General features: G+C 34.9%; 8 protein-coding genes and 1 long non-coding RNA gene across 25 annotated transcripts; 5 read left to right on the top strand and 4 right to left on the bottom strand.

Annotated features, from left to right (window-relative positions):
- The first annotated feature begins 4,055 nt into the window (after positions 1-4,055).
- LOC119067166 (trypsin-1-like) lies at positions 4,056-7,298 on the top strand. Of its 2 annotated transcripts, none has more exons than XM_037169969.1 (7): positions 4,056-4,620; positions 5,255-5,417; positions 5,485-5,690; positions 5,770-5,974; positions 6,879-6,941; positions 7,012-7,037; positions 7,112-7,298. In XM_037169969.1, the coding sequence occupies exons 1-7, from the start codon at positions 4,407-4,409 to the stop codon at positions 7,204-7,206; spliced, it is 972 nt and encodes a 323-aa protein (XP_037025864.1). In that variant the 5' UTR covers positions 4,056-4,406; the 3' UTR covers positions 7,207-7,298. The 2 variants fall into 2 exon arrangements, with proteins under 2 accessions (XP_037025864.1, XP_037025862.1); XM_037169967.1 differs by having other exon boundaries at positions 4,058-4,620; positions 5,770-5,978; positions 6,883-6,941.
- An 8,328-nt stretch (positions 7,299-15,626) lies between these two features.
- Positions 15,627-23,125, top strand: LOC119067227 (organic cation transporter protein-like). The gene is given in 11 exon segments (XM_037170079.1): positions 15,627-16,058; positions 20,721-20,879; positions 20,945-21,125; positions 21,206-21,250; positions 21,314-21,527; positions 21,593-21,761; positions 21,827-21,956; positions 22,023-22,164; positions 22,336-22,518; positions 22,585-22,769; positions 22,828-23,125. Coding segments are annotated over 11 exon segments (1,659 nt in total). The 5' UTR covers positions 15,627-15,924; the 3' UTR covers positions 22,945-23,125.
- Positions 23,126-23,520: 395 nt separating this feature from the next.
- Positions 23,521-26,705, bottom strand: LOC119067228 (retinol dehydrogenase 14). 2 transcript variants are annotated; one of them, XM_037170081.1, is made up of 3 exons: positions 26,530-26,705; positions 24,341-24,652; positions 23,521-24,279 (listed from the first exon to the last, which is right to left on the bottom strand). In XM_037170081.1, the coding sequence occupies exons 2-3, from the start codon at positions 24,600-24,602 to the stop codon at positions 23,549-23,551; spliced, it is 993 nt and encodes a 330-aa protein (XP_037025976.1). In that variant the 5' UTR covers positions 24,603-24,652; positions 26,530-26,705; the 3' UTR covers positions 23,521-23,548. The 2 variants fall into 2 exon arrangements, with proteins under 2 accessions (XP_037025976.1, XP_037025977.1); XM_037170082.1 differs by lacking the exon at positions 26,530-26,705 and adding an exon at positions 26,026-26,360.
- Positions 26,706-26,986: 281 nt separating this feature from the next.
- LOC119067271 (homeobox protein MSX-1-like) lies at positions 26,987-29,930 on the bottom strand. The gene is made up of 3 exons (XM_037170150.1): positions 29,647-29,930; positions 27,191-27,357; positions 26,987-27,127 (listed from the first exon to the last, which is right to left on the bottom strand). The coding sequence occupies exons 1-3, from the start codon at positions 29,894-29,896 to the stop codon at positions 26,987-26,989; spliced, it is 558 nt and encodes a 185-aa protein (XP_037026045.1). The 5' UTR covers positions 29,897-29,930.
- A 5,579-nt stretch (positions 29,931-35,509) lies between these two features.
- Positions 35,510-40,905, top strand: LOC119067229 (aldo-keto reductase family 1 member B1). Its single transcript, XM_037170083.1, has 6 exons — positions 35,510-35,809; positions 36,425-36,605; positions 36,767-36,951; positions 37,019-37,266; positions 38,024-38,275; positions 40,622-40,905. Exons 1-6 carry the CDS (start codon positions 35,738-35,740, stop codon positions 40,650-40,652), a joined length of 969 nt encoding a protein of 322 aa, XP_037025978.1. The 5' UTR covers positions 35,510-35,737; the 3' UTR covers positions 40,653-40,905.
- On the bottom strand, positions 37,806-48,079 carry LOC119067226 (transmembrane protein 245). Of its 9 annotated transcripts, XR_005085895.1 has the most exons (11): positions 46,620-48,079; positions 46,270-46,555; positions 45,957-46,211; positions 45,633-45,823; positions 45,410-45,572; positions 45,238-45,309; positions 44,997-45,174; positions 44,771-44,932; positions 44,102-44,128; positions 38,883-39,061; positions 38,197-38,536 (listed from the first exon to the last, which is right to left on the bottom strand). XR_005085895.1 is itself a non-coding variant. In XM_037170074.1 (10 exons), exons 1-10 carry the CDS (start codon positions 47,733-47,735, stop codon positions 38,106-38,108), a joined length of 2,487 nt encoding a protein of 828 aa, XP_037025969.1. In that variant the 5' UTR covers positions 47,736-48,079; the 3' UTR covers positions 37,806-38,105. The 9 variants fall into 9 exon arrangements, 7 of the variants coding, with proteins under 7 accessions (XP_037025969.1, XP_037025973.1, XP_037025967.1 ...); XM_037170074.1 differs by lacking the exons at positions 38,197-38,536; positions 38,883-39,061 and adding an exon at positions 37,806-38,142; XR_005085896.1 differs by lacking the exon at positions 44,102-44,128.
- A 1,710-nt stretch (positions 48,080-49,789) lies between these two features.
- On the top strand, positions 49,790-50,970 carry LOC119067231. The gene is made up of 2 exons (XR_005085897.1): positions 49,790-49,944; positions 50,310-50,970. It is a non-coding gene; the product is annotated as an uncharacterized LOC119067231 (long non-coding RNA).
- Positions 50,971-51,471: 501 nt separating this feature from the next.
- LOC119067230 lies at positions 51,472-52,664 on the bottom strand. Its single transcript, XM_037170084.1, has 4 exons — positions 52,289-52,664; positions 51,859-51,986; positions 51,642-51,719; positions 51,472-51,575 (listed from the first exon to the last, which is right to left on the bottom strand). Exons 1-4 carry the CDS (start codon positions 52,557-52,559, stop codon positions 51,504-51,506), a joined length of 549 nt encoding a protein of 182 aa, XP_037025979.1. The 5' UTR covers positions 52,560-52,664; the 3' UTR covers positions 51,472-51,503.
- A 3,648-nt stretch (positions 52,665-56,312) lies between these two features.
- LOC119067250 (serine/threonine-protein phosphatase 4 regulatory subunit 3) lies at positions 56,313-68,403 on the top strand. 7 transcript variants are annotated; one of them, XM_037170124.1, is made up of 10 exons: positions 56,313-56,656; positions 57,398-57,710; positions 57,759-57,964; positions 58,036-58,974; positions 59,091-59,268; positions 62,465-62,720; positions 63,064-63,327; positions 63,418-63,560; positions 63,630-63,928; positions 65,062-65,232. In XM_037170124.1, the coding sequence occupies exons 2-10, from the start codon at positions 57,599-57,601 to the stop codon at positions 65,149-65,151; spliced, it is 2,487 nt and encodes an 828-aa protein (XP_037026019.1). In that variant the 5' UTR covers positions 56,313-56,656; positions 57,398-57,598; the 3' UTR covers positions 65,152-65,232. The 7 variants fall into 7 exon arrangements, with proteins under 7 accessions (XP_037026019.1, XP_037026020.1, XP_037026016.1 ...); XM_037170125.1 differs by having other exon boundaries at positions 56,318-56,656; positions 57,777-57,964; positions 65,062-65,913; XM_037170121.1 differs by having other exon boundaries at positions 56,344-56,656; positions 57,777-57,964; positions 63,397-63,560; positions 65,062-68,403.
- The last annotated feature ends 1,603 nt before the right edge of the window (positions 68,404-70,006 follow it).

Here is a 70,006-nt window from a genome sequence, read left to right as displayed (position 1 = left end):
GGGGAAATGATTGTTTTTATGGTGTGTCGTTAAATAAAACGATATTTTTATCGGGTAACGAAAAATAATCCGGCGATGAAGGGTGTAGTAGGTGAGGTTGTCGTTGTTGATCGAATTAATAATTCAAATAGATTTTCGGAGAAAATTTTTATGACAAATTAAACGTTCAGCCACATACCCTAATACACTGTTGGAGTACCATCTCAGTACAATATTATTATAAATTATGACATGCTACCTGAAGGTGGTCAATTTCATACTTTCGTATTTTAATAATTTCTAGATGGGTGCTGTGAATCTAGACTTCCTTCAACTTAGAATTTATAATTGAAATGCGACCTTCTGTGAAGGACAATATGACTTACAACTACACCAATTTTTGACGATTCATTTAAAACCGCATTGTTGACAAAGCATTAGCAATATGCAGGTTGATTACAACTGCTGAATGATGACAATGTCATCTGTTTGACAGAAACGACATACATCTCAGACTTACAGACTCTGGGGCTGATAAGGTCAGATGAAAGTAGTTTACCTTTAAAGAAATTATGGGAGAGATCTATCAATATATGCTTCAAATCGAAATTGAAAAAAAATACTGATAGTGTGTACTAAGCACACTGTACTTGCTACTAGCGGTAGAAATAGTAGATGTCTAATTACACACAAGGTATGTATTGAAAGGTAATTTTAAAGATACTTTACTATAGAAGACCAGCTACCAGTTTTTTCATTTCCTTCAAAGCCGGCTTATATCTTAACACCAATACACAATCATCCATCGTATACACTACGGTGGAAGTTGTGTGAAAATAGTATTTGGTATGTTGCTTAAGATACCAGTTTGAGTCTGTGATACCATTTCCAACAATCACACATAATCTCCTACGGTAGCTCCATGAATCTTTGATTGACGAGAACAAATTTAAAAATACAAACGTTTCAGCTCTATAATCACGGCAGAGTAAAATAAACCTGCATATTGAATTTCAACGGCTGTGTGCGTGCATTGAAGACAACTGGTTGATCTTTGCAGATTGAGTGCTGGCGTGGCGAGTCATTCTCTGTAAATAGAGATTCGTCATCCGATATTTCGGGCCAATTAGTGTAGCTTGAGGCCCTACTCCACTCACTACGAGATTTTCTTCTACTGATTTTGTTCAGTATTGTTGCTACACAGAAGGCTAAAAAACATTTTCAGTTAAATTGACTTCAATCGAAGTTTTTTCGCGAGATTTTCGCATTGTTTTTCCGTTTCGTTGTTTCGTTGTTGTTGCTGTTTGCCGGTGATTGTGCATTTTTCGCTGGATGGATGAATCGTGAAAATGGGCGGATTAAACGGTTGGTGACGTAAGAATCGTGAGTACGGCGCATGATTTTTTTTAATTTTTTACTTTTACTTTTGCTCAGGCTCAATTCTTTTTATTGCTTTGCTGCATTTTTTGGTGATTTCTTAGCAGCTTTCCGCGATTTCCCCAAATTTTCCATCAGCAGATGGCAGTGTCTCCATGCAAACTATGCTACACTTGTTTATGGAAAGTTTTGCTGCTGTCTTGTGTAAGAGGCTAGCGGAAGCAACTGAAGATGGTCAGTCCACTCTGACCTGTGACCGCCGCTAGTTCTCGAGGTCGAAAAAGCTTTTCTTTTTCTTCCTTGCCACTTTACGTGATGTGCGGGAAAGGGAAGAGCTATAGCTTTGCTAGTAGTTCCAAGGGATGTTTCTCCGAAGGATGTTTCTTTGAAGTTCAATAAATGTGAAAAGGAGTCTTGTTTTGGTTTTCTGTGTACAGAAATTCGGTTCTTGCAATTTGCGCCCCTGAGCTTTTCGTCTCAGGTTAAGCAAAATTGGTATGTACGAGGTTAACTTTACTCTGTCGTGCTATAATGCACTTATTAATTCATCTACACACGGGTCCCCATGGTACTTTTTCATGCCACGGGACAAAGTTGCAGAGTTTTTCTCGTTGGTCCTTTTGCGTTAAAAATATTCGTAGATATTGTAGACGTATGACTTTAGGCACTCACTTCATTCGTGCTACAACTGAAATTTAATTGATGGAAATGATTTAGGATTTAGGAGTTACGCCTTTTCATTCTGAAACACATTAAAAGACTATTCCTGTAAGCGTGACATTTTGCCTATCCAGATAGTTTTTTGCTAAGGCTTTACAAACGAAGAATACATTTTCTAACCTCAAAATGTTTCCTGAACGGAAAGAATCTAGATTCACAATAAATCAAGTTTATAATGGAAAATTTTCCTGAAACGCCTCGGTGTATGATTTACTTCATAAAATTTATAAAAATTGACAACTAAGCTGTAATATAAAGTTATTGCATCTGAATGTAAAACAAGCAAATACCATCGATTCACACAAAGCGACCTTTAGAAACATTTTTTTTGCGATTTATTCTGTTCGACAGTTGAAATTATCGATATAGACTATAGACCTATAGCAATGTGAAAATGTCCCGCCTCAACGAAAATCGGGTAAAAAGATGATATTTTACGAAATTATTGAAACAACAATTTTTCAATAGTCATTTGTGTACCTGTTTTGGGCGATTGATTTTAGGCAATTTCGCGGACAAGCGAAAGTGCCTTAAATCAACCGTCCCAAACAGGTGCACATGTGAGTTTTCATGCAGAGGGCCGGAAACCCGAGAAAATTCGAAAAATTGCTTTCATTTTCGGCCCCGAAGCATTCCGCGAAATTGCCTAAAATCAATCGTCCAAAACAGGTACACAAATAACCATTCTATTCACTCAAAATGTTCTTCTCCTCTTCTCTTTTTTCTTTCATTTTCGTTTTCGTACCTGTAAATGCCTAGCAAAATGGAACATAGCTTAAAAGAACAATTTTTCAAATGATTTCACGAGAGACGCGATCAAATATAGTCTACAAAACCGCGCGGTCAAATAGTCTTCTCTGGATTGGCTATTCGCCCGCGCAGTCAAATAAGCACACCGTTAAAAGAAATGCAAAATTCGATGCTGAATTCTAACTATCTGAGGCAACATATCCCTATCCCATAAAAAATATTCAAATGCTACTGAAGCTCATCAGAAAAAACCAGTACTGTGTAGGCTTTCAATAGAAAATTCTTACAAATTTACCGGTTATTACTCACGATACATGGATTTGTCTCGCTATCTTCGCATACATTATATTTGCATTCTCTCTGGACCGTAGTAAATGCATAATAATTTGAAAATTTCTTTGAATCGATATGAATTATCTGTCATTTGAGGTGGATTATCGCCCCGGTTCTTTATACCTTTAGATTATACAGTTGGAAACGATTTTCTTCATCAAAAGTTATATGAATAATCAATTTTGTGTTAAAATCCGTTTGAAATATGTATAACGGCAAGTAAATTCTACTAGCGGTAGAAGTTTAGTTAGGACTTTGTCGTGCGATTGGGCCGAGAAACAACGGATTTTGCATTAATTGCGGTACTGGTTAAAAGTCTGTTCGAGCTACACAAAATGCAATCAATCATCAACAATATATTAATTGAAACAATGAATGGCACTTTTATTATAACAATTTGATCGAAATCAACAACATACCGGTACAAATGGTCAATTAGTTCTGTTCATTAACTGCATAGTATGGTCCCTTCAATTGCTCTCAGCACGATGTAAGTGCATCGAAGATATCAATATGTACTCGAGCTGTATTATACATTTAAAAACAATGTTCTAACATATTCAATGAGCATCACAACTCTAACGAGTAACGAATGATTTCAGTTATAATTAAAGTAAACGAAGAAGACTCTAATATAACAATTACATTTTATATTATCTTTTCCATATTGTTCTCCCTTACGTTCTTTATAAAAAAAGTAAATAAATTATTCTCCAGCATTTTTAATAGTAAGGTTCGGTTCGGGCTTTATGCATGTATGTAGTACATTTTCTGTATTTATATATAAATAAATATATGTGTACAACACACAGCAGACGAACCTTACTATTATGTATAAATATAATAAATATAAAAATCTTTACATACCTGAAGATTTAACTAGCGATCAGTGGCCTTTCAGACTGGTTAACGAGTTGTGCGTTTAAAATTGTTTGCTTCGCGAGTGTGTCTACATTAACATTTTTCATATGTTGGCAAAATAAATTCCAATAAATTTTTTTGAGCCAATCTTCTATCGTCTTAATTAGTTGGGATTCAGTGCTTCGTGAAAGTGCACCCAAATATTTATATAAATTTTGGGATTTTTGTTTTTTTTGTTTTGTTTTTGTTTTAAATATTGAATCGGAAAAAATAAATCTTTTCTCGGTTTACCATATATATGTTCTGTGTTCATATTTAAATATTAAGCCACTCGAGCTGCATTATACATTGTCAACTGTAAGTAGTTGATTCAAGCATCTGCAACGATGAACTACATCATTGCAGCGGTTCTTGCTATATTCTCGACGGTACTCATTGGTATATCCGGATATTCGGCTACAGCTGGAAAGTACGATGCGTATTTTGCGCAACCGAAAGAAGTGAACAATGACAGTGGCTACATGAAGAATTTTTTCGGCATTTTCGGGAACACTAATCGAGCTCCAGCACACGATACACCGCCAAGCCCGTGCAATTGCAGTAAGTCAAATTCGTGATGTTGTCCACACATTTGTCACAGAACACGGTCTAGATGATCTATCTGAAACATGCTAACGCATCTACCTTGTTCTGCCATAGTCTTGTCCATTAAAAATGTATATTAAAAGAAACGTGTTGATGGATTGAATCAGTAATACACCATGTGCACCATAAATCACTACACCTTATCTTAGAACTGCCTCTACCACCATGGGCACCTTGTAAAATAAATAAATTTTGGGCGCCAGTCTTCAGTCCTTTTTTCAGGCGCCAAATTTTTCTCACCCTATGGGCACCACTGGCATCAAGTGTCCATGTGGAGAACGCTGCACTGAATACCATTTATGATTCCCAAGTGAATATAGGTTTTTTCAATTTCTATGTTAACTGTCAGGGTAGCTTGGGTACGAAGACTATGTGTCCTCTTCGACTTTTCCAAGGTGTGAAAAGTTTTCGAGTTTTAACACTCTTTGCGACGTTCAGCATTAATATTTCAAAATGCTAACGTAAATCAAAGTGACAGAATTTCGAATAAAAACTGCTGAATGCACCACCCTGGGTGTAGATTTTCGAAATATTTTTTTTTCTAATCACGGAAAATTAAGTGGAATATTGTACCCGTTGTATTTCAAAGGTTGTGGTGAACGAAACGATGCAACTCGAATTGTTGGAGGTCAGGCAGCTGGTATCAATGAGTTTCCATGGATGGCCCGTTTAAGCTATTTCAATCGATTCTATTGTGGTGGTATGCTCATCAATGATCGATATGTCGTAACAGCTGCCCATTGCGTCAAAGGGTTAGTAAGTCAATTGTGACCGAATCAATTTCCAGAATCGGGTTGTTAATCCTATCAAATTTTGCAGCTTCATGTGGTTTATGATAAAAGTCACATTCGGCGAACATGACAGATGCAATGATTCATCTCGACCGGAAACGCGATTTGTCCTGCGAGCAATAGCTCAACAGTTTAGTTTCACTAACTTTGACAATGACATTGCGATGTTACGATTGAACGACAGAGTGCCCATTACGGATTTTATACGGCCAATTTGTTTACCTGAAAATTCAGGTACGCACTGTCGTTGCTGTCATGTATATTAATTGACAAAATGATTAAACAAAAAAGTTTTAATTTTCAAATAACACAGACAATCTGTATTTAAACATAAATGCTGTTGCAACCGGTTGGGGTACACTAAAAGAGGATGGGAAACCATCATGCATACTACAAGAAGTTGAAGTACCCGTACTTTCAAATGATCTCTGCGTCAAAGACACCAACTACACCGATAAAATGATCACCGAAAATATGTTGTGCGCAGGCTATCCAGGGGTCGGAAAAAAAGATTCGTGCCAGGTAATTCACTCGAAAATTCGAAATCAAATTTTATTATAAAGTTTCAAATGCATTGTGTTGTCGATTTGCAACATCCGGCACCGGTACAATGAAATGTGCACTTAGAGTATGTTAATGCTTCCTGTTAAACATGTCTTACTGTTAAAATTCAATTAGTTGGTCTCGTTTATTTGAGAGATGTTTGTGATATATAGTATGGAGCATTGAATACTCACATTTCTCATGCAACTGAATCAAAGTTACAGACTGTAAATTACTTGAATAAGATTAATTAACCTATTAACAAGCGATCCAGTTTATTCCGATGAACCTAACACCCATGCTAAAAAATTACAGTTTTCTTGTAAAACTCATTTACGTTCAAACGATTCGTGTGCACGTTTGCGTTTCCATTGTAAAAAAAAGTGTGGTAAAAACCATTCAGATATGAAGATAATAAAAATTAATTAGAAAAACAGAAGAATAAAAGAAGTCAAGCCGTCGAAGAATAGAATAGTAATTTTTAATTAAAATCTCATGTTGCATGACCCTATCCACTCTCTACAGTCGAACGTGTATATCGAATCGACTCTAAAATTTACAATGAAGGAGAATATGGAATTGTTATTACGAAGACATGTTCTTGAATTCCCCGATATTTTCTCCCTCGACCTCGAGAAACGAATTGCAGTGAAATTAAAGACAGATTTAAGAAATCTGATAAAGTCCCCGAAAATATTGTTTCAATAATAGAACGGGAACTTCAGAGGGTTGATTTACCTGAGTTTACAACTTGTCAGTAATATTTATAAGTTAAATCTAAAGATTTAACATTGTTCTTATCGAACTTAACGAACTTTCTTTTATTGAAAATTGTGGTTCATTTTATTGTGCAATTAATATCGATTTTCTTTACTTAAACCAGGGGGACTCAGGTGGACCACTTATTGCACAAAGGCTGGACAAACGATATGAATTGATTGGGTAATTATGATTTACATTTTCCCAATTTTCTTTTGCGGAATTAAAAAAAAATTCAATTTTTTTCTGATAGTGTTGTTTCGTGGGGTAATGGCTGTGGTAAGTGCATATTTATCAGTTTTGCCGTCTGTATAGCTTTAATGAAAAATTTCTTTTTTTCCTTTTTTCATTAGCACGACCTTCATATCCTGGAGTCTATACTAGAGTAACGCGATATTTAGACTGGATTAAAGAGAATTCCAAAGACGGATGTTTCTGTAAAGATTAACACAGATTGTTTGTTTAACTTATAGACATTTTGTAAGTGAAAGAAATTAATTTAGAAATAAATTTCAATCGAAAATTGATAACAGTGGAAAAGTGGACAATTTTCTCAAACTGATTTGTGAGAAGGTAAGTCAGTCATATCATGGTAATTTTGAAATTTATTTACGATTATAATAAACACATAATAGAACTACGAGTAAGAATCCGCGGCGGTAAAAATAAATTCACATTTTTACTTGACTTACAACAGAATGAAAGAACATTTTCAATTCTAACGTAAAAATGCGTCTAATACAACAGTTGAACATAAATTAAATGCAATAGTGTTCATGAATACGAATAAGGCATTTTACGTGACCTGCAACACTTCAATTGAATTCTAAGTAGTTTTGGTGAATTTCCGAAAGGGCTAGTTTATTGTTGACTACGTGACTTGGGCTCCGATTTTATTTTTAAAAAAATGTCCAGTTGTCAAATTAGTTGTTACAGAAAATCGTCAATTTTGATTGATTGGAAGAAAAACTTCTGATAAAAAATTTGACAAATTTTTTTGTCTATCTGCTCAGCTAAACAGTGAGGAAGCCTTCATCGGATCGATGCAAAATACTGTAAACGCATAATTGCTAGCCAGACACAAATATTTTCGACTCAAATATTTACCGATGATCTTAAAAAATTTTAACATTAAATTATATTGCCATTTAAAACAACTTCACACAAAGTAAATAACATTTACGACGCGACTCACGACCGATGTGGGTTCTTACTTTCATTGAAAACGGCCCGTTTTCGATGATGCATTGATCGGAAAAGACACGCATTAAATTTGAAGATAATTTTTTGTTCGTCTTCTTCGGGTGAACAAAGTAATAATGCAATAAAAATTTCGTCTTATGCTAATTTTGAGTCATTAAGATAAATTTTGGGTTGTTGACTTGAATTTTATATATTTTAAATATTATACTGCGTGTGTGTACATGTAAGCATACATATATATATATATGTACATAAATGTTAAAATATTATATTGGAATTTACGATTCAGCCAAAATCAATAACCTTTCTTTCAATATTTCGATACCTACGTATAGTTTGTTAAATTGATTATAGAGATTCTTTTTTTTTTCTTCATTAATAAATGCTATGCATACCTAATAAGTTTGCTCGGCTCAGTATCCCAAAAATAAGTTCATCGACCCGTGAAAGAAAGAAAAGAATGAAACGAAAAGATCTTTGATTAATTAAAAGTTAAAACAAAGAAACAAACCAGGTACCAGTTTATATACAGCGAATCGAAACCATAAGGACAATTCAAGTGCAGAATTCAATTTTTCGTTTCGAAACTTTTGTCGTCAGGTTAAATCCGCTCAAATTTAGCTTTATACATCTTAAATTTATACAGCTTTATACAGCTTAAATTTAGCTATATCATCTGTTAACGGCAGCGACGACATTAACCAAACAACTGAAGAAGTAAAAGATTTTTTATCAAAAAAAAACTTAGATTGAAGGTAGTAAAACATCAATATTGGTGATGTGCTTGCCGTTTCTTGAAAATGTGAAACAGCGCCGTGAAAAATCTCAAAAATTGACACTTCCTTGATATAGCGCTTGAATGGTTTGAACGGGAATTAAATAAACTGTGAACCCCTCATTCAATTTTTTTGTTTTGTCGATAGTGAACGTTGAACAGTGCCTATTAAATTCCTACAAAAATTTAAAAAAATTAAATTTAATAATTTGTTAAAATGTAAAAAATATGATACCCCATGGTTGAAAGGAAAACCACTCGTTTGGGCAACCTGTGTTGACACTTTCGCAGACTCATATTTATCAAAAACATCTACAAAGGCTAGACGACTTGCAGATTATGCAGCATCTCAGAAGCACAAACATTATGCAGAACTTTTGTCTTCTAACAATTATATTCTGTTAGCCTTCGCTGTTGAAACTATGGGCCCGTGGAGTGAAGAAGCATTAAAGTTCGTACACAAAATCGGCCATAAACTACAAGTGTTGACTGAAGACAAAAGATCAAAATTCTTTCTAATACAAAGACTGTCAATGGAAATACAAAGACACAACGCTTTGTATTATGGGCACATATTCCCCGAATTGGAAGAAGTTTTTTATTTATAAATCTGTAAAACTTGTAATATAAAATTTTGTTATTTAAAAAAGAAAAATGTTGGACAATGTTCTCAGGACATTAAAAACAACTGAAAAAATTATAAAACGAACAAAAGTGTTTTGATATGAATGTACAGTGAACGACATCTCAAATGTCTCACTGTCAAATTTTTCTGAGAATTTTATTGTGTCAATTCACAATGACATTCTCTGAAAAAAAATGACAGTGAGACATTTGAGATGTCGTTCACTGTAAGATATCGAATAACGTTTGTAAAATGTATATGAATTTTTAAGAATTTAATTCTCTTAAAATAGACCCTGACGTTGACACTGAGCGAGTTTTTTTTTATTGCCATACATACTCCCTTAAATAACTGACTACACAGTTTGGTAGGGCGTTCAATCCACTTTCATTTAAAATTTGAACAAGCTGTGTCTACCTCGTGGTGCACAAAAGCGAGTTTAACTGACTATCCCTAAGACGGCGAGATGGAGTGACTCGTGGAGAAAAAGCGGAATGAAGATATTCATACCCCAGTTTATTGAATTCCCATTCAAACTTACCGTGTCAGAGCGTTAATTGAGCGTTAATCATAGTGAGTAGGATAGAATTTCTTTTTTTGTAAAATTCGATTTTCAAGTGAATAAAAACAGATTATAATTTGTACACAGTTTGTCCTTGTCCAAGACGAATTATTACTTATATTTAAATCGTTCGTGCAAATAAGAGACTTTGTGTTTCTACATAAAATCAACTTATGAACACGTTGAAGTTAATTGCGGCTTGTCAACTTTCGGCACCCTGGACTTTACTTAAATCGTCGAGGAATGCCTCCAAATAAATTTCTAAAAATCTAGAATTCCGTTTTGGATTTTTAGAAATTTATTTGGAGGCATTCCTCGACGATTTAAGTAAAGTCCAGGGTGCCGAAAGTTGACAAGCCGCAATTAACTTCAACATGTTCCTGCGACAGATGGCTTTCATCTGTTATCGACAGCAAGAATAAAAGACAAGCTCTGACTAATGAGGTATTATATAACAAAGAAAACGTATGTTCAAAACAAATGAATTAAAATATTTCTGAAATCAATTTCTGAAAATCTTCGATCAAATGAAGTAATAATTGGAATAGTAAAACTGTTACCATGCTTGCCGTCAGTGACAGGTTAAGTACAAATCAGCATTAACTCGTAGTTCGAATTTCATCGCCGAAAATAGTGACCCGTAAATATCAAACAATGTTAATTATAAAAGCATTCAAATAAAAATTAATATTTTTTTTAATTATAAATTATTGCAATCACATTGCTATTCGGGCTATTATTGACAACTTATTTGATATTTCTTATCGACTTGTGATATTTTTTTTTTTTGCTTTGACTAGTTAGAGTGAAAAAATGTATCTCCATATTCCTATCACCATTTCTCTCATGAAGAATTTTCGTAGACGTAAAATGGATCGGAAAATATTTAAACTTTGTTCAGAGTCTGCTACCATATAAAGTAGAAACAAAAACTACAAAAAGTCTACAAGAAATACCCTAGTACACTGTACAATGTCTTTTATCTGGCTTCAATATTTCCAATATATTTTACCACTTTACCATATTGGAGTCAGTGTAAAAAAAGAAGAGGCTGAAGTCCGATTATTCAAGACTTACAAAAACGAACATAATTTCAATCTACTAAAATTGACTAACATAAAGTGAGTTTGACTCACTCTTTCGCATTGGTTTGGATTGGCAAGTCCATTGAAATTGCTTTTAATCTTCTTATTGACAAACCACAAAACACTTTAACTGAAATTTCAATTTGACTGTGTAGAAAGTTAAGCCAAATATATCTGTTGTGATGTTACCGTTTTTTTAGAAGCCAACCATATTACATGCTTAATAAACCATTGAGTCTATTACTTCATTCGTTCCACCACTTTTAACAGATTTTATTACACAATCTTTTCAGTCTTATAGATTGTAATTAGATAAATATATGACCCATATTAGACGGTGCTCATCGTTTTTATCATTACTTTATTGCCTTATCTCCTGGGAAATCCAATTTACGTTTTGACCATATTTCCATATTTCAACATTAGTTCAATCTTTAATGAAAATTGTTATCTTTTTTTCCACGAGACGCTTCGAATTTTGTGCAAACGATAATGTGGAGAGCAACAAGAACTCATTTACTCCAATCCACAGACACCTTGTTACCTCGAATACTAATGGAACATATTGAATGAATTTCATAATTTTGTTATTGTAATGATTACCATCATCGGTTATAGCCTTCATCAAGATAAGCCAAATCAGCTGGATAAAATGGAGCGTTGAATTTTTTTTTCTCATGTACTACTAATCAACCAAATCAATCAAATCGAAAATTTTCGCAACTAAAATTAAGAAATGTAGAAATTCGCTTCCGGTAATCTCTGCACGTTTATTTGCTGCGCTGCATTCATTTACAATTTGCATCTCATTCATACTTATGTATAAGTTCGAAATTTTTCGGTTTTTCTCTTAGTCCACTAACCGCACTGTCTGAAAATATGTTCAAACCGCCTGTTTAGGATTTAGGCTTCGTGTTTACATAGGAGGATATGTAATACACTCGTCTAATCTTAAAGCCTTCAGAAGTCTTCTTATGAAACAAAGAAAAGTTTTATTGTAAGACATTTTGTCGTTCGTAAGTTTGTTAATTTGACCATAAAATAAAGTGAAACGAGCCATCAGAACAGTCGGAGCGTTTGCTGCGACTGAGCCCCGTACAAACCCGTATATCTATTGCGTACGTGACCCTAGTGAGTCTGTCACCCTACTTTGACCGTAAGCCTATTGCGCCGGTTAATGTAGTTAAAGTAAAATTATTATGGAATATGTACATCTTACAAATTGCGCATAGCGCAATTACGAAGCCCCGTACGACGTTCCTTTCAAATGAAACAAAAATTTCAAATCGCCCTAAAATTTTATTTTTTTGAAGGGCCTAGTATCGGCCTCAGTCCGAGGACCCAAATTTAAAATTTTTTTCAACTACATTCTATTCGGCCTTTGATTACCTTCCAAATGAAACAAAAATTACGAAAAAAGGATGAAATTTGCTCGAGTTATATGTAAAATACACATAGGGCCCTAGTATCGGCCTCAGTCCGAGGACCTAAATTTAAATTTTTTTTCAACTACATTCTATTCGGCCTTTTATTACCTCCCAAATGAAACAAAAATTACGAAAAACGGATGAAATTTACTCGAGTTCTATGTAAAATACACATAGGGCCCTAGTAGCATTTCACTTCTAAGGCCCTAACTCACGGTCCACTCACCCGATTTTTAAAAACTTTTTTTTCCTGGATTGGTATTGACAACACCTATCATTTGCCTTGTCATTTACATTTCCATCGTTTATTTTGCCATAAATATCACCAAAAGACCTTAAATCACTTAGGTGGCCCTAACTCACGAAGGGCCGACCCGAATATGCCCATCTTCGAACTTAGCCTCACTATTTCGACGATCTTTCACAGAAATTTTTTTTTTTGAAATCGGATTTGATTTTCTCAAGATATCGACGTGACAGACGGACAGACGGACAGACAAAAATTTTATTGCAGATTCGTCATCTATGAACATAGGCAAACACTTTGCCCTTACCGTCTGCTTCGAATTCCATCAATTACACACGGCATCGTAATCCTATAAGTTTACTTATAAAATATATATATATATATATATAAAATTTACTTCACAGCGTGGGGTACATACCTATGAGAATAGGAAAATCTAAATTTCATTTTATAGAGAAAAAATTCGAACGTAGGTTCGATTTTCTTTCTTTATTTTCTGATAACACGGAAAATCCCAATATACCGTGTGAGATCTATAAGTGGACTTGGCACCCCCATTTTTTGGCATATAGCTGTGTAATGCATATTGCGAAGACTGTAGTTAAAATAGCTGTGTAACTTATATTATAGCTGTGAGCCGCATTTCAAATCTATCACGAGAAATAATTTTTTTCTCTAAACTTTCATGAATTTTGCGGTCACCCATCTAAGTACTAACCGCGCCGATTGATGCTTAACCCGAGAATCCGGCCGCCAATGCAATTATTTTCTGTGAAATGACGATTTTGATTTTTAGGAGCAATACTTGGCTAATTACTTAATTCGTTTTTAATGTAGTGAAATTTCTGATATTTTCATTCGTCTAAGGATTCTGACTATTACAGAGGGGTTACCATTAACCTGATGATGAAACCTCATTATAATCAGTTATTTTTTAACAGTTTTTGGTACGATTTTTCTTTATCCATTAACATTAATGTCAATTGAGCATCAGCACGGATGACTTGAATGTATGGTCCCATACATTTTCTGATATGCAGCTCACAGCTATATTTTTCATACGTCAAATATGCGTTACACAGCTATGATATAGAGTACACATACACAGCCACATTATGCAAGTACTAGGTATAACATGTGTTGTCGGTGCATAATGTAGCTGTGTGTCATATTGCACGTAAATTACCAACATTAATAGAATATGCGTTCAGTAGCTATATTTTTATAAGTCTTGCAGCTATATTATAAGTTCCACAGCCTTTATCGAAATCCACGAATTTTCCGTGAACCCTCTAATATAACATCGTATAAATTATCAATCAACACAAAATTTATGACAACAATGGCCTTAAGGAAACAGGAAACAAGAGCTATAACATTCCATTGTACTTTGCTTAGTGATTTAAAAAAAAATTAAACCTTATCAGCCAGTGTATTTCTCAGACATTCTTTTTGTGAAAACATTTTTTAAATTGTAAGCGAATTTTATCTTGTAAAGTGGTCTGAGTGCAACCGCAATCTTTTCAAATTGCTTAAGCTACTAGTTTTGTTAGATGCGTTTGAAACAACGTTATAAAGGTCAGCCAAATGAAGACAACAAGCTATAAAAATCAATTCATGCAATTCAGTGATGATATTTGCAACGTACGCAGCCTGTGTGCTATGCTATATATAGTATTTTATCGCACTAGTGCACTACCTTCATATGATCTTGTTACATAATATATATTATGTACCTGTTGCCAAGATTGTTATTTTGACGTGTAGGACATTATTGCCAGAGCCGAAGGCGTGGGCAGTAATGCCTACACGTCAAAATAACAGTCTGGCAATAGGTGCATACCATATTTTATCTGTCGAGAACAGATATATCGAGATAAGTAAAAACTCCCTAGGTAGATAAGCTCAAGATTATCGTTCTAGATAGATAAATAACTTTACAGCTGTGCAATGGAAGTAGTACAGCTGAATTTTTTTATAAAAATAATTTTGACAGACAGGCTTGTATGGAAATCCAACATAACAACGAAAAAAAAAATTGAATTTTCATACAAAATTCAAATTTTTAACGGTCAAAAATTAGTTATATTAAAAAATTAATCTGTACGCACACGGATTTTCATATTATTCACTCGTGCATAATGGTAGGACGTTTTTAATTATGAATATCTCAATTGAGTCATGACGGTGCATCGAAAAATTAAACAATAAGTTGACGTTGCAACGTTGGGCGATGATAGCTGAAGAAAGGTGAACAATTCTACAGACACCAAGCGATATTTTTCGTTGTCTCTGTCTTGATAACAGGTGATTAATTAGGGTAACTCTCCCTCTCTTTTTATAGCGCTCTGCTCTTTTGCCTACTGCTTGAGTTAGTTGGATGGAACAAAGTATTTCATCTGATAAATTGACGAGTGAATGATAGTGTGTATAGCCACAGATTAGAAATGTATGCTAAAACTACCGAAGTAAAAGATTTTTATTATCAATCAATCTGGTAGTCAGATAATTTAAATTCAAAAGGAACATTAGATCCGCCGCGTGTAAGCTATTAGAAACTATTTTACATCGTAATCTAAAAATTGGCTCATTATGCAATGATCTGTAAATTTTAACAGCTCGCTCCAATGCCAAAATGGCTATTAATTTTGGAAAATTGAGAGAAAATTTTCTCTTGCCGCATGCACACAGAATAGCTAGAGCACCGATACTGCGTATAAATAAATTATATTAGAAATAAATATTTCTATGCACTCAACATTTCACCGTGCTCATTTTCGTATTTATTATGATCATTATTAAACGTATACGCACTACCGTTCTGTATTATAGTGTGCTTTATAGTGAGTCAACGGTCGCTTATACTTTTCTGAATCGAATAACTCCAAATAAAAGTTCCGATTTCTTTCTTTTCAAATATAAGAAACCGTCGATTGTTCAGTAAGAATGAAAAAAAAATCAACAAAATTACATCTCTCAATACGTGTACTTAAATATAAATTTAACCGACGATCATGTATTTACGTTTAACAAAAATCTTTGGAGCTGAAATTGAATCTAGCAACACACACGATTTAGTCGAAGTTTGATTGTCGCGCTGAGTATACTTTCCATATAGCTAAAACGGTGATGATATACAACCGAAAAACCGTGTCGCTAAAATTATTTCTCAACCATTGACTAACATCTTGAATATTAAAAGAAAAAAGTTTTGAATTTTTGTACACAAAATATAATTCATAATGGACGATAAAAGCAAAACCGAAAATTATGTGATCGACGGTCCAAATAATGATAACCCCAAAGGTGAACATTCGTTACATACAATTGTTACCGAAGAATTGGCAAGAATTGGCGATAAAGGATCATGGATTTGGTAAACACTCAGATTTGATTCTCTTTTTTTTTTTCTTCGTTGCTACAAATTTTTTATTTTATTTTATTTTATTTTACATTTCTGTAATGTGCGCAGCATATTTTTATCGCGCATATGGTAAATATAAGAATAGAATTCGTTTCAAGTCAAGTTCGGTATCAGCGTTAGTCATTTTATAATGTTGGATTTTTAACTCAGACACCGAATTGCCCAATTTTAATTGAATGAAAAAATGTAACGAAAAATTATGGATTTAACAAATAAAAAGAAGGTTACATTACGCCACGAAGTACATAGTTTATACGATTTGAATAATTTAATGAGGAAGTCACGATGAAATAGGTTAAATATGCACTTTTCCTTCTGATTATTGATAAAGTGTGTCCGAAGCAAAACTAAAGTGCAATACACAAAGAATTCATTGTGTATGTGCGCCGGACTGTGCGTTACATTTCTTGAAATTCAATTAGAACTTTACGCATTGTATTGTAGTCAGTAAACACTTAAGTGCATTTCAATAAAACAGTGATAGTACATATACTTGCGCACTATAGGGAATAGGGACTCTATTTTAACGTCGTTTTCACTGATTTAAAATGGTACATCAATTTGTGAGTAGGTCATCACTGTTGAAACATACATATTTTCACCAGCCAATTTCTACACGTCACATCACTATCATTATCGAAAAGTTATAAACAAAAAAACATTCAAGGTGATCTTGTGCAAGCATGTGTAGCCAAACCATGCGAAAAGGCATGATATTTTTTTGTTTATTTTCTTTTTTTGTGGATGGCCAGTCTGCTGGTTTGAACATTTATTAAATTTCGGTTATATATACCTGTACAGATTGTGTTGTATCGTAAGTATATCATACTCATACCATGTATCAAAGGTCGATTTATGATATATTCAATAGTATATAGGAGGGCAATCATTAACTAAATGTACGAGAACAAGAGCTGAGAGTTCATACATTACGTAACTAGAGCACTACGCCGGCCGGTCACTATCGGCGGCGGTTAATTTCTTATTTTTGAAAAACTCAAATTGAAATTAGATTTTTTTTTTTAAATATCAACCTCTATTTTCCTATAAGTATCGTGTGGGGAACACAAACAAGATTAAAGACAGTTCAGAAAAAATTAAGAGTCAATTTGCCAGAACTTCGAACAACTTAAAAACAAGCCATCGGCGATTTTTGGAGAATATACAGTAATTGAATCAGCGGACCCTCCTAAGTCATTTGCAACAAAAAAAATCCTCGAAGTAATTATGTTTTCACGCCAGAAAATGAAAAAATAGTCTGCACTAGGGGGAAAAAATTCCAACTTTTGGAGAGTGTTTCAAAAACATTACAATGATAGACTTGGAAGATATATGTGTCGTTGGGTAGGTAGTGATCTCTACTATCCATGACACCATGAACCTACCGCGGCACGACTTTCGTTGTACAACGATTGTACATTGACTTTTAAGCTACAGCAATAGGGAATGCCAGATTTTTTGAACGAAAAATCCAAATGATATCTCAACGGAAACACAAACGGATAGGGCAAGTTTGACAGATAAATTGAAAAATAATTAAATTTTGACTATAGAGATTTTAATTAACTATAAGACTAACAGACTATCAGTGTGTAGCGCATTATCCCAGAAGTCCGGTAAACAGATTCTCTTTTCAATTGGACCAATATGTACCGAGCGATAAGCATTTGAAAAAGTGAAGTTTTTTTTTGTATTGGTGACTTATTGGTCTTATCGCTCGGCATATACTGAACTAACTAAAAAGAGAAGAATTAGTTTACTGGACTCCTGGGATCATGCGCTACACACTGGTAGTTTGATTAATTTTTCGTTCAAAAAATCCGACCTTCCCTAATATATCTACTACGTTCCAAACCACAATTTTCAACCTGTTGTTGATTTGCTGCTGACTTCACTATCATGTTGAATATTGCAATCATTATTAAAAAAAAACAATTTTCAAACTGCCGAGTTGCAATTTTTTTATAAATCACAGGTATATAAAGTTTACGGCTTAGTCATTTTTTGCGGTGAGTTACGATGGTGGGAAAGGGATGGCTTACAATTCAGAAAACAAATTCTCTAATAGCCCCAATAATTATCAATAATAATTTCCATAAAAAAAATTAATTTGAAATTGCGTCTATTTATCGATGCATCGGTGACATTGATATTATTTTCAATTTTGTTTGTATTTAAATTGTATGGACCTTGCAGCGAGTAAACTGACGAATTGATGTTGTGATTGATAACAAAAATTAAATCAAACTTATTTACGAAATTATTGCTAATTTATTATGTTTACCAATATATTTAAATCAATGCTTTTTCGTTGATATTTTCGTTGAATGAAAGTTTTCAAATTGTTGCATGCCTGAAACTTGTTAGAACAATTCCGCAAAATTCTTAACTTCCAAGCTAGAACCGGCTATCACGTTGACCTCGCGTTGACAGACTGAAAATTAAACAAATTTCGATAAAATCGAGTAAGAAGCACGTATTCAGTTAGCTCCATGTCTATAAATATTTTTGTGAAAACACATGTGGTTATTCAGGAATAATCAGAAAGATAGAACAACAACATGGAAAATTTCAGGTGACACTCGTACTAAATTTTGAGTATTACGAACTAAAGACAATATTCATCTTGCTCTGGTATATCTATTTGTTCCCATAGACTTTTATTATTATATAATACATTTCTATTCTTTCCGTTCGGCGCCTTCTCGACAACGATAAGTAGACAATTGAATGAATAAATCTGGTACTTCATTTGTTCAATGTATCGCCTAATGCTTGATACAAAATCTTTTACTTCATTTGTTTTGACATACGTTTTGCTTTATTAGCGGAGATTAACCAAAGTTAATTGCTCATTCTTGTCGTTGATGTAGATAACAGATGATTCTAGATAATTCCATGAAAAATGTATCTTTCACTAACTCTTTTTGTGACCATTTGTGTTGTATCCACAATTTTATGTGCATTCCATTTCGACTGAAAACATTCAGTATTCAGTCAGACAAGTAAATTACCGATCCAATATATAGATTTTCGATTTTCATCGATATCTATAGTAAAAAGTTTAATGTTTATTGGTTTGTTGAGACTTGAAACCTGACATACCGACTACCAAGAAAAATTTTGAACGAACGCGTGCAAACTGTTTCATTTTCCAATTCAATGTTCAATTTTCCGGTAACGAAAAAACCGATGAAGCTCAATGTAAACAAAAACTTTTATTGCCATTGTTTCTTTTTTACAAGCTTTTTTATTGTTTCATTTTCACGCGTTCGAGACGCGTTCAAGACGCGTTCGGTTTTGTCTGCTGACCGTCTTGGATACATTCGAAGAAAAATGTATTTTTGACGCGTGAAAATATTGTTGTCGCGTTATTTAAATATTTTGTCATTATCACAGAGCAAAGAGCTGGGGGACTTCACTAGTATCAAGATAAATATCAAGCAGTTTTGCTTCAATTTATACAAAATGGTTTTGTAATCACACATGCACGTCTCTTGGACTTTACTAGACGCATATATTCGCATAATATAAACAACATTAAATATGATGAAACAAAGTTAAATAATAATGCCATTTCAAATGCGAACTTTACAAGTTTCTATGTTTCATAACATTGAGCTTGGTCTTTACATTCACATTGACCTTGATGCGTAATTTTTTTTCCCGTCAAATGTAAACATAACATTTAAAGAAAATTTATATGTGATTTCCTCTTAAAATTCTTGTCAGAGAACTCCATTATTACGTGCTGTTAAATTGGTGGAAAAATTTACATTTTTCGTTACATCGGTTGAAATTTGAGGCGCGTGTTTCATATGATACAAGAACTACAAATGGAGAAACGGAGGAGATCTAGCCTCCTGGTCCATTTTCAGTGACAAGATTTTTAGTGTAAAAAAGGAAGGGATGTCTTTCGTACTCCAGGGTTGAGATAGCTATCAAAAGGCACGTATCAAAAAAGGCACCAATATAGGATTTTCAACTAATACGTGCTTACGGTGTCGTAACTCTTAGCTTCTGAAAAGTGAGACAGTGCGAAATTTTGTGAGCAACCACCAACGAATGAAAATTCTCCTCTCGCATGTGAATAACTGGTGAATGGTTTAGGCCAAATAAATTTATTGTCATTATAAAAATGTATATAAAAATTCACGGAAGCGACGAACTGCATATTCATATTCTACTCAAATTTAAAACCAAAAATTAATGGCCCTAATAAGATTTGAAATGAGCAGTAAGTAGGTAGTCATGCTGATGGACGTTTGTTTAAGCACAAAGAGATACTTTTGTCTTTTTAGCCGTAGCGACAGTTAAACAATTCTCAAAAATAATAATCAAAGCACTATGTCAATCGTTCATAAGTTAGTAACTGCTGATAAATTGGTCAGGGGTTTAGTGTACTTAAGTTTAATGTAGTATTTTCCCGTATCTTCTTTTAACAATATTCAAAAGCAATCCCGACTGAGTCTACAATTCGTGAAGTATGTTTAAATATGTCAAGACAACGTAGATATCCTCCTGTGTTTCGCAGCGTTGCACTGCTAGTCCCAAACTTTCCTCATTCCCTTATACTCATTTATTCTATAATAAAATCTACCTACAACTATATAGGCCACTCTTTATTCTTTGCACCGTTCCAAACATTCTCAACGGTTTCCATGTGTCGTCGTATGTATTCCTTGGAAAGATGCCCACTAGCTTTTGGTGTGTGATACCCGATTTGTTAGAAGCCAATTGGACAACAGAACAAATGCGAACATTGTCAACAAAGTAATTTTGAAATATATTTAGGGCACACCACCATGTAATGGACAAATATAATTCATAATTTATAGGGAAGGAGGTGATGGATGCCGTGTTTTAAATTATAATTATTCGATGTTGAGTCATATGGCATACGATGAGGCTGTAAGATATGTGAAAGATCAAGATGTACCCGAAGAAGTATCCTGCTTGAGGAGTAGCACCTTTTATCACGACTATTACTATAGTGAGGGCAACTCAATCGTCAGTGAGGTATAGTGATGAAGGAATGAATTAAATTATTGAACTTATTAAAACTTGAAAATAACGATCGATCAATTGATGACTTTCAGTGGGACCTGGTCTGTGAAAATAGTTTCTGGCGATCAACAGTACAGGTAACTTTTGTGAAAATTTTCATCGAAAAGAGAAACTATTGTGATAAATTGTATCAAAAATAGGCAGCTGTATCGGCTGGAAAATTTACGGGAGCTACGTCGTTTGGTATAATTTCCGATAAATTCGGACGAAAGACTGCATTCTCTATAGGATCAGTAGTACATGTGGTAGGAAGTGTTTTGGTGGCTGCGTCTATATGGTACTGGTCGTTTTTAATCGGACGATTTATGCTGGGATTAGCTACCGGAGCACTGTTCTATGCTGCATTCGCTTTGTGTTCGTATAACATTAAAATTGTGTAGTCAAAATTCGAACAACTAGATTAAGTTTGTTCTTCACAGTAACCGAAAATATTGGAATTAAACCCAGATCGTGGATGTCTATAGTGATAACAGCATCGTATCCGATTGGAATGTTACTTTTAGCTTTATCCGCAAATTTCTTACATACCTGGCGACATCTTCAAATATCATTAACAGTTCCAGCACTGTCGCTAATTTTGATCGTATAGTAAGATTTGTTTGTCCCGCCTATTGTCTTTGAAAAAAATCTCTCATTACACCATTACATTATAGTTATCTCAAAGAGTCACCCAGATGGTTGCTAGATAAGGGCCGTGAAGAAGAAGCATACAAAATTGTGTTCAAGACTAACAAATCGATAGAACAACTACCAATGAAGAAAGATGAAACCAAAGTTCAAGAGGTGATTTGATGATGGTATTGATGGATCAGATGTCGTTTATGAACTCCACATTTTTCTCCCTTAAAGACTGTAGCTGCCCCAAGCGGCTCCAAGTTGAAGAATGCATTCAGTGAACTTGCTGGCTTGTATGGATCGAGTAAATACAGATATCTTGCACTTATCTGCCACTTCTCGTTTTTCGTTAGTTCATTATCGTACTACGTGACTGGTATGTATTTGAATGAAGTGAAAACAATTTTTGACACAAAATTGACTTCAGGCCTGATTAGTCTGCGGTTTAGTGAAATATGGAATGGTTTTTACCAATAACGTAATATGCCTTAGTCCTTAACTAGCCATGATTTGGTTTACCTTTTCATTGAGACTGTCTGATTTACAGCATTGAATGCTGATAATTTAGCCGCCAACAGGGTAGTATATGTGGCCTCAACTGGACTTGTAGACATACTCGCCTATCTCTTCACTGTTCTCACATTAAAATTTGTGTGACGTAGAGTTTCCTCGTTCGTATTGTTTGCATTTGCAGGACTGTGTTTGTTGGCCCTATTAACTGTCCCTCAAGGTAATCTGACATTGAACTCCTTACCGAACTGAATAATTTTTGAAAATATTTTTTTTTTGATCATAGATGCGGCAGTATGGGTCGTATCACTAGCGATGTTCGCTAGATTTGGCATAACTGCTGTTTACTCAGTTGTCACCCTTCATACAGCTGAACTATTTCCAACCAGTCTACGAAGTTCTGCTTTGGGAACGTCGTCGACAATTGCTCATGTTGGATCGATAGCAGCTCCTTTTGTCGTCGATTTTTTGGTACAACTAATTTTATCTCAATTCAATCATAATATGTAAACCGATCACCGATTTGCAGGGAAAATTTGCTTGGTACATTCCGACAACAATATGTGGTATATGTGCTCTGTTGGCAGGAATTCTATCGTCAACATTACCTGAGACTAAACAGAAAACATTGGATGATAAGAAATGATCGACAAAGCGGCATCCATGTGGTCCGTAATTATTTATTTATTCGCTAAGCAAATGTTTTGTGAACGTTTTGATTCCAACGAACCATTTTGGTTGTGCGCTTCGGTATTATTCAATACTGATCAAACAGCCGATAGAGGTTCGTGACTTTTTTCCTCAAAGAAACCATTATTTTGTAAGTAGTTACTACAAAGTGATTGTCTTAGAAGTGTTTTTTAATGAGTAATTAAATATGAGGTATGAAGATCCACTGTACTATTTGCATGGTTATACGTCAGGTCCCTGGAGGAGTCTAAAGATTGCTATATATACTGCCAGTTGAAAATTGGAATATTTATGACTCTCCAACTAGAGTCTGCGTCTTGGTTGAGATACAGAGTTCTTAAACAGTTCTATTAGATCACATGTGCAATCAAAATCCACTGTGGTCAACTTACCTAGCACATGCGATGAACTTTTACAGATTTTTTTTTCGGAATTCTGTTGCACTCCGTCGCCCACACTTTCATGTTGCGATTGGGATATTCAACATTGCACAAAGTTTAATCAACACAACATTCTCCATTTTATATTTTAAAAAAAAATTTATTTTCAAGAATTCAGAGTTAGATCTTCGGATCACTTTCCGTTAATTTTACTATTTTAGCAGATTCTTCCCACAATTTCTTTGCCTTTTCCATATCACACGCGGCTGTATTCAAACTATGTTCCTTACAGTCCATAAAGTATTTTCCGGAAATTCCTTCAAGTTCCTCGGAAACGGCCAAATGTATGGTCGTCTGGGCACCTTGTACCGGTGTTTTGAAGAAACCTTTCGTAATCATTTTCATCGGATAATTCAACGGGAACGGGACGTTACGCCAAATTCCTGTATCAATCATTCCGGGATGCAAGCAATTAGCCGATACACCAGTGCCTTCCAAACGTCTGGCCAATTCGCGTGTAAAATAGATGTTGGCATACTTTGAAACGTAGTACAAATAAGCGGCCGGTCTTGTATTGATTGGATTCAAATTGTTCAAGTTGACCGAAGCCAATTTGTACAGTTCGGATGCAACTACCACAATGCGACTCTTTGGTGTCTTTTTGAGTAAATCGATCAGTAAGTGGGTCAACAGGAACGGACCATAATGATTGGTAGCCATTGTCATCTCAATACCATCTTCACTTTGTTGACCGCGAACAGCTAGGGCCATGCCGGCATTATGAATCAAAACATCCAGCTTTTGTTCGGTTTTGTTGATATCAGCAGCAAATTCACGTACAGATTTTTGGGAACTAAGATCCAGCTTTTTAACGACGATATTCTGGTTACCGGTTTCCTTTACCACTTCGTCTGAAAAATGTATCAATTGATGTCAATCGAGTCAGAACGTAAAATGAACCCAAACATTTACCTTTAACCTCATTGGCTGCATCAACATTACGACAAGCTAAAATAATTCGTGCTCCACGCTTAGCAATGTCCTTCGTTGTTTCTTTTCCGATTCCACCGTTAGCGCCAGTGATCAAAACTGTTTTTCCTTCCATTTTTGCACGAGAGTGACACCTGCCCAACGTAATGTAGCAATAGAATCGTAATGTAGTGAAACCGGTTATAATCGCTGTGACGATGGTAGCTAATATCAATTGAACGTTGGGACAACTAAGATCTAACATTTCTTCGTCTATGGATTCTTTTTAAATTTTCCTTTTTTGTAGCGTCAAATCTGAAATGTGTTAAATGTGAAAAAAATATATTAGTCAGTCAGTCGAATAGTCTAATTTTGAATGTGAATTAATCGGGATTGTATAACAGAAGAACCAATCACTCTCAAATGGTCATACTGTAGGGTATAGTGATTTTCAACTACTTTTAAAGATGCGCATGAAACTGACAACTAGTTCGATTATCATACGAGATTTTACCCTGTTACAGACGGCTGTCATCTGTTATCGACAACGACAGCAATAATAACCGACAAGCTATACCTAATGAGGTCTTATATAGCAAAAGGCATGTTCAAAACAAATGAAGTAAAAGATTTCTGAAATCAATATCTGAAAATCTTCGATCAAATGAAGTCATAGATCAGACAAACGTTTAATATTCTTGCCGTCTGTAACAGGTTAAGAATCACATTTTTTTTTTAAGTAAAGGGCCAGGTTTTTTGAAAATCTTCGAGTTGTATATACCACGAGATATACCATCTTTTTAGTGCCACCAGCCTTGCATGTGAACATCTTTTGAATATTTTTTTTTTAAATAAATTCTCCAGACTTTAATGCAGTAGATCGTATAGCATGGTGGAAGAAGGAACTCGAAGACTTTCAGAAAACCATACAAAAATTTCTTCATGGATTTATACATATCTTTTGTAAGAAAAATAGTTGAAAGCCACTATACCCTGCTGTCATAATTATAGTCTGCTGAGTTAACACACTAACGTTAGAGTTAATGATGTGAGAGTAATATATTATCATTCGCCTACACAACTACATTATCTGCTAGTTGATGGATGTAAATAAAAAAATTAGAGGTGATCGGGTTGAGGTTTTTCCAAAAACCCAACCAAACCGGACCCGACCCGAAAATTACAAAAACTATTTCAAGAGTCGACTCTGTTTTAAAGCAACGTTTTAGATTGTGTGTTCCTCTAAGGTGCTCTTTGTGTTCCACCTTCTTGTCCTTCGATCTTTTCTCGCCAAAGTTAAGCCAACTTTGTCACATGAATATGAATGCAATAGTTTTTGTGATTGATTTAAATATGGAGGATTTGATTTCAAACACCGGTACAAACCCGAAATTCATTCTTTGAAACAGGACCCAGAGTCATCCCAACACATCAAAAAAAGCGACGGGCTGGGCCCGTTAAAAACATTTCTTGATACATCAACGAACAAACAACAATTATAGTTACGGTAACGTTGTCGTCATCATAAAAAAAGAGAACGACGCAACTTGTTGCTACTTATCTGGCTATAAAAATACATTTAGGAAGTAACCTATCAGATTTTGGATCGGTTATATCATTCCGATTATGAATTGAATCACAAAATTGTGTTAAACATCGTCAAAAAAAAACTTTACAAAATATCTTACACGTATACAGCAGACACAACGCGAAATATTTATTAAATTAGAAAATGTGTTTCTTCGACACGTAACCAAACCAGCCAAACAGTACCAACTACCGACACTTGCTTGAGAAATCACGTTAATTGACAATGAGTGCATAAAAATAATCGACAGTCAAGTGTAACACCAAATATATTTACTACCTGCGCCCTTTCTTTTTAAAGAGCTGATATATGCACTAACTACAAGACCACACCAGAACGGCAATAAACGGAATGTTGCAATAAATAACAAAATATGAACTTCGTCACGGGTCATTAAAATGCTTAGGCAAGAAATTCGCATTTTAATTGATGTGCAGTACCAGACAATATAATTTCATTGGTATGTTTTGATACTCATATTTACGGTGTCCGATATTAGACCTGGTGGGTTAATTATTGTGATATTGTAATTTCTATTTAATGTGTTTCGGAAATGGTAAACAATTTTTGTTTTGTTTTATCTCACCAAATTGATTAAACTCACCTCTCTTACATGGACAAACTTTAAACAATGTAACAACACATCACTCTTTCACCAACTGAAGAAGCAAACTAAGTTAAAATGGTAATGCAATTGGTCGAGGTATGGCCGTGAAGAGAAATCTCGTTTGTTATTTCACAACACATATACATTAAATTGTTAATGAGAACCAGAGTCATTTATTCGTTCATGTAAGTGGAATTGAATTGAATGTTTGAAAAAAAAACGTCATGGAAGGGGTTCAGAGATTTCAGTGATGAATAATAATAAAAAAAGAAACAACAAACGAAACCAGTTTCGTCTGTATAAACTTGAACGTAAACTTACAATGAGTTGGTGTAAATGATATGATGGACTTTGCGGAACGTACATACATAACATAAAAACCACAATAACAAAGACAACATTTTACTTATAATGAAAATTTTTGTGTGAACTTTATTTAAATTTTACTACATTTCTACTTGTCTATGTTGCATAATTGAAACTCTTTTTGGTTTCGATTTGTCGTAATATTTATCACTTGTGTCGCTGTTGTCAAATCAGCTTCCTTTCGTTCGCGACGTTCCCGCGCCCTTCGATTTTGAAACCAAATTTTTACCTGTTGATTTTATCCAATTAAATTTGTTGGTTTTTTTGCGGATGCAAATGTATGGTAGCTTACCCGTGTACTCGTTAAGTCCAAACTTGCAGCCAGACGGTTGGCTTCTTCAGAACTTAGGTATGATGATTGTATATAGGCATTCTCTAAGGAGCTCAGTTGTTCGGCAGTGAATGGAACCCTTGGCAGACGACCAGGCGTTCGTTTTATTGGACCAATTTTGTGAGTTCCTATAAAAACAGTATAAGTGTAAGTAAAGAGAAAATGCAACGTGGTTTCGGTTATCAGGAACCACGGACTAGGAAATTTCCTAAATTTTTCCAAGTTTCACCAAAAATATTTTTCGGAATCGGAAAAATTAGAGAAAACATGGAAATGATTAGGAAATTTTAGAAAATTCAAGGACGCATCTGCCACAACTTGAATTCCGAATAGATTTTGTGGAGTGTGTCTTACTGCAGACTTAGTTTCTTTACAAAAGCGCTCCTTCACAATTTTTGTGGTAGTCCAACGGTAAGTAATCCCTTTAGAAACATTCACATGAAATTCGAGGATACCAAAAAATGATAAAAGCAAAAAAGTGTCAGAAATTGGTCGAATGTTTAATATTTTTTCTTCTGTCTTGTTAACATTTTTCAGTCAATTAAATAAGTGAGTAATCATAGTGGAAAAAGACTCGTTGATAAGTGTATATTAATTAAATTACATAACAATGGACCTTGTTATGGAGTGATATTTTCTGACCTCAACCTGAGGTATTATACTCGCAGTTCAGATAATTATAGAATTCGATAACAAAATGTAAAGAACATAACAAAAACAAGTATTTACCAGAAAAGAGTGAAAATAAATTTAGAAAAGAATCTTTGTAACGGAAAAAAAACTTGATAAGAATTTGATACGAAACAAGAAAAAAAATCTACAAAAAATTGGCATGTACGGAAATGAGCTATTTGAAATTAAATTCTGATCTCGTAGAATGTAACATTCAATTTAACTAGATTGAATTGGTCGTATTGTTATCGCGATCAGTGATATCTCTGGTGAAGAGATCACCTTTCTCTCCCTTGAATACATTTTATATAAAGTTATGCGATGAGCTTTGGCTAGTGTCAATACTTTATTTATCATCAATGAGTAAATTGATAAAAATAGCACTTCTTGTGTGAAATCTACCGATCCGCTAAGCCGAGGTCGGTAAACTAAACGCACAATAAGCCATTTACATTATTTTGTCTTATTGCATTGAGCCTCAGTGATTGAGGTAAAGTTTCGCCGCAGTATAAATAAAACTGCAATTTAGGTGAAACTTTGAGCAAATATAATGGTAAATCCTATGAAGTGACGAATTTATATACATTTTTTGTGCGGTGTGATTAACCCCATTTTTACCACTCAAAAGACCATGTGAAAATGTCGTTTTGTTGACGCTTTATCTGGTGTCGTTTTGATGTGGGAGAAAATAGAAATTTTCTCAATCGAACTGTCACCTTTGTTTTTGATTTGAGAAATTGTGTAATAAATTTATGTTTTTGTTTCGTGGAGAAAAACGGCCTCGCTCATATGAAAAACGTTGGGTTCACCTCTGGAAGAAAATAGGTAATTTCACGTCGGGCGAATCACGACAGGAGCGGAGCAAAACTTCGTTCGTGTTCGAATTTCCTATTTTCTTCACTAGGCAAACAAATAACTATTTTACTGTAAATGCAACGGTAAGTGGACAAAGTTTTGTACTGAAACGATAATTATTTATTATTCGCACCACTGGGTGTCATTAGCACCTTCTAATCGGCTTAGACAGTGTAATATATTAGGTACACTCAAAAAATCATTCCAAATCACAAATTAAATGGAGCTTGAGTGTTTGTAAATTTCTTTAAAAGTTTTTAAGTTCAAGGTCGCAATATTTTGTGTTTTGAAAAGATTGATTCAAACAGCCAAGGTTCAATGCCTTGAATAGGATGATAGCGACATCATACATTCGATTTAGGGCCTATTTTAATTGAATTATTTCCACGAATCAGAATAGATTTAAGTCTAATGAAATTTAAAGAAATTCGTGAAATTGATTACAATAACGGGTATTTATTGTAATTATAAATTGATTGACTGTTCATTGAATTGGTTTAACCAATCAAAAGTCCTAGGAAATGATCTCACAATTGGCATCAGTCTGCCATCTATTTCATAGTTGTCGATCTGTTTAATTTCGATTTATGCAGCAAAGTCCATGTTAACACTAGTGAAGTAGAAGATTTTAGGTCAAATTATGTTGATCTCCCTACAAGACTCGATAATTATACTTTTGATATGCTTGCCAGAATGAAAATGAAATCCTCAATCTGTTGAAATGATAAGTCTGATGCCTCAAATTCTATTGTTTTTTCATTTTCACTCGGGTGCCGTCTGAGAAAGTTTATGGTGTTTAGAAACTTTGTAACTCTTTCAATGCACTAATTGTCTTGCATGACGGATTTTCGGACGAAAATTAGATCCACAGAAAATTTAAAGAAACTTACTGGTCAACTTTGGAGGACGGTATCTCGTATATTGTAACCAACTAAACATCGGCATTAGCTCACTCGAATACTTATTTGCAAAATTTTCTTCTAACACACTAGCTTCACTTATTGTACAACAATTGGAAATATTTTCACCGGCTTTGTTTAAAATGTGATCGATGCTAAAATTACTAGATTTTACAGTCACGTCTTTTTTGCACATTTCCTCGCAATAGCGAGGTCGTTTATAGAAATCACTCAAATCCATATCGCACGTGTATTCGCAAGAGATTCAGACTCGATTTTTGTTTTGCTCAAAATTCAGATAACAACTGACCGGATTCTTATTCTAACAAATATTTTATGGTTTTTCTTAAACAAAAAAATGTTTATTACCCTCACCCCATCAGAAGGCACAGATTTTTCATCGTCTATTCGATTCTATTTGTTTATAGTGTAAGGATCATCCCAAAAATTAACTGAAGCGGAATTAAGTTGGGCGTTTCTTATTGGTATTGGTAGCCCGCAATTTGTTGTGTATCTGTTATATGTTTATGTTTTCGGTAATTCAATTGTTTGCCATATCGTACGTCGATCTGTAATACCTACCCTTATTTTAACCGACGAAAAACCGACATATTGTTACAAGTATTTGAACAAAACGAAGAATAAAAAAAATCACAAAATATTCATCTCCATACCACAATATAAAAAGTATCTATTTCAATAACAATTGTTTGCTAACATAAAAACACTTCATTCGATATCCGTATTTATATATATATGTACCCTCTCTGCATTATATTCATATTATTATTATTATATGCATATAATAGCATGGTTAGAGCAATTATTTCTCTAATGGGAAAATTATAGTACAATATAACTTCAACTTTAGTAGTTTATCTGGTTAGGATCATGTTTCATTTATCTGATTAGCAAAATCGTATAAGCGAAAGACTCCTTTTAGCATTAAAAACATTTCATGTTTACTTTCTGAAGCATATAATGATGATCAGTTTTACGCACAACTTTCCTGTTCAATCTAAGCCCGGTAATAAATATGGATGACTTTGTAATCGGCTATTATTTTGACCCTGTTGTACATAATGTTTGCTTCCCGGGAAACGATCGAAAAAAACTTCCCTGTCCCATTGTCGGTACAGGAAAACTTCCCAATATGGACGAAGTTTATATATAGCGAAAGGAAAAAGAGATGTTTAACCTTTCACAGATGGTAAACATATCAGCAGTTTTACTATCAGATCTCGGATCTATTACTTCATTTATCTTAGTTATTTTCACAAAATTTATTTCAAACCGTTTACTTCATTTTGTTAATATACTTTTTGCTAGATAAGATCGCATCAGTCAGGGTATGTCTTTTATTCCTGAAGCCTTTTGTCGATAACAGGTGATAGCCGGCCGTAACATGATGATTGGTATGGACGGTGATATGTTATCGACAACAACCATGCATTTTTGGAATATTTTTGGACATGAAGCAACGAAATAAAATTGTCAAAGTCACAGCTATGTTTTCTATTGTGGAACAACAATGAAATTTTCTTTATTACACCTCTGTGTATCAGTTTAAGTTTAAAATCACACAAGTCGAAGCTAACGTAATTAGTTGACTCATTATAGCAAATGACTAGATGACAGCAGTGTTTTAGTACAAGTTTTACTTTTCACTAAAATAAAGCTTTTGCCGCTGCAATTTTCGAAAATCTTCAGAAAGACAATAAGATATCAGGTTCATGGGATTCGTCAAGCCTAGTATATACTTGCCATATAAGACCCTAAACGCATTAAATATTAACGCGTAAAATAGCAAACACACAGTACATAAAATTGACAGAGAAATTGTTTGAATAAAGGAATAGAAAAGATTTCTCAAAATTTCTAGAAAACAAGTTTCTTAAAAATGTCTCAAAATCAAACTTTATTAAAGTGTTTAAGAATAGTCCCTGAAAATTGTGTCAAAATTTAATTAAATGAGAAGCATTCGAATAATTTAAACTGACAATAGGATGAGACTTAAAATTAAATTTTTTGGTGAAATTCATATTAAGTGTTATCACAAGGCACACAAATTTGTATTGACGCGACACAAATGAAAACTTTTTTTTCTTTCTTAAAATTAAACCAACTCATTGCACAAATTACATTCAGGACGAATTGTAATCCTCTTTCAAATGAACTATAATTTGACGATAACAATCACATAATACTGCATTTATAGTATACCGAACACAAAATGTGGTTAAATATTTCAAGTGCTGTCTCCAAAGATTATATCAGCACAATTTGTGCACAGTAAATCGGACGAATAGCAAAATAAGAGTTTGAGAGAACTAAAACATTTGCCAAAAAAAACTGCAGTTGCATTTCATACATCCATAAAAAACGCACAATATGATGAAAACGGTATGTATTGCACATTATCTTAAATTGATTGATGATGCGATATAGGAAGATTATTTTATGAAATTTGTATTTCCTGATTTTCATTTGAAAAAGAAGAAAAATATCACTGCACATTATTGTCAAATAAGGACATTTTAAGTGGAACACTTTTTTTCATCCGTATTGTTATCAGAAGTAAACCCATGCTTTAGATACGGATATTCAACGATACAACGAAAAGTAGGAGATGAGCTTCAATGTAGTTTTCTTTTAAAGGAACAGTTGAAGTAATAGTACATTACTATGCAAGGGAAGTAAAGTGATATCTCGTATCCAGATGAGAAAAAGTATCCGAGGGCGGTAGCCCGAGGTACTTTTACTCATCATGATACGAGATATCACTTTATTTCCCGTGTGTAGTATAACGTTTTACTATGCGAGTGATGTAAAAGCTATTGCCTATACATGTAATAGCCTTATTACATGCAGCAGCATAGTAAAAGATTTATTAATCATGAGGTAGTGCTTTGAGCAAAATGAATAAAAGTTTTAATCATAATTGTCAATCTTACAGTTGTCACGCTGTCGTTGTTGTCAGATTATGTCGGTCGCTTGTAAAGTAGCGAGGAAGAAATATCGTTGCACCTTAAAGTCTTACAGAAAGTTGTAGTAGGAAAAAATGGAGTTGTCCACACTCAAGAGAAAAAATTGCAAATGGCTGTACCCTGATAAACAAAATTGTTCTGAAAACCAATCATTTGAACATAAAAATCATCTTTTTGCTACGCCTACGCATACGTTATTGACATATACTTTACATTTTCCGAACCTCTGTTGTCGTAAGCATTTTCAAAATGTAGATGCTGAATCTACTACTTCAAGTCTACAATTTTTATTTTTAACACAGTACTTAGTTAAACAGTTCTTCCAATCCAATTCTCTTTTGAGATACAGCGATTGGCATAATTTTTTCTACCAAGTTCTCAGTCGGAGTGATGAATTATCTGTACTACGATTTGATATAATTCTAATAAAGGACATGCCATTCATAGTGGTATCGATGCTTTTGTACTTTCCAGTGAACCATTTGCTGCATCCACAATATTTAAATATTGTTCAATATTCGTACACACACAAAAAATACGGTTTTCCTGCCCGACAACAATGCAGAATACCATAATGACACTTAAACATTTGAATTTTTAAACCAAAATCCGATAATATGCATAATCGGCATAATCGGTTTGGTATGTTGTCTATTTTTCCACAACAAACAACTTATATGAATATGCTTCAATAGGGATTATTGGTCATAAAAGTGATTGTTCAAACAAACAGTGCAGCATTGAAAGTTTAAAAAGATTATCTGTGTTTTCGTTGCAACAAAATTTTGTAAACAAATCTCCGCATTTTTATGCCAATCATTTCGTTTTGAACGTCGAAGAAAATTGATTTTCATACGTATTTGATGGACGAATTTCTTGATGAAAATATTGTTCATGACTACGACGTCTCATGATTATGCCGAACTTGTGTCATTGCACTAGCCCGTTTATATTTTGTTGCAAGCTTGGCAATTAATTAACCAGGCCATTTATTCACAACGTATAAAAAATTGTCGGTTCATTTCCATCCCAAACAATTCGAAAAGTATTGAGTTACCTTTTTAATACTTCGCTGATTATTTGGATGTAAATAAACGCAGCATGAGACTGGATAATCCGGAAGGTGTTTTTTGTTTTGATATTCATAGCAAAATGAACAGTGGCTGTTTTTGTGAAAAATAAAAGAATAAAATAGATTAGGGAGAGAAAAGGAAGATGTTGTTGAAAAAAAGTATCGGTTCATTGTTAAATGGAAACTGATTTTGGTTTTATTGAATGATCTTTTCATTGCACCGCGCGGTACAGGGTTTTAGGAGCGGCACTCTTTTGGGTAATATAATATCGAAAGGCGGACCCTTTTTGATTAAAACAAATTGTGTTTTTGTAATGTAGTTATGGTGAAATCTATCTCGTTCTAAATTATTATCCGGAATAATTTCGTTTCTCGATTCATACAGCTTTGTAATATAATTAGCTGAAATTCTCTGTAATTTAATTACAAATTGTTTCGACTTTCTCTTGTAGATTTTCTAGCTCACTAATTAGTGTAGTCGTTCGAGATTAACGACAATAAGAAATTTTATAGAAATTCACAGTAACACCTAGTAATTGATTCATATTTTGAAAACCATTTTACGTACGCAAATAAAGTACTTGCCGAGATTTTCGGACAAGTTTCCAAACTTTTTCTCTACAAAGAAATAAAGAAAATTTGTTACTCGTCGTCACACACACTATTTGAACAAAATCATTCCAATCACTATATCCTTTCAAAATTTTCTTAATCGTGACAATACTTTCCCTTCTAATTACTAACAGAAAGTTGAAAAGTTTAACGAAAAATTTCGTGAGGTAGTGTATAGGTCCACAAAGAAAGTTTTATTGAAAAATCTATAGTTTGTTAGGTAATTCAGAACAAATCAAAAAACACGGAACGTATAGGGGTTGTAGCAAAGATTCGGGAGCCAGTAGGAAGGAGGATTGTTGCATTTAAGGCATTTTAGTGCTTTTATTCACATTTACATTCACATAAGAGATTTCCTTAAATAGCAATGCTAATTATTTGGGCTAGGTATGATCTCGATTTTGTTTATCCAATCAACATTTTCAGAAGAAGTTTCAGTAGAAACTGAAATGAATATTTTAGGGAAGTTGTTTAGAGCGAGAAGTGTGTAATTTATGTGATAAAATAGGAGTAGAAACCAAGGGTCAGTAAATACTCTCTCCATGCAGCAACAAACAATATATTGATATCATAATTCAAAATGCATTCTACGTTTGATCAATTAGATTGATCTCTCTGCTATTTCGTTATGTTTTTCAGGGACCAGGACCATTCTTTAAATTAAATCTAAAAATGTGTTGGAGTGGTATACGCTAATACATTCAACTCCTCAATCTCAATCTCGGTTCGATCACAGCAAGGGTCACAGACAATTTTAGGTCCGTGTGGGGTTACTTTAGATTGGTCAGGGTAAGGAATTAAAGAACGTATTTTTATCCCACTGGGATTTTTCTTTTCTGCAACAACAGTACGAAATAAACTCCGAGAGATCTCTAGAAGATTAAAGTCTAGATCCATATTTCTATATGTGATCATATTCTGTAAAATGTATTCTTAGTTAAGCCAGTAAGAAAAAATAAATTAAATCAAACCCACCAAATCTGAACTTAATTTTGTATGACTTATTATTATGAACTCGTCAGCCCAATATAATATCAATTACCGTCCCGGTATATCATTCAGCAATTTGTCGGATAAAAATTTAGAATTTCATGTGATATTTGCAATTAGAAATCAAAAACGAAAAACGAGTTTGAGCATAAACCGAAAAGGTTTTAAAACCACCTTAGAGTGCATTTAGTCATCGCCGTGCTTGAAATTTTTTCGGATCGATGTTGTATTTAGACATAAAAAGAATTTTTATTATTCAGTTATTCACTGCCTGTTGACCCGGCTATATCGACGATAAATTATATTCATATTTTTCACCATTCTTTTCTTAGTCAAATTCGGTGTGTGTTTTTGGTTGTAATTCGTGGCTCGTGATATCAATTTCGCTTTGTTTTTGTGTTACGCTTTCTTGTGAATAATTATGGCGTGTAAGAAGTTCTTAAGTCTTAATAATGGATTACGCATGCCCGCTTTAGGCATTGGTACTTGGAGGGTAAGTCTCAATGCGCTATGGGATTTATTAATATTTGGTTGGGACCAATTGATCACAACTAGTGACTCACTACATAACATCGTCTCATTAAGCAAAGTTTATGTTAAAACAAGAGTGAGTTCGTTGAATATACTTAGATCGAATCAATTAACACATTCGTTAAGTATCCTAATTATGTACCAGCCGTTATAAGAACATACTCATAAGACATACTTTGTAGGTTTTACTATCTTGATCTGTCTTGCATAGCATTTGAAGCGTTTCAGCGATTAAAATCGTTTCGATTAATACGAAGATGATCAAATTCTCTATCAAACGAACGCATATACGTGATAAATTGTGTGATTCAAATTTTTGAGTTTTCCACTCAACTTCCATACTGCCAAGACAGATTTAATACAAATTGTATCTTCAAAATTTCACTTTATTTTGTGATTTTCTACAATGTCTGTCAGCTCGGCTCAGATATATCTACACTAGACTCACCATCGCCGTTAGGGTTCTCCTAGCCCTCCAAAAATAAGTTGTTCGTATAGCTTCCAAACTGTGTCTGATACTATATATATATAGCAGGCTATATCATATTTACTTAACTAATAATTTGTCTGATTGTAGGCGCCAGATAACGAAATGGAGGCTGCGTTAGATGAAGCCCTAAAAGCTGGTTACCGTCACATCGATGCTGCACCGGTTTATTTGAATGAAAAAGCGATTGGCCGCGTACTAAAGAAATGGTTAGATTCTACGAATGTTAAGCGCGAAGACCTGTTCATAACGACAAAGTTGCCACCGCCAGGTAAATATTTATTTGACTTAAAATCTTTATTCGGCTTTCTCTACCGAAGTGCCATCTCGATACGAAACTGGAGTGTAATTAAATATTCACTTAGCCAATTGAGTCAACGTGCAAACACACGTCGGTATTTACATTCCATTAACAAAAACAAAACTTTACAGGTAACCGAGCCAGTTGTGTAGAAAAATGTTTGCGGCAATCTCTGGATGATTTACAGTTGTCGTATGTTGATATGTACTTAATACACACTCCGTTCGGAGTGCCAGAAACTGATGGTGATTTTCAGCGTCACGCCAATGGTGATATTGTACTCGATTTGGATACGAATCATGTTGAAACGTGGAAGGTAACAATAATTCAGCCATTTAACGATATCAGTCATGGTGAATTTTGCTTCAATTTTGTTTATATAGAAAATGGAAGAAATGGTCAAGGCCGGATTAACCAAGAGCATTGGTGTGTCCAATTTCAATAAAAAACAAATTCAACGTTTGATCGACAATTCAACGATAAAGCCAGCAAATAATCAAGTTGAAGTTCACGTTTATTTGCAACAACACGATTTAATCAATTTTTGCAAGGAAAATAATATCGTTGTTACCGCTTACGCTCCACTTGGTTCGAAGGGCATTGAAGATCTGAATAAGATGGCCGGATATGAGTAAGTATTTTGTAGCAAAATGATGAACACATTTTTCGTAAAATAGAGAGAGCATTTTATTTCAAACATTAAAAAATGAATTACAACATTTCTGATAAACATTCATTTAGTACCACAGTTTTAACAAAAATTTAAATTATAAAAAAAAACATTGCAAGTAGCACCATTCGACAGGGCGTACGTTTTGCTAAAACATTTTTTCAATTAAATTTTATGAAAATGTTTTTTTCCCAAAAAGTTGACGAATATCAACTTTACAGCAAACAATTTCCACCAAGGCTCAGAACAGGTCAAATTCATGTCATGGGTAAATAACTCAATCACCATAGATGAAGCTCAACAATAGTCATGCCACCGACTTGAAGTCGGTTTCAGTTGCATTCCGTTGTACAGTTCATCCTGATAGCTCAAATTTCTGTTTATAGATTTGAGGTCACTGACACCTTTTTTTCTTGGTTTTCTCAAACTTTTCTCGAATTTGTCGAAAAAGATTTTCAAGAAAATCCAAGAAAATTATGAAAACTCAAGGAAATATTTTCTCGTAGACACCGATTTCTAGAAGTATCACCTTCTAACTATTGTCGAGTAATTCAGTAATTTTTTTCCATGACCTGAGTGTGACCAATACCTAGCCTCAATTTACATATTTTGTTTTTTTTTTTTTTTTTTAAATACGATGCGAAGATGCTATAAGTAAACAGCCAATGTGCTTTGTCTTAAATGTAAAAAATTGAATCCAAAAACACTTATTTTCCAGACGCGCCATTCCCAATCTGCTAGAGAATAGCGATGTAATCGGCATTGCAAATCGTCTCGGTAAAACTCCGGCGCAAATTTTACTAAAATGGATTCTGGAAAGAGGAGTGGCGGCGATCCCTAAAAGTACAAATCCAACCAGACTCCGTCAAAATTTGGATATTTTCGATTTTACGCTGTCACAGGAGGATATGACGATTCTCAAAGGATTGGATAAGGGGATACGGGTGTGCGATTTTGGATTTTTCCAGGGGTAAGGATTGACTTTTAGAATTTTCAATACTGACTACAGATAGCTAAATACGGCATGCGACATTATCCATTAAGATTCACAGATTTTAAAAAACAAAAATTTATTTTCTCCAAAAAATATTCTACAAGAAGTTTTGGCACAGTTATTTTAACGAAACATTTTACGACATTTATTGACGATATTCAAATTCCATATTGTGTTTGGAAAAAGCACAACATATCCAAATTTAACCAAGATAAAAGATTGTTGTTGTAGTCTTCCCTACAAAATAAAATTTTCGTTCATTTCAATCTTTGAACAGAAATAAAAGAAAAAATCGACGAGCTGCAATAATTGAACATTATGTTTCAAGTGATGGGTTAAAAAAAAACACACCAAAGTAAACACAAATTGGGATCTCGGTCTCATTCCACCGCAACGTGTCTGACTTTAATGATTTTTCTTTCAATTTTATCGAATTTTTCGCACGTTACTTTGGAAGAAACTCCCATGAAATGAAGACAATGCTTGAATTTCGTCTGTTTTTGAGCAAAAATTAATTGTGAAAAGGAGAACAATCTGACCAAAAATTCGAAGATGATACACAGTGATGGTGATGATTACTTACCCGGGACACACATAAAACGACATTGCAATTGCTTCGTAAGAAGCACAATAATCTCTGGATGTTTTTCCACGAATCCTATTACTTTTGCAACTAAGATCCAACGCTAGACTACGTTTTGTTTGCATATCGTCCAATGCATGTTTTACACACTCGTAAAAGTTTTGAGACATTTTCTACAACTGGAAAATTGTGTCAATACGGAATCATAAGACGTGTTGGTTTTGTATGAGCTTGTTACGTAACAAGACCTAAACGTAGATGTTACTCTGATCGTCAACTGAGATTGCTTCTTAAGTTCTTTTAGCTTACAGCATCTGTACATTGAATGTACTCAATTCAAACTCAATTTGTATCAAATGATAAATGTGTTTAACCCTTCTAATAGTTCCATAACTGTGCTTCATCATATATAAAAACATTAGTGTAGAGGGCGTAGAGTAAATCGGTAGCGAATTTTGTGTTTGAAATTTTTGGTTTTACGATCCTCTCATTGCTAAACAGAGCAACAATCGTTTAGAAACTACTAGATATCTGTCATCGATAGCAACGAAAAACATAAACGATGAGCGCAGGATAGCGTTTTCTTACATAGAAAAATATTTAGTAAAACTATAGATGTACAAGATTTCGTTTCAATTAATAGACTTTGGCGATACGTAAAACAAAAGAAGGTACATATTTAATACGCCGATACACTTGTCGTTCAAGAAAGTTAACCAATATTTCTGGCGGGATTTGTTGATTGACAATTTTGTCAATTGCATTGTTAAAGACTCGATTATAGTCTTCGAAATGTGGCATAATTTGTACACCGAATTATAGGCTTGATATTGTATCTGTTGGTATTAAATGATAAATCTATGAGCAGGTCAACCTCAGGTTCGACCTGTGTGATGACAGTTTTAGTCCATACTATATGATTCATACTATTAAGCTAAGCAACTAACTTTGACTCTGACTAAAATTCATGCCACCTTCGAACTTAGTTTGGCCAAGCCTTTGACAAGACGAGTGAGTAAATTTTGGAAGGCATGACTCTGACCAGTATCAAACCTTTACTATTGATGCATTGCTCTTCCGATGCGCGCTGTTGTGTTGCTCTGCTTTTCTGAATCTAACTATATCTGCCCTACAATTCATAGAACACTTAGCGCAAAAGAGATGCAAGATTTTGAGAGAATAAACCAACGAAATTCTCTCACAAAGTCGTGCATCTCTTTTGCACTTAGTTATTGACCAAGATGGAGCTATGTGTATATTGGAAAGTTGTCTTGAATGAGCCGTACTTTGTATGGAATCAATAAAAGTGCCAAAATAAAATTCAAAGTTAACGTGAAATTCATCTTTTATCAACGAATTTCATGTACATTGAGATTCTAAACCGATCCGCCCTATACCAATGAATTGCTAAGAAACGTTACACTACTCTATCTACACCACTATACCTTACACCAGAAAGAGAAATAAATTAAATTTTCTACAGAGATAGGCTTCCAATGAAGATACTGATTGGCATATTTGCGCTAATTTAATTGAATTGACGAAAATGTTCTTAATGGGTTATGCAAGGTCTATATTTTATAATTTAGAGAATTTTTAAGAATGAATTTCACGAAGCTGAAACTCATTCTACACAACAAGTATGTGAATCAGTACTTATATTGGAAGTTTAACAGGCTGCTTGCTTGCTACGAAATTTTTTTTATTTAAATACATCAAAACATCAAAACATTTTACAGAATGACCCAACATCCAGAATTTCCATGGTAGAATGGCCAACATAAACCATATGAAATGCAAAATACATCGATAAATCAAGCACAAAAATATAAATTTTTATTTTCAATAAAAAGTAATGAATAAAAGAGGTAGGTTAATAACAATTTATAATCGTATTTGGTTATAAACAAAAAGTGTTTTACAATTTTTAAAATTAGTGTTATCGTTTTGTATTGATTTTCATTTTCTATGTCGATTTATTTATAACTATTAAAGCACAATACAAATGTTTGACAAATAAAAACTTTGTTTTTCTTTTACTTTTTTGTTGAAACGTATATGATACGGACGCTACTGAAATCCGATCAAAAATGGTATGTTTGAAAATTCGTTTATTTAGAAAACTAAAAAATCGGGAAACGTTTGAAAATCTAAAAGCACAAAACAAGAAAAACTCTCGTCTAAATGACCCAAAACTATTCTGAGTAAAATTTTCTTCGTTCAAAAATTAGAAATCGATCAAAAATTTTACTTCAATTTTTACTCAGAACATTTATCGTCAATCTATTTACATTTTCGTAAAAAAAAACACATTGCAATAACAAAAGTTAAAAATAAAAATAAAAATTTTAAGTATAAAAACAACAGAAATATCAAAAAATCAAAACAAATGAACAAAATGCAAGGCTTTCATGTTGAACGGTGAATGTTCACAAAAATCTGAAGAATTTTCTTTTCCTTGGAATGAAATACTAAACCGTGTAAATGCGGTGGAAGATCCATTTTCTTAAAATTGTAATCTTTAGCAAAAACATGAATTTGAACATTGGCTTCCTGTGGCGCAAACGCCGTCAGTTTGAATTGTAAAAATTATTATTTTTGCTTCCCGAATAATTCAGAATGTTGAGCAATCTATCTTATCTGAATGGTAACAACGAATTTATGATGAATCCAGCTTTTGTGACAGAATTATGAGTTTGTGAATTTGATTGTAAATGGAGTTTATGAATCAGTCAAATGGTTTCAGATCTGCGATTTTATTTATGATTCAGATTCAGATTTCTTTACTTCTTATCGACAATAAAATGCCCTTGCAAATATCACAACAAACTGGACGACATTTCTTTTGTGAAGATTGGTTTAAGATTCGAATATAGATTTTATTGCCTGCCCCATGCGAAATTTGACTATTACACAGCTGTTTACCACCTGCGAAAATGATCCGAGGGATTCTTTTGAAAAACAGAATCTTGAAATCAGACGCATTTTCCATTGGACTTTTTTATATATGACCAATAAGGTATTCGACACCAGAAGTCAAAACCACTTTCAAAAAAATTCTTCGAAGCTTGTGTGGCTAGTGTGCGGTGATCAAAAACCGAAAACATGCACTTTTCTTACAAAAATTTCTCCAGTTACACGAGCCGTACAGGGTCGTGTGGGGTGTCATTAGAAAGGTAATTGCATGTATTTCCGGGGCAAATAGGGTCTTATTGAGTTAAAAATTCATCCACACTGAGACATGTGCAGTTGAAGTTTTCAACCGAAAAAAGACTGAAAATTCACACTTTTCTTACAGAAATTTCTCGAGTTACACGAAACGTTCATGGTCGTGTGGGGTGTCATATGAAAGGTAACTGCATGTACTTTCAGAAGAAGTAGAGCTTACGGAAGTTTGGTAGCATCTACGATGAATTATGTGAAGTTGAAATGTTTAAGTGCTTATATTGCATCGGAGATGCTTTGCTACCAAACTTCCGTAAGCTCTACTTCTTCTGAAAGTACATGCAAGTACATGCACCTTTCTAATGACACCCCACACGACCCTGTACGGCTCGTGTACCTGGAGAAATTTCTGTAAGAAAAGTCCATGTTTTCAGTTTTCGATCACCTCCCACCAGCCACACAAGCTTCGAAGAATTTTTTTGAAAGTGGTTTTAGGTTCTAGGGACCAATACCAATCTAGGCACATATAAAAAAGTCCAATGGAAAATGCGTACGATTTCAAGATTCTGTTTTTCAAAAGAATCCCTCTCCATTACACTAGTGATATTTAGGGTTTATTTCACGTTGACAGTTCTTTCGAGTACTTTGCCTTGTTTTCACTTTAACTCTTTTGTATGAATCGAGCAGAAAAAATGCGCTAAAATAACATTTTTTTGGTAAAAATATTGACTGATGAACACATTATTTGAGACAAAATTGTTACGCAAGCAATCTGGTTACAACCAACTTTTAGAAGAATTTAGAAGCACACAGAATTGTCGCACATACACTGGATTCGTTTGTAAACGTTTTATCGCAAGAACAGATTTATTTTGTTTTGTTTGTTAGTTTTTGTTTACTGAGATACTGAATTTGTGTAGAATTTTTGCAGAACAGCCGTGTAATAGTCAATTTTCGCATGAGCCGACAATAAACCAGAATACGTAGGATGCTGCGACGTAATTCATTACACCCGGACACAATTTTGTGAGACTCGCAAACTCACTCGTGTATTTTTGATGAACGTGCTTTGTAACAGTTAATTTCGACATGTGTAGTTGTATACCTCGCCTTCGGCTCGGATATACAAACTATACACTTGTCAAAATTCACTTTTACGACGCTTGTTCCTCAAAAACACACTCGTGAGTTCGATTGTATCACAAAATTATGTCCTTGTGTAATGAATTACTTTCGCAGCATCCAACGTAATCTACTATTTATTAGTTTAGGTCAAGTATATTATAAACGACCGTGAAGGAAAGGCGTAAATACAATTGGAATAAGGCGTAGAAGCTTAAATATTAAAACTTAAAAAAGTAGAAATGCAGAGACATTTGGTTTTCAATCGGTTTTCTGAGGTGCAGAAGCGAGTTTCCTGTGAAAGGAAATTAAATTTTTTGCTTCAATTTCGGGTTTCCTCATTGAAGATTTAAATTTAAGAGGCATCGGTGCTTGGCTGAAAAGCGTACATTTGGATTTTGGTTTACTTTTGATGATATCTTTCCACCAGAATTCTTTTTTCAGGAATGTACGACCGCAATGACGACCACGAATGTGTTAACTTTCAACAGAAAATAGACTTGGTTGTAGCAGTTTGACCAGCTCTGAGAAAAATGTGCAGTTTATGGAAATTTCGATAAACTGTTCTGGTGAAACGACTACAAACAAAGCTAAACTTTATTTAAAGCTAACACATTCGTGGTCGTTATTGCAGTCGTACTATTTAAAAAAGAAAAGAAAATCAGATGAAATAATATCATCAAAAATGAAAATGACGAGACACACTAATGTAGGCTAACATTTTAGCCAAGCAACAACGCCTCTTAACTAAAATTTCAGTTCTTAATTCGGACTTTTGAATCCAATGGAATTTTATTTTTCGATCAAAAATTCCTAAAAATATCTTTAGTAAAAATGTACAGAAAAGAAAAGCGATTTTGACATTAAAATTTTGGTTACAAAACTAAAAAAAATGACTCGTGCAATTATTGAGAATGAAGAAGTCTACTTACGTTACACGAAAATCGGATGGGGCGTTCCTGAAAATGAAATGCAAAAGAAAATGTTATGATGAGCCTGTGAATTGGATTATACACAAAATCTAGTTGATTGAACCTATTAATAGACATTCTTCAATTCGACTTTCAACTATGACTTTCACATCTTTTCAATCTTTGTAAAAAACAAATCATAGTTAGTAATCGTCGTGACCTAGTGTTATATATGTAGCCTTTAGTCTTGCGGCAAAAACACTGACCCATTCCAGCTAGATGTACCAAGTTTTAATATGTCAACGATGCAGGACCTTCGTCTTCATTTTTTTTTTATTCAAAACCGAAACAGAAAGTTGCCTTCGGTGATAATAAGAATTCGAAAAGGGTCCTAGTCAAATATGGTCAATGGTTGAGGCCCAAACTTTTCGAAAGGACTCGTCAGGGCGATTGATTTTTAATCTGAATTAGTGGCACTACACGCCAAAATATCGGTTTTGGTTCAAATTAGGTTCAAAGTTCCGCGCAATTCGGCACAATTTTTCTTGCTTTTCTTCCTTGCCTGTGTTACCTATGTTACCTACACAAAAATTGTTATTTTGAAAATTCCATGCACATTCGTCGTCACTTTCTTCCACTATATAAACACCAGGCCACTACAATTTCCGGTTTTTCTGGTTTCAAACTCACCTTAAACTTGGTGTGGATGGAGATTCCTTGAGAGCATTGCTTGTCAAATTAAATATCACAACCAGCAGACAGAGTAGAATCGGACCGAAAATGGCTCCTTCCCAGCCCAGCCAGTACATACCACCGGCAATACTTAAACCAGTTAAGTATGCGTGTCCGCCTCTATAAATGAGAAATAACGAAATTAAAGAAACGAAGTCCACGTTTCCCAATACGGTCGAATTACCCCTTGACATCAGCGTAGATAGCTGGATCGACGAAACTTGTTGGGAACAATATGTGGATCAAAAGCAGAATTATGCCGAGAGTAAAACGATCCTGAATTAGCCAGAGGTCCAAAAATGCCGGTATGCTGCACCAGTACGTTCCCAGGAATGGAACTGCTGCCAACACCGATGCAAAAACTATAACCAAACACTTCCCGATCAGAACGAATACTTTTACATTTAAATACACTCGGAAATTACCTGACGGCAAAAAGACCACTCGAGCACCGAATATTGTATGCGTCAGCCATGTAAACATTCCATGAAAGAGAGCTAATTTTTAGGATTAGTAGACAATTCTAGTTTGGTAAGTGTGAAGGCAACAAGAATTAACCGAAACACAGCACTCATGCCATTTCACAAGAGAACTCACCAAGTTTTGCACTGGCAAACAAAACACTGGATATGCTCGCCTCAATTGCTTCAGCGATTCTCGGACCAGATGAGGAGAATCCAAGAAAACTGGTTGCTGCCATTGGAGCGTACTTGTCTTCGCTGCTGCTCAGTAGGTAGAACAGAGCTGTTAGGAATATGATCTGAAAAGTGAATGAATTAATGAAACCGATGGGTGATCACGTTTTGAGGGAATAACTTACCGCGTTCACTAGGAACGTAATGACTGCTTGTCCGCCGCCCAGGAACATGGACAGTAGCGTGCCAACGAATGACGTCAAAATATTCAAATTCGTTTTAACAATCAACCAAACCGAATCCATTAATTCCATTAGCGTTCCAATGTTAATTTTCACCCAACCGATTAGACCCTGTTGAGCCACTGAAAAAAGTTCTTTCAAATGACGGAAAGATCCAAATTATTATTTAGGTCATCATTAGTAAGCCAAAGGAAAGAAATTAACCAGAATCGAGAATTCAAACAGAACTTCCAGTCATCCGGCCCAAATTTTTATGCAGCAACGTACCTTCATTGTTAACAATTTCACCAATTGAATCGCTTATAGCTGAGGCCGGTACAGTAGGTCCATGGAAAGAATTGTTCTTCTGTCGATCCACCCAATATTGGATGAGTCGATCCCAGATGCCAAGCAGTTGATCCTTCAGATGTTTTTTCTGCTCAACATCAGCGTCTTTCAGTAGCTCGTCGACATACGATTCGATGCCCGTTCGACCATACTGATAAGCGTTTTCGATCACATTGTCAAGCGATTCAGTAACACCTGGAATGGTTGAATTTATCAATTGATTGATTAAGAGTCTGGGACTGAGTGTCTTTACCTGCTGGAAACATGCCCATCAATTCGGGTTGATGGTGATACGTCCAATTCAACACATCGTTCCCCAGTTGGACGACCGTTATTGTCTCTGAGTAGATTTCGACCGCACAAAAGATACCAGCGAATATGGCAATCAAAATCAGTAAAATTATCACCAAAATTGATGATGCAGTGTCAATGGAGTCTCTCATCGTATTTCGTACGGTTTTGTGAATTTTGTTGTTCAGTCGTAAAACACCTGGCAAGCACAGAGGTAATATGGCCGAGTATCGAACATTGATCCAGTTCTGTAAATGGACGTAAATTATTCCAATGAACGAAAAATTGCGCCTAAAACTTTGTTATTGTTACCTTGATGCCCGATGTTAATTCGGTCCACTTTTCAGTCACTACATGTTCCAATCCAAACGCTAGAGCAAATCGTTTCGTCAGATAAACGAAAATCGGAACGAATGCCACAAACAGCATCCATGTGTGCTTGTAAATCATCGTCACAATACTGGCTAGGAACAGTCCCTTGAAGTAAATTTCACTTTGGGATTTATCATCGTCGTCATTCGGAGGCGCCGTGGTTTGAACGTTTAAATGGATCTTAGTTTTTGGTAAATCGACAGTACCATCCTGTTCCGAAATCAATTCGCTTCTGGATGAACTGGGCGGTGCAACAGGTGATGATATCGGTGACTTATAGGCCGATTGAACATTGACAAAGTTCACAATTTTTTCCACAATTGACGAATCGTCTTCCGTGGTACGTGATTTGAAATCGTACACAACACCGACGATTGCATAAATGATTGAGGCGACGAAAACGGGAATTTGAAAAGCACCCAAAAAGCTGCATATGTAGGCAACAATGACAACCCACAGGGTCTGTCCCAGCACGACAAAGTAAAACGAATTTTCCTTCTTCCATAGAAAAGCGAGTACGGTGAGGTAAACAATAACGACTGCCAGAACGATGGTGTAGTCGATGGAGCTTAATGTTTTGGTGAATAGCATGTGGCCGCATTGAATGAAACGCCACAACGTGATGAAGAATCCTTTTGGCACATAGGCAATGAACAAACTGAGCAAAAGCAATCCAATGCCACCACCAACAATCATCTGCATATGACGAATAAACATTCGAGTCAAGTATTCACCGAACGTCTCCAATCCTTCCAGCGGTGCCAGAGCAACACCGACAAGTAGATGCCGATCATTCTGTTCCAATCTCTCGAACCACCGTTTCAGACAACTGGACAGGGTGCTCTTGAACGGAAACAGAACAGCACCGATGAGAAACGACCATAACAGCGGCTTCAGAAACGGTCCGAGCACGAAACATACAGCCAATATTGCACACACCACAATAACAATAACCAGATTGTAAACAGCGCCCTTCAGCTGGTTTGTATTTTTAAAATTCCACCATATTTGGTGCAGACTTTCGCTGGCCTTTTTGAATCCAGGACTGTTAGTCATTTTGTAGATAAAAATTTGCAACCGAATGAATCACTTGGTGGTCACATTACATTATTACGGCCCTTCGAACTACACTTTACAGGATTTTTCGGACAGTAATATTATTTGACATTGAAAATTGGTCGTACAGTTTAGTCCGACGTGTGTATATATTTTCGATGATGACAAATACGTTCTATGGGCGAGCCAATAGCGTCATAAACATATGGTTTTAATAAATATTCGACCCGAAAAATGTACGTAACTAAAACACAATCACACGATGTTGTTGTTGTTCTGTTGTTGTTGTTGTTGTTGTTGAGCTATACGTAAAAAAATGTGTCATGTAGGGAACATGCTCTAGTACATTGGTAGGTTTTATATTATTACGATCATGTTCTAATCGTTCCCTAATGACGATCAGTCAAAAAACCCTTAAAGGGTAAATGTGACGCAAGTCCTTTACCTTACTTTAAAGATAACTGATATCGCTGAAGGAGACACATTGTGCGCCGTACGCAAAACTTTTATCAAGAAAAAATTGACCCAAAAAATTTGCGAAAGAAAATTTTACAAAAAGAAATTTGCGTCACAAGTAGCAAATGATTTGGTTTTCTTCCGTTTAAATTCTTTCAGCACATTTTTTAACCATTTTCTTAACAATCAACACTGGATCCACTTTTCCACAAAAACTAACTAACGTAGGCGATTTCAGTTGTTTGAAAAGCCGAAATTTTGAAATTCAATATCTTAGACAAATCGTAGCCTATTGACGCCGTAAGTGCGGTCGAAATTCAAAATGGAAAGTGCGGAGGTCTTTCTAACGTAGCGTCATTTTCATACAATGAAGCGTTGAAATGTATTTTTTGGTTCACTTTTTCATCGAATCGTTCACTTAAAATTCAAATTTTAGGCACACTTACGGCGTGAATTTTAACGTGTGATACCTCGTTGACCTCGTATGGATTCCAAATGCCTAAGTTCACGCTTACTAACGTGCGGGCATGATGTTGAATTCAGCTAGGCGTTTAATAAATGAAATTTTTCGTTTTGTTTAGGTTTTGTTACATACTTTTGTTTTCCTTAGAGCGAAAACGCACCTAGGGAAAACAAGAAAATCGGTTTTAGTTTCAAAAGCATGTAGTTATTACAAAACTCGGGATGAAAAGTCTTTTTTTTTGTGATTGTTGACCTCGGCTGGATCAACAAACTTCACACGAAAACTGGACTTCTAAATTTTTTATCCCCTGCAAAGCTAAACGTAACAGAGTGAAGTTATTTCACGTGAAAATAGAGCGCAAAGAATGCCGTACTGAAGAAAATGTGGCGCCTCTACAGGCCGACCGAGGTTTCCTATGGGTTGGGTTATTTTAATTTCATTTTAATATTACAGTTAGTGTCAACCAAATTTATGTTTACTTATCAGCTGGTAATACAACCACAACGAAGGTGGTCACGTTTTTTTATTTTTTTTATTTAAATTTATTCACATAAATCAAATACGTGTAGATAGAGTAATAGATACTCTATTAGAGTATGCTATGCTAGCTGTTAACCGTAACCTTCACATAATAATGTTGTGTGATAAATTGTCGCTTAATAAATTTTTCCGTCGCTTAGCATTGTATTCCACTAAACAACAGACCAATCGAAAACATAATATTGACGACAGTGATTCACTTCTAAGTTTGTTTTTGAAATTGTTTCAAAGATGAACAGTTACTTACTTACCGAGGTAAGAAAATAGGAAATTCAAACAAGAGCGAAATTGGGAATTGTTCGAGTTGGAAATTCATATTTTCTTTTAAAGGTGAACATTGTTATATATAACATAATTCCGGAACAGTTTTACTAGGACATGTGCGAAACAAAAACCTCAATTTTTTTACATAATTTTCCAAAATCAAAAGTGACAGTCGGGTCAGAAAATTTCTATTTTCTCCTCTGTCGAAGGGTGGCAAAAAGCAAAACTTTACTTCCGGGGGCTCTTTCGAAACATGGTCTGCTTATTACATTCGACCTACCCGAGTCAAAATCTACATTTTTCACTAGGTGACATAAATAACTATTTTGCTGTCTGTCGAACTGATAGTGGTTTTGTTTGCCGAAGATTAGAATATTAAATGATCGTTCATTATGAAAGAATCGAAAATCATTTACAAACGAGCAGTAAGAACCAGTTTGTCGACGAGTCAACATCATTCTTAAACAACATACTAAGCCTTGACTGGTAAGATATTTTTCGTTTTTCTTTAAACCTTGATCGGTACATGTATGTTCATCGATAGCAAGGAGTATGATAATAACTTTGTGTTTTCGACCCATTAACCTTTTGTGCTTAAGAGGTGCACTAAACGTTGTATTTGTAATGTGATTGCTCCTTGAAGATATACACCATATATCTCGTCATATACACTCTGTACATAGTAACGAAATTCATTTTGCTAATGGCAGGGCCTATATTTGAGAAAATGTTTTCGCGAATCTTTATGGTTCTCTCAAAAATTTCTTGAATTTTTTTGTAGCAAAAACGTGAAAAAATTGAGAGAGAAAAACCGCTGTCAGTATGTCTCATATATGATATTACAATTCCAGTTCCTCATCACCTCGCCATAATGCAAATCACATATTTGTTTTCTGGGCTTCTATCTCTACTCGTCGTTTCGAATCTGTCGCCAGCAGAAGCGGTGTGTCAATGGACGGGATGTGGAAAATCATGTCCCAGCGGAGTTAAGACATTAATTCGAACTAGAGACGGCTGTGGTGGCCTTGACGAGAAATCAAAATGCTGCTTTGATCACCCAGTTCATTGTCAGGTTACGGGATGTGGCCAAGAATGTCCAAGTGGTGTGAAAACTTTAGCCGTGACTAACGAAGGATGTGGCGGCTTCGACACAAGATCAATGTGTTGCATAAACCAACCGGCCACGTGTGAATGGAGTGGCTGTGGATATAGTTGTCCCAGCGGAACGATTACGTTAGCCAAATCGGGTAAGGAGTGCAGCGGTTTTGACATAAAGTCTTATTGCTGTAAGAGCGGTGCGTACAGTTGTGATTTTGGTGGTTGTGGAAGTAGCTGTCCATCTGGTACGACATTTTTAGCTGAAACAAAGTGTAGCGGTTTTGATACGAAGAAAGCGTGCTGCCTGCCGCAAAGAACTGTGGGCTTTATTGTTGGTTAGTAGAAACCGGAGCTGTTTTCAATCACATAGAGAAACGTAAAAAATAAAGGCAATTTGCAACACCTTTGAGGATATAACTTTTGTGCGTCACATTTCCTCTTTTAAGCGGTTTTAAATAAGCGGTAGCTTAATGGTTAGTTCGCCTGCCTCTCACCGCAGAGAGATTTGAAACGATTGTCAGATTTGTTTACAAATTGTTTCAAGTTAAGTTAAGTTGAGTGTAGAGCTTTCGCACAGCTTACTGGTAAATCATTGGTTTGAGAAAACCAATATTCGACTTATACCAGTTTCACTCCTAGTATATCCTAGGTGGCAATATAGTTGGTCAGTTTCGTCCAAAATGTATGTTAAAACAAATGAAGATTTCGAACCAACGACTTTAAACAGGAGAAGTAGTACACCAGATCAAATTTAAGAACTCACGAAGTCAAATAGGCCACAAGATTTATAGCATACCCATGAGCGATTACTGTCTCAGTCTAAGTATAATCGAATACTGTCAGCAATACCCAAAAACTGAGAATTGCCTTGATTTCTTAATTCTATTCAATTTTGTTAAAACAAAAGGACAGAACGATATAAACGGAAAGAGAAACAAATTTTATTATCACGACCTCCCTACGTATTTCCTTAAAATATTGTAAACAATTTTCAAGACGTCCAACCTCGGGTTAATTGTCTGAAATTGAGAATTTGTCTCAGTTAGTTCGAAACACCAGGAAATGGAATCGTTGACAAAACTTACATTCACGATGGGAATGATTGGCCTTTTCTCGAACCAGCTTCCTTTCGTTAGAAATGCCAGCATGAACGTGACTTTCAGCTGAAAAGAAGCAAGTACGTTCATTGAGAATGCTTTATGTGTCAAACAATTAAAGTCAATTGCTCCATTTCGTCGTTCAATGAAAGTATCTCGTAATTATTCAGGAAACTTTCATCGGTAGAGAATCGAAATGGCTTACATTTTGAATAACTTCTTGAATAACGACATCATGAATATGTGCAAACTGAATGAATAAACTGCGTGTCCGGCCAAGGGTATAAGTTGTCAATAGTTGTACGCCAAAATCTTTCGTGACTGTTAGTTTTTCTGCAAAATTAATGGTTCGTTTTAGGTTTTCATTTCGTGTCGCTATTGGTATGCACAACGACTCTTTGCAAACATTTAATTATTTTAACTAATTCGCTAATTAATAAGCGGGCTATTTGGTTGGTTGTGTCATTAGGGCTGCAAAGGAAGAAATCTTTAATCTGAACGGATGATCTAGATCTAGAGGGGGCCGTTCGAATCTAGTTAGATCCATCCAAATAAAAGAGAATTCATTCCTCTTCACTTTACCTATAAATCCAAGGCAAGACACCGATTTAAATTATGCTAAATTTTCATTTTACCTGACTGGACGAGGCAGGTGAAGCAATAAAACCGAATCGAAAGGAACACAATCAGCGCAGCGTATAAAATTATCGATTGAAATATTAAACTACCGCCGAGTAACAACGCCGACAACGAAAGCAATTTTATGCCAGTACTTCGATTAGTCTTAAAGTTTAAATTTGAAATGACAATTTCGGTTGTATTTAAATCTAATTCTGTGATGTCCAGTTGAATGTCATCTCCACTGACCGATTGACTTAGATAATTTCGGATATTTTGGGTAGTCATTGTTGTTCAATTCGTGCATTAACTAAATTTAAATTGAAAGTAGAAAAATTGTCAAATGACAACAAACTCAAATATTTATAAATACAGTGAATGTGTATGCGTGTGTGTATTAGTCATCCCTACGGTCCCTACGTCAAAACAATGTGAGTATTTTTTTTTTTCGAAAATTGGGAGCCGCAGCCAATGACGATGACGACAATCCAAATCCATTTCACTCATTTCATTGAAAATATTTTCGATAAGACGTCTATAGACCTCTGTTGGTAAACTTTGGAGTTATGAATATCAACAAATGGAACAAGAGGAATGAAGATTTTCTAAATAGTTGTCTTTAAGAGGGCAGACTAGGTGTGAAGTAGGCTATATATTGAAAAATTGGTTTTAAAATTAATGTAGACCATTTAATGAAAATCTGTTCCAGCAATTAGATGAGCAATATGTTTATCTATCTCTAAAAAATGAAAAACGATTTACAATAAGCAACAGTTGGAAGAAAACCGATTTCCAAAAAAATATTGCATAGCCTAACTTTAAGCGACGTTCATATTTTGGAAATCGGTTTTCTTCCAACTGTTGCTTATTGTAAATCGTTTTTCGTTTTTTAGAGATAGATAAACATATTGCTCATCTAATTGCTGGAACAGATTTTCATTAAATGGTCTACATTAATTTTAAAACCAATTTTTCAATTACAGCCTACTTCACACCTAGTCTGCCCTCTTAATTAAGAGGCACCGTCACTTAGCTAAAATTGTAGCCTACATTTGCGTGTTTCGTATTTCATTTTTGTTAATATCTTTTCATCAGAATCCTTTTTGAAAAATGTATGACCGCAATTCTGACCACGAATCTATTAGCTTTAAATAAAAATTAGTTTTGGTTGTAGTCGTTTGATCAGCTCTGAGAAAAGTGAGCAGTTTAATGAAATAAACTGCTATTAAGAGGCACCGGTACTTTACCGAAAAGCATACATCAGGGCGATTTTTAAATACTGGATTTTAGTTTACTTTTGATGATATCTTCACCAGAATCCTTTTTCAAAAATGTACGACCGCAATTCCGACAACGAATGTCTTAGCTTTCAACAGAAAATAGATTTGGTTGCAGCAATTTGACCAGCTCTGAGAACAATGAGCAGTTTATGAAAATTTCATTAAACTGCTCACTTTTCCCAGAGCTGATCAAACGGCTACAACCAAAATTAATTTTTATTTAAAGCTAATAGATTCGTGGTCGGAATTGCGGTCGTACATTTTTCAAAAAGGATTCTGAAGAAAAGATATCATCAAAAATAAAATATGAGGCACACAAATGTATGCTACAATTTTAGCTAAGTGCCGGTGCCTCTTAAGCCAGTTTACGTATAGGATCATCTCTACTATTAGATTTATTCCGAATTAACTTATCAGCGTGCTACTTTCCCACATTTTCATTGTCTTTAGCGAGTTCAACAGTAACCTGACCTGTGACCTGATAAAAGTTTTCAGCTATATACTGGTTGTGACTGGAGGTATGGTCAAGCTGAAGTTAACGAACCGTGCAAAAATAGCGTGAGCTTCCTGTAAATAACCCAAGAAATAACATTTGGATTCTACAAAATAGGACCTAAACCGTCGAATTTTGACTTAAAAAAAACCTGATTTCGAACCTGACGTTTCAATTTCAAAAATATCTTTTTTTGATACTTGTTTCTTTCAAGGAATCTTGCAGTTTTGATACGCAAAAGTTTGACTTTGCAATAAATCGTTTTTCTTACAAAAATTGCAACACAAATGCCGTTAGTAGCTCCGAAGAATTTTAATAGATCATCTTCAAGGCTTTTATTTTAAATGCGACAAAAAACGCTGCTTACAATTATGGCGCAGCCGGTAAAAAATCGATCTTTTCTCAAAAATTAAAAACTACAGTAAATAAATATCATCGATCTTCCTCTTCCCTAATGTTCCCAAAATACAAGCAGCGTTACCACGTTGAATTGCGATCGAAATTCTTTGCAGAAGGTATTCTTTCGATTTTACCTCACCTGTTGCCTTTTTCATTAATGAGCCCAATTTATCAATAAATTTCCTTGTTTCCGGACCCATGCAACCTAAAGTCTCGAAAGCAAGTGGGGTTAGCAAATAGTTTTGTTTCAAAGAAACGTAATGGTTATGCTTGTGTCTCTCTGCTTTTACAGCAATGGAGCGTGCTTTCTTTGATGAATCATTAATGTATGACGCAGTCATGGTATCCCGGACGGTAACATCCCACACGGCCGTTTGAAATGCCATCGACGATAAGAAATGCCATTCACGTTAAAAAAATCTCATACAAATGAATGTATGAACGAAACATTTAACGAAACTTAAGTGAGGCTACGTGGGCTACGTGTGAAAGCACCGTATCTTGAAGATGATCTATTTTGGAGGTAAGACTGCTAACTGTAGATACAGCAACGCGAGTTTGACATAAAATTCTTTTGTTTTCTGGTCTTTTCCAATGTTTTAAAACTTCAAACTTGCAAAAGTTACGCAATTTTGATGATTGCATTTTTTTTAGTCTAGGCCTCAGAACAAAAGAATTTTATGTCAAACTCGCATTGCTATGTGAATCTACAAAGGGCCATATCAATAGAACAAACTGACAAATTAAAATTAAAAATCATATATTTGTGTGTGACAGAACGTGTACAGACAGTTAAAAGGGACTCATAACGTCAAAAGTTAAGCAAATTTGACGTTTTCGTGGTTAGTGGTGTGTGTGATATAATTTTTCAATTAATCTCGGGTTATAATAGATTGAAAGAGAGTATTCGCTCAGTTCCGCTGTATATTTAATTTTTGTCGCTGTACGGTATTGTTTAAATTTCCATGTAACACAATGGAAAAGAATGAGACACACGCATATTATTTTTGCCGTACATCGGCACACACGCATACGCATACATCTTTACGAAAATACCTCTCTTTGCATCGGTCTATTCCTCTAGGTAGTCTACCTCTATCTATAGCACCTCATAAGTCTATCATGCGAAGACTCAGTTGAGTTAGTTGAGTTGTTCAGATTTCAAATAAATTACCACGCCATCTATATTCAACACAAGCATATTTGCATAATTTTCGAAAATCACGGAAAATGTTTTTCAACTGTTTCATTTCACATTTTCCATCGTTCCTGACATCTTATGCTTGAACGAACTGCAATAAAACCAATAAAATGCAGTTTTTATTTTTGTTTTGTCAAGTTGAATTTACTTGCAGACACTGGTTATAACCACGTAAATTACCAATACAATTCAGATGACCAATTACCAGCTGGTCTACCAGATAATACTCGTTAATCGCTATTTTCCAACCAAATTAACTAATTTCTGGTTAAATTTGTGAAAAAAAAATCTAAAACAAATAGAATCATTTCTACGATCCGGAATTTCCAGTTATATTCCAAAAAGCGATTATATTTGCATTTAAAATGTGTCCCAATTTACTTGACTAGGTTTCCAGTAGGTTCTCAAAATTCCAGATCGTGGAAATTATTCTACTAGTTCCAAAGTTTTTTTTTACAAAAAGAATCAGATTTGAATTAATTTAATTGAAAAAGAAGCAGCATATTCGGTGTTAATTATAGCACTGTAAACTGAAATGTTACCATCCGCCACCAGTTCGAAAATATTTGTGGTATTGTCGGTAATGATCTGAAAGGTATTACCGGTATTGTACAGTCTGTATATGAAATTTCAACCTAACAAAAACGAAAAAATCTGCTAGTCGGTACACCAATAATAATTGCGTTCGAAGTGTCACACGCCTGAGCGTTCTGTTTTTTTATTGCAGTTTATGCTAAGTAAAATGGCGGTGATATTCTCCGAATAATCCATAATATAATATCATTTTTCCGGATAATTGATCGACATTTCAAAAAAAAATTACAAACAAAACGTCGATCAGGCGACGGTATACAACGTTTTAGTATAAATTTTGTTGGTGAAGTGATTTGTTCGACGCACGAAAAACTGAACGGGATCGCTTTCGGATGAGCAGCCAAAATTAATTTTGCAAATTATAGAATTAGTCGGCAACGTTTTGGATATTCAACCAAATTCAACATCTGCGAACAAGGTACGCCAATTTTTCATAAACAAATCGACAGTTTTGTCGCGTTAACTCGATTGTTGTGATTACATTTTTTAAATTTTAATTCAGTTTATATGTGCTCTACGATACACACGACCAGAAGGTTTTGTTCTCGGCTCTCGGCTTATCTATTTTGATACATTATGTGACGACGCGGGTTTAATTTACATTTTTTTTCCGTAATTTTTATTTTGACGGTTCGTATTGTTGATTTCCAAATGGATTTAGATTTTCACGTTCAAATTTAAAATTTTGTTTATTTCGTTTAATTACAATAATTATTAAAATCGTTTGACGTGCTTCGGCAATCATCGACATGAAATTGTTAAACGTTTTCTAAAGGGACGTTTCATTTATGTTTAAGACAAACATGAAGTGCCAAAGGGAAGTTAAATCCCGAAAAGATCTGTTTCATTTCGTTGTCGATAGTTGCTGCAGCATTTTATTCGATCACATGACAGGTTCAACGTAAATTTGCTCTAAAAGTAATTTATTTTGAGGATGAAAGTAAAATGAAAATGTGATGACATGACACGAGAGAACAGTGAACAACAAATCACAAAGCATTTTGCATCCGATCTGTTTTCAATTTGATATGAATCCGTCTTTCCGAAACATTTTTAAATGGGTTAACGAAACTGAATGTAATCTGTACTGTGATCGTGATCGTAGTATTACATTTCCGTACACAAACGTCGCTCATTCAGAATCTTTATTATTTTACAGTCGCTGAATCTGTTTTCATCGTAAAGATGCTCACAACAAGGCATTGCTAATGAACATAGGCGCTACATGTGACTATCCGTTTTTAATTTTCTTAGACCAAATTACCTGTGTGGAAATCATTGAAAAATTGCTAAGAAAATTTAACCCACAAACGAAGAACCAACGACAACACCGACCAACGGAACTATTTTTTAAACAAATATGACTACGGACACACGTAGACGAGTGAAGCTATATGCATTGAATGCAGACCGGCAATGGGACGATCGTGGTACTGGTCATGTATCATCGAATTACGTTGAACGACTCAAAGGTAAGCGTTGTAAAAATGGCCAAATTTTTGTTAATCGAAATGGTTTAGATGAGGAAAATTGTGCAGGTATATCATTGCTGGTGCGGGCTGAGGCTGACGGATCGCTACTACTGGAAAGTAAAATTCAACCGGACACAGCCTATCAAAAGCAGCAAGACACACTGATTGTCTGGTCGGAAGGTGACAATTTTGATTTGGCATTGAGTTTCCAGGAGAAGGCTGGTTGTGATGAGATCTGGGAGAAAATTTGTCATGTAAGTGTTGGTTGCTCGCGGTTGCTTCGATGACTGTAAAATGACATTTTTGTTCTTTTGCTATTGAAAAGGTTCAAGGCAAAGATCCGTCGGTGGATATAACGCAAGACATCGTTGAAGAGTCGGAAGATGAACGTTTCGAAGAAATGTCCGATTCGGCGCCGCCCATTGAGTTGCCGCCTTGCGAACTGTCCCGATTGGAAGATATATCGGAGGCAATAGCAAGCGGTTTGACTACACCACTGCGAAAGGAGAAACTTGCAATGGCACTGGAATCGGACAACTATATCAAAAAGCTGCTGGGCCTGTTTCATGTGTGCGAAGACCTGGAGAACAACGAGGGACTGCATAATTTGTACGAAATATTCAAAAATATTTTCCTTCTCAACAAGAATGCCCTGTTCGAAATAATGTTCGCTGAAGATACGATATTCGATGTGGTCGGTTGTTTGGAATACGAGACGTGCGTGGATCCACCGAAGAAGCATCGGCAGTACCTTAAACAATTGGTTAAGTTTCGCGAAGCCATCCCAATCAAAAACCAAGATCTACTCGCTAAAATCCATCAAACATACCGTGTGCAATACATTCAAGACATCATTCTGCCGACACCGTCTGTGTTCGCCGAAGACATTCTACCCAACACATTGTCGAGCTTCATTTTCTTCAACAAGGTTGAAATCGTCACGCTGATACAGGAGGACGAACAGTTTCTCGTCGACCTGTTCGCGTTGCTGACCGACCCGAATACGGAGGAGGACAAGCGACGTGACATCGTGCTGTTCCTGAAGGAATTCTGCAACTATGCACAGAATCTGCAGCCGCAAGGAAAGGATGCATTTTATCGAACATTGACGTATCTGGGAGTGTTGCCTGCATTGGAAATCACATTGGTCATGAAGGATCAAAAGACGAAATCGGCTTCAATTGATATTCTCACTGCAATCGTTGAATATTCACCATGTATAATTCGAAATTATACGTTGCAACAGGTGCACAAGACAATTGAGGTTAGTTTGAATTGAGATGGGGGATGGAGCAGTTTGCCTCGCGTTTTTCTCATTTCTTTTCGCACCGAACACTTTACCGAACGGACAATCAAAATTTCTGCATTTTCCGTTCGCAGGATCAAATGTTGATAAACATAGCTATTGAACAAATGTTGGCCGATTCAGAACCGGAACTCGGATGTGCTTTTCAGATTATGGGCGTCATACGAATTTTACTTGATCCAGAGAATATGATAACCGGCAAAACGGACTTCCTGAACTTCTTTTATAAACATAGCATCCAAACGCTAATAGGTGAGTGAATTGCTTCTTTTCCTCGTTTTTATTACATAGAAGTTAATTCCGTCAGCTGACGGATTAATTGGCTGACGGAATAGAAAATTTAAAATCTTTACGAGCCCAATGCCTAGGTTTAAGTGTTAAGCCAAGACAATTAAGTTTCTTTCGATCCTAAGAAACACATTTCTGCACCATTTTCTTCTATTAGAGTCGGGTATCATAAAGACTGACAGGGAAAACTATTGTCATTTCGATGCTTTACATCTCGCGAATCACGGTTTCATTTCTTGTAATAATGACCGTCGTATTCGCTAAAGGGAACGAATCGGTATACGGAAGATGGATGTAGTATTCGAGTCTGGAATTATTTTTATGACAGCAAACTCTTAAAGTGGCTCAGGTTCGTCTCCACATCGATAATGGAACTTGTTTAAATTTCGTCCATCGTAGCGCCAAGTCTAAAGTCTATTTGCAATTCCAAAATACACATCCCGGCTGATCGAAACCAATAAAATAACTAGGGCCTTGATCCTCTCATACGCGATCGCCAGCTTGAAGAAAGAAACAAACATTGTCGAGCAAAAGATTCGTTGTATTGACTAATCTTATACTCTTCAACACCAGAAGATTGGGTCTACGAAAGTAGTATGAAATAATACGTATAATCAAATCATCACATCGTTATCTCAATTAGTTGATTATTTAAGCATACTTGAAGTAAATTGAATTCAACGGCAATTTAGATGTGCGGGATTTTGCACCTTTAGTGACAATTCACATTTTGTAATTTTCAATAGAAATATCTTACGTTGTTCAGCGGGGGTTTTCTAAGACAGTCTGGGAATCCTAGAAATAACACCAGCTAAAGTCCGTCATATTAAAAACTGTTGTCTAACAGTATGGGCGGATGTCAATTTTTTGAAATGTTTTTGTTTCGTCTGGTAATTGTTGGAGATCGATAAATGTGTGTCAACCACAAAATAAGTAGGTCGACGAGGTCGGGATTTATGGATGATCTGTTACGTCAGTCTTAGCTTCTTTTAACCCTGACTGTACTAACCTAATTATACAAATTAACGCAATAAAACGATTACAAACATTATCTGTACAACGTTCACTCTTAGTCACTAAACCAGATCTTACTTGTCTGAATCGCGTTCAATTTTCATACGTGACCTTCTCCACATTCAGAACACTGCTCTCGTATGTTCTAACCGGTTTCTCTATGTAACGGAAGCTCATTACTGAACAGTGGCGAGATCATCTCCACAAAAAAAAAAACATTCTCGTAAATGTGTTATCGGTGGTCATTGCTTACGGTTGACGGCGCTTTCAATGGTGGACCTTTAACAAACGCACAGCTTTAACACACACCAAAACTTTCCACTTGCTTTTAGCAACCAGGATTTTTCACATCACTGTCACAGTTAGTGAAGCCGAAAACACACGAGCAATTTTGCATTGATGGGATCGACAATTATGCTGCGTTTTCCATTGTAATCTGATATTCACCACAGGTTAAACAATGGAAAACGCAGCATACTTGTCGATCCCATCAACGCAACATTGCTCGCATGTTTTCGGCCTAATGGAATATTGAAATTGTATTGACAAAGTGCTCATTAACAACGTAACAATGCAGCAAGTACAATGTAACAGTCTCACGTTTTAGAGACCTTTAGTCAGAAAAACATACAAAACAGCTGCGTCAAAAACACACACAACTTGAAAGGAACACCAGCCTGATGTCTATATTACCGTCTCTCTGAAGGGGTGTCTTGACCCATTCTCATCAACATTGAAATGTTTAATCGTTTTCATATTGTCCTGGTCAGTTTTTTACACGTTGAACGCATAGCTACAATTGATGCTGTATGTATAATGACCCATCATAACAGTTGTTCGCATTGAAATGACGCATCGATTGAGAAGGGTTCCTTTTTCACTACACTGAGCAATATTGTACTTTCAAGTCGAATTGATGATTTAAATGATAAAAAGGAAATTTAATTGTAACCGAAATAATAGGAATTGTTGGCGCACTCAAACGTTTGTGTTATATGTCAAACGATGTTCGATGAATAAGTTGGAATGGAAAAATTTTATCGACGAATTGACTTTTGCTTTTTCGTTACCGAAACAATAATATCGATGGAATTTTAAATCAGTTGACGACAGTTAACATCTGTTAAAAAAATATGGCATGAATGTGATGCTTGTTGCCTACGTTCTCGTTTAATATTTAGATAATTTGCTCGGTTGTCGGAAGCGCTGTGTTTTAGCTGCTTCTTATATTAATGATTCTTCAAAGATGGCTCGCACAATCGCAGACAAAGCTGAGAGACATAAGCATAACCATTATATTTCTCTAAAACAAAATTATTTACTAACACCACTCGCCTTCGAGACTCTAGGTTGTATGGGCCCAGAAACGAAGAAATTCATAGACAAATTGGGTTCCTTAATGAAAAAGCTAAATCGAAAGACTATCTTTTACAAAGAATCTCAATCGCGATACAACGTGGAAATGCCGCTTGCATTTTGGGAACATTGGGGAAAAAGAAGATTGATGATTTTTATTTATTGTAATTTTATTTTTTTTTATATGAAAAGATCGACTTTTTACTGGCTGCGCCACTATTGTGAGCAGTCTTTTTTGTCGCAAATATTTAAATAGAGAGTTTGCCTATGATGATAAGAGGTAGGACTTAGGGTAAATAGGGTCCATAGATATGGTTGAGATCAGAAAATAAAAACTTGATGAAAACCGTTTCACAAAATCATGAACCGGAGCTCTTGTACTCCTGAAGTGATGGAACTGAACCGTTGTTCAGACTCAGCTAATTTCCAGATTTAGCTTCAATTTTCTGGTTCGACAGATAAATAATCGGTTTGTAAAGGAAAAGAGGCAAAGTTATAGAGTTCAGTGATTAGAAAGTGCGTCTGTTATAAGAAATGGTCTATTTCTGGAAGAGAATTTCCATTTTCGGATGATTCGCGTCGGGCTAGGCACCCGGATTGACACACTTGGTATGCGTGTCGAAATATGCAAGCAAATGTATTTATACGCACTAGGCATAATCGGGCTCGTACGTGGCTATCATTGTAGCGATCTGCTACGTTCTCGACTGGTTTCTATTTTTTTTTATAAACAACAATTTGTGGTCACCACGATGTGATTCGTAATATGTTTCTTTCGTTTTCTTTTCAGCTCCACTTCTGATAAACACAATAAATGATAAACCGCAAAAAGAAGACTATCAAACTGTTCAATTACTAGGCCTGGTATTAGAACTGTTATCGTTTTGTGTAGAGTATCATACGTACCATATTAAGAACTGCATTCTGCAGAAGGACCTTCTAAAACGAATACTTGTTTTGATGAAAAGTACTCACACGTTCCTTGTGCTGGGCGCGCTTAGACTATTGAGAAAAATTATTGCACTGAAAGATGAATTTTATAATAGGTAAGTGGTGCATTGAATTGAATAGTTCCAAGGGTCGTGGAAAATGGATTCAAAATCGTTTAGTGAGAGAACGTGACAGCAGCTGTAAGTGGGTTGGGGTTTTAGTCTGTACGCGGTTTCTGTTGTATATTTCTCTACGCAGAACGTCGACTATAAGGTTAAAACTCTGAACACTTCATCCAAGCTTAGAATTTTAGACACCGCGACTAAGAACTAATCCATTTGTATCTCTTGTCGCTCTCACAAGGCGATTTAAATACATTTCTAAGGCTCGATCTACACAATGGTCTATTTGACTTTTGTTTACCTAGAAGCTGACTCTAACCGACCTTTTCTCTTTCAGACATATAGTCAAAGGTAATTTATTTGCACCGGTTGTTGAAGCATTAATTAGAAATAATGGCAGATATAATCTACTCGACTCTGCTATATTAGACCTTTTTGAGTTCATTAAAAGTGAAGATATCAAAAGCCTTTGCACATACGTTGTCGAAAATTTTACCAAAATTTTCGACCAAATCGAATACGTTCAAACTTTCAAGCATTTGAAAGCCAGATACGAACAACATCAAGAAATGTTGAAAGAACGCGACAAGATTTTAGATAGGTAAGTGTTGCATCAACGACCATACTTTACATTCATTCGTCCCAATCGCTAAAAAAAAATCAATAAAAGTTCCGATTCATTCCGATCCAGCATACCGATGATCCGGAACATCAGATATCGACGAGATCAGCGGCAATTGGAAGAGGAGGAGGAAATGTGGTTTAACGAAGAAGATGATTTTAGTGACGTACCGGCAGCTAAGCCAGAAATTGAATCATATAGTATGATGAAAAGTGAGTCATTTCTGTCCAATCGAGCGATCGATTCTAATGAAGAAAAATCTTTATTTTTTCGTTGTTTAGTTGAAAAGAACGGTCCATCGAAGCCTAACAGTTCGTCACCGCCAACGTCAACTAATTCACATTCGACTACAATCACTGTTTCCAGTGCACCTGTTGTTAATCCAGCCGATTCTCCGCCACGTCAACCGGATGCATCCGCGCCGGACCAAAAGTCCGCACAACCAGCTACCGCTACGAACGTTACTGGCCTCAATAGCACCAATCCAATTGACAAACCCACATTGAAAACAGAAGACACGGAAGATGTGACAACCCGTATAATTGACACACCTGAGATGACAACTGGTTCGTTGCAAAAGGTGAGTGCATTATATTGGCTTGTTGGTTGTTATGTTGGTTATTATGCGAACTTTTTCGATATTTGTGGAAAAGAAGATCTGAGTTGAGACATACAAAACTGTTGAGATGTACATCTGTTTCTCGGGAAAATTAGTGTTCAAAACGGAAATAGACAGTGGTCTGGTTTAAAATTTGTACAATATCTTGTTGTTTCATTGTTTTACCAACAATCAGATCACAGAAAATCATTTATTTGAAGGGAACTAAATGATTTTGCGACATGATTTTGGTATTAGTTTTGTTCACTGAAAAATGATTGAAACCTGATCATTGGGCGTCACGGGTAACAAGATACTTAGACTCCGTCACTTATATTATGAATTGTGCAACGAATCATTTGTTCTAACAGAAATTAGGAACATAAATTCTATCAAACCGATGTCATTTTAAACCCAGTAACCAGGAGAACCATTGATACCAAATGAGAGACCAAATTCTTTACCACATTGTGGATTCGTTGATGAAGATAGCCTTGGATTTTTGTGATTTTTTTTTTAATGGGGGAATTCTACGAGGAGCTTAATGTTAAATCGGTTCGACGATAAATCATTTTTGAAAGTGTTTCTCTTAATGTTTGCATCCAATTAGCAGTATCAAGTGATTGTCATTAGTGGACTAACATCGCTTTCGATTTTTCGCTTTTTTCATCTACAGTGAACGACATCTCAAATGTCTCACTGTCAAATTTTTCTGAGAATTTTATTGTGTCATTGCAAATTCACAATGACATTCTCTGAAAAAAATGACAGTGAGACATTTGAGATGTCGTTCACTGTATTTACTGTTAGAACAGGAAGCGATGATTAATTAGGGTAGACGGCTTTCATTGCAACGAGCGTTGTGGGGTAGTGTTATTAATTTTTTTTTAAATCGTAAACAAGACAGTTGGTCGGCGAAGCTTTTAGAGGATTTGTATCAGTGTGAGAAAAACGCTGAAGATGAGTTAAAGCTTTTTAAGAATTTGTATCAGTTCAGTGAAAAAGAAACGTTGAATGGGGTGGACATGAGTATTGATAGTGTCAGGCTAGAAATCATATTCTAAATTGGCGGTGTTTCAACGCATGACTAAATTTTGCCATTTATTTATTTCCAGTACCTTGCGGATTACGAGGGTGATTCAGATGAGGAAGAGGAGGACGATTCAATAAGTGCACCCTCATCAAAAAAATCTCGCATCGTATAGCAGCTAAATTCAGAAATATAAATCGTACCAGTGCGACATCCGACAAATACACACACAAACATACAGAGGAGAACAATGTCAACCTGAAATTTTATATTGAATTTAAATTAGCAAAACAAAACAGAAAACAGATGCAGATAAAAAGCAAAGCAAAAAAAAAAAATTGATGAGAAAGGCAAACAGACAACAAAATCCAATAAAAATTTATTATCTCTGACATTGAAAAATTAGATTCGTAAACAACAACAACAAAAACTTTTTGTCTTTGCACCGCGTTATTTGATTTTTTGTTTTTAAATATTTGGACTAATTTTGGACAATGAAAAAATGGAAAAAACATTTCAGAATCCAAAATGTGCGGGAAAGTAAATTTCATTCTTTTTCTCTCCCAAGTATAAATCACAGAAAGGAGGAAAGTTGAAAGGAATAACGGAATCGGCTAATCGATGTATGCGAGATTTAAAAGAAGAAAACTAACTAAAAGCTGATTGTGAAGGTAAAATGTAAAAGAAAACGTGAAAAGCGACAGATAAAGAGGAAAAAGTATAAATTGGCTTTCTTTAAAATTAATTAAGGAACAACTGTATACATCCAGAGAATGTGATACATATACATAGCGATTATATTCACAACCATTTTCTACTATGATTTATTATTTAAAATTACAAAACATTTTTCGATTTTTTTTATTTTTATTTTAAATTATTTCAATTATCATTTTTTTCATACAAAATGCTCAACATCTCCGGTTTCATATAAATATTGATAACAACAAAGAAAACAAAATTTAACTTAAAGAAGAAAAGAAATTAATTTCTAGACACCTCAACCAAGCAAGAACACCTGTAATTATTATATCGCTGAATTATAGGACATTTTATGCAAAAAAGTGTGCAGTAAAATTGTGTTCTTTCTTATTGTTTCGATGACAAAACTGAAATTTAAAACTAATTAACAAAAAAATTAAATCTCTGCATCATAGTAACGAAATGGTTTTTGGAAATAGGTACAGTGTTATGTAATTTGTAATTTTTAAAGAGAATAACAAGTAAACAAGATGAAGATTGAGAAACACACACACACACACACGAAACCCTATGTTAATCTTTTTAAATAAAAATTAAGGTAAAAAAAATTAAATTAAATGAAACAAAAAAAGAGAAGAACGACATGGACTTTAACAAAAAAAAAAAATATTTCCGGGAGTTGTAAAAACTAAAAAAAAAATATTGAAGAAAAAAAAACGAAATCACACTTTTGATTTGTATAAATGTTGGAAAGTTTAAGCAGAAATTCTTTTTACGAATAGAAAAACAACCAACCAACCAATCGACTTAGTTTATTTATGGTAGTTTCTTAAAGCAAATTTTGTGTTCTTTTTTCGAAATATAATAATAAAGAAAACGAGAAAAAAATCACAGACCAGAAATATTATATTTTTGTATTTAAAAATGAAAAAAAAAATGAGAAAAAATTTGTTGTGCAGATTTTCACTACTTTTCGTTTAGGGTCTAATTTAATGTGTTTGTCTTTTTGTTTGACGTAACGTAATTAATCCATTTTTTTTAAGCGTAAGACAATTTTGTTTTGTTAGTAACAAAAGATGAATGAGCAATTAAAAATTCGTCGAAATTTCAGAAGTTTCCAGTCAAATACAAAATTTATGTTGCTTGGCAATAAGTTGAGACAAAGAAAAGGAAAACGTGACCAAGTTTCGAGAGAATTTTTATTTCTGATCAATTTTGAATGTAACATTTTTTTCGAAACATATTTCTCGTCCAATATCCATCTTAAATCAATTTCAATCAGCTCAGATAAATCTGAACCACAAAAAAATCACAGCTACGTTTTTAAGCGGTATGTGAAGTTGCGTATAGCTCTTCTGAATCCTAACATTTTGGATTAGTGAAAAATGACTGAAAAATAGCATACGGTCCACTGAGAAATGTTTGAATAATGTGTGGAATTACAGTCCACAGTTACCAATTTATATTTTAATTGGTAGACAAATTCTACTCTGTTGGTAACTTTTGTGAAATATAATTACCAATAGCGCAGTATTTGTGCACCATTTAAATATAAATTGGTAACTGTGGACTGTAATTCCACATATTTTTCGAACATTTCTCAGCCAGTGGACCGTATGCTATTTTAAAGTCATTTTTTAAACCATTTTCCACGAATTTTTTACTCGCCCTCTCTGTATTAAAGAGTATTTCCAGATCTCTGTCTGACTTACATAAATACTGAGTTCGAAGACAGTGTTTAACGAACAGTTTTCCTGATTACATTCAGCGTCATTCGGTTCCATTTTTCTGAGCTGAAAGAATCGTGTTCAGTTTGATCAATTTTCACAAAACAAAAAATCAGAAAATAAATTGGATTGACAAAAAGTTCAATTTATGGACGTAATCTTCGCGACAATGAATTGATCACTTTTCGGAAGTATCGTTTCCGATTTTTTTTTTTTCAAATTTTTGGTTCACTGAAAATTCATGCCCCAAGTTCACTTCATTTTTGGCTGTACGTTTCCCCGGGTCGATCATGAAACTTTGGTGGATTGAAAATCTACATGAACTGTTTACTAATTTAAAATATTTTTGGTGGAGTGAAGCAATTGAGGGGAATGTGATTGGCATTGTTGAAACGGTTTCAGTTCAGTGTTGTTTTAATTTCCCTCAATTTATGCCCAACGATACACCATATCGCAGGAATGCGCCCACAAACTGAATTTTTAACATTCTATTTATCGAACAATTCATTTGCCTGTTAGAGACAATTTTTTTTGAAATCAAAATTTTTCTTTCGTCAGTCCGGTTGGAACACATAACCAAAAAAAAAAACTATGTTACATTCGAATCTCATATATAGTTCGCAATTTTCTAAAATTAGGATTTTTTTGTATTTTTTATTTTAATTATTTTCGTGCGCATTCAAAACCCATAGCTTTCCAACATTTTTTATAAATTGAAGACTAAGAAAACGACGAATTCTATGTAAATACTACCCCCATTAAAAAAAAACAAGAAAAATTTGAAAAAAAAATCTTAAAAGAAATGAAGTCGATGACATGATTAAAACCAACAAAACAAGAATCGGTAAACAAATTACAAAACAAAAGGCAAAGAAATTATTTAATTCGATCTGTGAAATGTCATATTTCGATGTAATTTATAAAAAAAAAACTAAAATGGAAAAAGTATGGAACTGCAACCGTTCAAATATATTATTTGTGTACATTTAGTTCAAAAATTGCTATTTTATTTCTTTTCGCGGTGTCTTGACTGCGTCCCTGTATTTACCCCCGCCAGTAAAACAACAGTCTCCGGTACATTTTAGTGCATCACAACGTCAAGGAATTTCCTGCGTTCGTCCCTCGAAAATAGAAGGATGAAGGACTAACACCTTAGCTGGACCATAGCAAAAATTAGAGTTTTTTTACAGGATGGGAAAGATATCGTGTTGTTGCAGCAGTTTAATTGATTGGCTCAAATTTCGGCTGATTTGTTCTTCCAATTATAGCGTTTTCATAGATCGACCAAAATTTAAAATTGAAATAAATTTTACTTGTGATTCATTTCTGGTAAGTTCGTGATGTGTCCATTTAATGATCTTAATGACATCTATTCAATAGAATCTTTGTCACATTAACCTATATCATATAGATCAAGTCCGAGTAACTGTAAATCCGAACACTGACAGCTGGACCGTCATCCATAGAGAACCCTAAGCTCAACTCGGTGAAAAAAAATTGAAATTATTGAGATGCCGTTTAATTGTATGTTTTTTCTGGATAGGGATGGGAGACGTTCAAAATTATCGATAATATCAATAAAGTAAAATTATTATGGAATGTGTACATCTTAGAAATTGCGCATAGCGCAATTACGAAGCCCCGTACGACGTTCCTTTCAAATGAAACAAAAATTTCAAATAGCCCTAAAATTTTAATTTATTGAGTATAAATACACATAGGGCCCTAGTACCGGCCTTAGTCCGAGGACCCAAATTTATTTTTTTTTCAACTACATTCTATTCGGCCTTCGATTACCTTCTAAATTAAACAAAAATTACGACAAACGGATGAAATTTACGCGAGTTGTATGTAAAATACACATAGGGCCCTAGTACCAGCCTTAGTCCGAGGACCCAAATTTATTTATTTTTCAACTACATTCTATTCGGCCTTTGATTACCCTCCAAATGAAACAAAAAATACGGAAAACGGATGAAATTTGCTCGAGTTCTATGTAAAATACACATAGGGCCCTAGTAGCGGCCTTATTCCGAGGACCCAATTTTTTTTTTTCAACAACATTCTATTCGGCCTTTGATTACCTTCCAAATGAAACAAAAATTACGAGAAACGGATGAAATTTGCTCGAGTTATATGTAAAATACGCATAGGGCCCTAGTAGCGGCCTTAGTCCGAGGACCCAAATTTAATTTTTTTTTTCAACAACATTCTATTCGGCTTTTGATTACCTTCCAAATGACACAAAAATTACGAAAAACGAATGAAATTTACTTGAGTTCTATGTAAAATACACATAGGGCCCTAGTAGTGGCCTTAGTCCAAGGACCCAAATTTAATTTTTTTTTCAACAACATTCTATTCGGCCTTTGATTACCTTCCAAATGACACAAAAATTACGAAAAACGAATGAAATTTACTCGAGTTCACTGTAAAATACACATAGGGCCCTAGTAGCGGCCTTAGTCCGAGGACCCAAATTTAATTTTTTTTTCAACAACATTCTATTCGGCTTTTGATTACCTTCCAAATGACACAAATATTACGAAAAACGAATGAAATTTACTTGAGTTCTATGTAAAATACACATAGGGCCCTAGT

Source organism: Bradysia coprophila (genome assembly GCF_014529535.1).
Source record: "Bradysia coprophila strain Holo2 chromosome X unlocalized genomic scaffold, BU_Bcop_v1 contig_12, whole genome shotgun sequence".
Lineage (NCBI taxonomy): Eukaryota > Metazoa > Arthropoda > Insecta > Diptera > Sciaridae > Bradysia > Bradysia coprophila.
The sequence above is the reverse complement of the archived record's forward strand: the minus strand, read 5'-3'. Positions and strand labels throughout refer to the sequence as shown.

Coding starts and splice junctions, on each gene's coding strand:
- LOC119067166 (XM_037169969.1), top strand. CDS start 4,407: ATGAACTACATCATTGCAGCGGTTCTTGCTATATTCTCGACGGTACTC. Junction 5,418..5,484: donor GCTGCCCATTGCGTCAAAGG/GTTAGTAAGTCA, acceptor CAAATTTTGCAG/CTTCATGTGGTTTATGATAA. Junction 5,975..6,878: donor GTCGGAAAAAAAGATTCGTG/CCAGGTAATTCA, acceptor TCTTTACTTAAA/CCAGGGGGACTCAGGTGGAC.
- LOC119067226 (XM_037170072.1), bottom strand. CDS start 47,735: ATGACTAACAGTCCTGGATTCAAAAAGGCCAGCGAAAGTCTGCACCAA. Junction 44,933..44,996: donor ATCTACGCTGATGTCAAGGG/GTAATTCGACCG, acceptor TCTCATTTATAG/AGGCGGACACGCATACTTAA. Junction 44,129..44,770: donor CCATCCACACCAAGTTTAAG/GTGAGTTTGAAA, acceptor TTTCATTTTCAG/GAACGCCCCATCCGATTTTC.
- LOC119067229 (XM_037170083.1), top strand. CDS start 35,738: ATGGCGTGTAAGAAGTTCTTAAGTCTTAATAATGGATTACGCATGCCC. Junction 35,810..36,424: donor TAGGCATTGGTACTTGGAGG/GTAAGTCTCAAT, acceptor GTCTGATTGTAG/GCGCCAGATAACGAAATGGA. Junction 37,267..38,023: donor AATAAGATGGCCGGATATGA/GTAAGTATTTTG, acceptor CTTATTTTCCAG/ACGCGCCATTCCCAATCTGC.
- LOC119067271 (XM_037170150.1), bottom strand. CDS start 29,896: ATGGATTTGAGTGATTTCTATAAACGACCTCGCTATTGCGAGGAAATG. Junction 27,358..29,646: donor CCGTCCTCCAAAGTTGACCA/GTAAGTTTCTTT, acceptor CTGTTTTTATAG/GAACTCACAAAATTGGTCCA. Junction 27,128..27,190: donor TGGACTTAACGAGTACACGG/GTAAGCTACCAT, acceptor TAAAATCAACAG/GTAAAAATTTGGTTTCAAAA.
- LOC119067230 (XM_037170084.1), bottom strand. CDS start 52,559: ATGACTACCCAAAATATCCGAAATTATCTAAGTCAATCGGTCAGTGGA. Junction 51,987..52,288: donor CACCTGCCTCGTCCAGTCAG/GTAAAATGAAAA, acceptor TTAATTTTGCAG/AAAAACTAACAGTCACGAAA. Junction 51,576..51,641: donor CAATCATTCCCATCGTGAAT/GTAAGTTTTGTC, acceptor TCTCAATTTCAG/ACAATTAACCCGAGGTTGGA.
- LOC119067228 (XM_037170081.1), bottom strand. CDS start 24,602: ATGTTAGATCTTAGTTGTCCCAACGTTCAATTGATATTAGCTACCATC. Junction 24,280..24,340: donor TGCAGCCAATGAGGTTAAAG/GTAAATGTTTGG, acceptor TACATTTTTCAG/ACGAAGTGGTAAAGGAAACC.
- LOC119067250 (XM_037170119.1), top strand. CDS start 57,599: ATGACTACGGACACACGTAGACGAGTGAAGCTATATGCATTGAATGCA. Junction 57,711..57,758: donor TTACGTTGAACGACTCAAAG/GTAAGCGTTGTA, acceptor GAAATGGTTTAG/ATGAGGAAAATTGTGCAGGT. Junction 62,721..63,063: donor AAAGATGAATTTTATAATAG/GTAAGTGGTGCA, acceptor TTTCTCTTTCAG/ACATATAGTCAAAGGTAATT.